General features: G+C 47.5%; 1 protein-coding gene across 5 annotated transcripts; it reads right to left on the reverse strand.

The window, feature by feature from the left end:
• Nucleotides 1-1,154: 1,154 nt before the first annotated feature.
• Nucleotides 1,155-30,485, reverse strand: TMEM72 (transmembrane protein 72). Of its 5 annotated transcripts, XM_072739402.1 has the most exons (8): nt 30,104-30,477; nt 14,630-14,707; nt 11,998-12,064; nt 10,572-11,336; nt 9,702-10,016; nt 8,108-8,179; nt 6,412-6,551; nt 1,155-4,998 (listed from the first exon to the last, which is right to left on the reverse strand). In XM_072739402.1, exon 8 carries the CDS (start codon nt 4,991-4,993, stop codon nt 4,520-4,522), a length of 474 nt encoding a protein of 157 aa, XP_072595503.1. In that variant the 5' UTR covers nt 4,994-4,998; nt 6,412-6,551; nt 8,108-8,179; nt 9,702-10,016; nt 10,572-11,336; nt 11,998-12,064; nt 14,630-14,707; nt 30,104-30,477; the 3' UTR covers nt 1,155-4,519. The 5 variants fall into 5 exon arrangements, with proteins under 5 accessions (XP_072595503.1, XP_072595502.1, XP_072595501.1 ...); XM_072739401.1 differs by lacking the exon at nt 9,702-10,016 and having other exon boundaries at nt 30,104-30,455; XM_072739400.1 differs by lacking the exons at nt 9,702-10,016; nt 10,572-11,336 and having other exon boundaries at nt 30,104-30,247.
• Nucleotides 30,486-71,025: the final 40,540 nt, after the last annotated feature.

Consider the following 71,025-nt stretch of genomic DNA (forward strand, 5'->3'; position numbering starts at 1 on the left):
AGGCAAAACAATTTAATTCAATAAATGGTGCTGGGCCAACTGGATATCCACAAGTAAAATAATTAATTTAGACTCCACATTCCACCATGCACAAAAATTACCCCCAACTGTTATTTCTAAATTTAAGAACCCAAACTATAAAACTCTTAGAAGGAGATCCCTGGGTGGCGCAGTGGTTTAGTGCCCGCCTTTGGCCCAGGGCATGATCCTGGAGACCCAGGATTGAATCCCACATTGGGATCCCGGTGCGTGGAGCCTGCTTCTCCCTCTGGCTCTCTCTCTCTCTCTCTCTCTCTATCATAAATAAATTTAAAAAATTTTTTTAAAAATTAAAAAAAAACTCTTAGAAGAAAATATAGGAATAAACCTTCATGACCTTTGGTTAGGCAATGGCCTCTTAGATTTGGCCACAAAACAATAAGCAACAGAAGAAAAGAAATAGATAAGTTGGACTTCACCAAAATGTAATCTTTTGTATTTCGAAGGACACTACCAAGAAAGTGAAAAGGCAACCCATGGGATGGAAGAAAATATTTGTAAATCAAGTATCCTATAAGGGCCTAGTATATGAATATATAAGAAACTTTAACAACTCAAAAGACAACCCAATTTCAAAAAGGCAAAGAATTTGAATAGACATTTCTCAAAGAAGATACACAAATGGTCAACAGTGACATGAAAAGATGCTCTACCCTGTGAGTCATTAGAGAAATGAATGTAGAAACCACAATGAATGGATGACAATAATCAAAAAGACATTAACAAATGTTGATGAGGATGTGGAGAAATCATTGTTAGTGGCAATGTAAAATGATGTAGCACCTTTGGAAAACATTTGGCAGTTTTATAAGAAGTTAGACCTTGAGTTACTATTTGATCCAGTGATTCCACCCCTATGCAGATGTCAAAGAGAAATGAAAATATATATCCACCTCAAAATATGAATTTTCATAGCAACATTGTTCATGATAGGCACAAAGTCTAAACAACCCAAATGTCCATCAGCAAATGAAGAGATAAACCCAATGTGGCATATGCCTATAATGGAATATTGTTCAGCCACAAAAAGGAGTAGCATAAGGATACATGTTACAACATGGATGAACCTTGAAAATATTATGCTAAGTGAACAAAGCAAATAACAAAAGGCCACATATTGTATGATTCCATTTATATGAAATGCAAGAATAGGAGTAGCTATAAAGAGAGAAAGTAGATAAATGGTTCTTTTGGATGGCGTTGGGGTTGTGATTGTTAATGGGTACCAGGTTTTTTTTTTAGGAGTGATGAAAATATTGTGAACTTAGATTGTGATGAACTTGATTATGAGTATACTAAAAATAATTTTTTAAATTTATTTATGATAGTCACACAGAGAGAGAGAGAGGCAGAGAGAGAAGCAGGCTCCATGCACCGGGAGCCGGACTTGGGATTCGATCCCGGGTCTCCAGGATCGCGCCCTGGGCCAAAGGCAGGCGCCAAACCGCTGCGCCACCCAGGGATCCCTACTAAAAATAATTTAATTGTGCACTTTAAATTGGTGAATTTTATGTTTGTGAAACATATCTCAGTAAGTATGTTTTAAAAACAAAAAAGAGAAGAAAGAAAGAAAGAAAGAAAGAAAGAAAGAAAGAAAGAAAGAAAGAAAGAAAGAAAGATGGGAGACAGAATGGATTGCACCCCCCCCCCCCCAGTATATCCTCATGATTGATGATCTGCTGTGTCTCTCTGTCTAAGCTGGACAGTGGTGGCTACACTTTTCCAAGGCTCAAGCCCTGGAATCTGGAGTGGAGAAAGGAATTTTTGGACCTGCACTGGCCTTGCCACTGAGACATATCTTGCTTCCTCAGTGCTTCCTTACATTGTGTCTTCCTTGCAGGGCACTCACACATGGCATGAGGCCCTTGCAGTGATTGGGACATGCACTCACACTGGCCTGGATGATTTTGTAACCTGAACAGCACTTTCCCCATCCTTTTGGTTGAATCACTGCACCAATCCTGAGAGAAGTGCTGTTATTCCCACATAATAGGGGAACCTGAAACCAGAGAAGTTGAAGGTTGGCCAAGGTCTATCAGCAGGTTGGAAGCAGAGCCAATGATCCCAGCCCAATGTTCTTTCTACTTCCAATTGCTCTGTTCCATGTCTACAAAATGTCTGCTCCACTTTCTGCTGGGAAAGGGAAAAGAACAGGATAGGATCAGCCATTCTGGTCTTCGTTTCTCATCAGGGAAAAGGGTTATTACAACATCTTTATGGGCTAGCTGTGGGTAGGGATGCGCTGGTAGAATGTCTTGGGCTGAGAATCAAATGATGACATGTGGTGTTCATCTGCTCATCAGGAGGTGCCACTTTCTTGTCTGGTCTACTGACAGAGGTGAGGGGCTCCAGGCTGTTTAATGATCTCATCCCAGCTGTGCTGTTGTTGTTTTTGTTGGCAGCAACAGCATGTTTGATAGAATTATTTTGCTAAGTTAGGGAAGATCATAATTGTTTGAGCCCCTAAAGCATAGCCAGCAAACTCTCGCTTTACTGATGATGGACACTGGGAAGTCCAGATGTCTCAGGAGGGCAGGAGCATCATATACCTTGGAACTCTTGACATGTGCCTCCCCTCTAAGACCCATTCCAAACAATGCTCTGCTTCTTGGGTTTACAGAAGTGTTTATTAAACAGCTCTGATACTGCACTTCAGGGTTTGCTTCTTGTGAACTGGTCATCCGTCCCCACCCTGCTGGCTGGGGTTCTGAGAACCGAGAACAGAGCAGAAGCAAGGGGTTCTCCAGCAGCCTCCCATGCCTGTTCTGTGAGGGTGCCTGTGTCTATCAAATTCCCCTAACGCATGTGACAGGTGCAGAACCCCTGGCTCCTCCCCACATAGGTTTCTTCTGTGCCAAGGGGCCTGCCTGGGATATCTGGCCCATTAGGAACTGGGCGCCATTCCTGTATACCAATACCCACATTCTGTTATTACTCTGTGGATTCTCAGATTCTGAAGCTCTTCTTTGGTGGCAGATAAGCAGTTTCACCACTTCCATTATCAAGGGCTCATCGGAACATATTTATTTGTTTGTTCTCTCTTGGTTTTACAGGAAGAACTATGTTATTACGGGAAGAGGGCTGCTCATTTGGGACACCTGTTGAATTTAGGCACCAGACTGATCATCTGGCCGTTATTCCCACATATTTGCAAAGTAACTCCTAGGGGATGTCTAAAAATGTCAGGAATGAACACATATTTATTACCTAGTCCTTAAATTATGTGCTCTAAGGGTTGCTCTGTGGAACCGGGGTGCTTGCTCTCTCACACACACACTGGGAAACACTATCACTGTTTCTACAGATCACCCATTCACTGAGATTGCCTATGAAGAATAATGTGTCTGCTCTTCTATGCAATAATCCCACGGGCCAAATGACACTTTTTTGAAACAAATACCACTTTGAAAACCCTTGAAGGAATTTCTGATTCAAATTTCTTTGTTTGTTCTAGGTTAATGGTCACTTCTGTAGTCCAGTGGCAGAGAGTTAGCCTGCCTGCCCACTTCCCTCCTATCCCCCCTCTTCCCCTCCCCTTCTCTCCCTTACATTTTAAACAAATGTATACTTATCACCTATTCTGCCACCAGGCCAGTAGGCATGGCACAGCCACTTCTCTGGGCTGTGTGTCTCCGGAGCACCGTTTCCCTGCCCACCCCCCACACCATAGGCTCTGTGTGCTGTGCTGTGCTGTGCTGTGCTGTGCTGGGGCTCTCATTGCTGAATCGTTGTTGCCTTCCAAGATCTTTTAGTTTACATCATCTGCATGGAATCTCGGGAAAGTTCATATGGTGGGGATGTGGGGAGTCCTCAGTGATGCTTCTGGAATGAGCTTGCTTTTCCCTGCAGTGAGAACAGAGTGGCATTGTTCCCTGAAGGGCTCTGTAACTCCCGCTGCCCAGCGCCAGCCCCAGGAATGCAGAGAATGCGGCCCACTGCTCCTGCTGCTCCCATCCTGCAGGGCTTGCAGCCTTGCTTCCCTCAGGAGCAATCTCACCAGGGGGTTGGGATCTAGGGCCACCTTCCACACCTGCCTTTGAGATGCTTAAGGAGTCAACACGTCCCTGGGCCTTCTTAGCTGGATTGTTGCCTCAGAGATGGGATGGATGATGAGTCCTTGCTGAGTGCTGGGCCCCGTGTCAGGAGCAAGAGAAGTCCATTGGCTTCTGGGGCTGAAGCGGCCTTATGCAAAGCACAAGGATCTCCCCCACTCCATGTCTCATGGGAAGGAGGAACCTCTGTTGGCTTGAGGCAACATTAGCTTCATTTGTGCCTTCCTTGAGGCCTCTGTAGGACCTGCCATGCCACTCGATGGTCCCAGAAGCCTAGCTATCATGGGGATATCTGGTCACCCCTTGAAGCACTAACTTGTGAGAACCCCAATCTCCCTGGAGGGCCCCCAGACACCAGGAAACTCCAGGCAGGGCCATCAATCAATGCAGACTCCTTGCTGAGTTTCCCTGAGGCTGGAGCAAGTCACTCAGAATAGGCTGGTGTCTGTGAGAGAAGATAGGAAGATAGGTGCTTGTGGGGGAGGGATAATAGGGGTGGTGTCAGAGGTGGTCTCCTCAGGCTCACTGTCCCCATCATCCGGGTTTTCGGTGAGAGATGGGATGATTCTGATCATACTGTCTTCAAAGTGTACCTGCTTCTTCTTGACCAATGAGTCAGCTGGCTCCAGCGTCAGCTCGGTCAGAGTGTCTGGGTGCTGGAGGGCATTGGGCTTCTTGGTCCCCTTCAGAATGCTCTTCATGTGGATGAGGAGGGAGCCGGTCCCCTCTTTAAGGGCTCCGTGGAAGGTGTAGGTTTGCTCAGTGTCCCCCGAGCCTGTGGTGCTCACAGCACTGCTGGAGGGGTCCGTGTACTGCTCTGGGGGAGCCAGCACCTCTGGGTCGGCTTTTCTTTTCTTCTGTTTGCTCAGCAGGAAGTAGGCCAGGCCAGTGATGATGAGCATGGAACCTGGAAGGGATGTGGGAGGTCAGGATGCTAGACGTGTGTCAGAGAAGAGCCAGAGGCTGTCCAAGCCCACCATTCCAAAGGGCCACCGTGGCACACTCAGGCCCTCTGGGCTCCAGCCTGTGCATCTAATCTGTTCTCACATACCCACTTCAGATTCAGGGGGCTGGCCTGATGTTTGGCTAAGGGATGTCAATAGGGCCAGAGTTGTGCTGGGGCCCTCAGCCTGAGAGTTAGCTGGGGACCCTGTGCCTGAGGCCCCCTGCCAGTTGACAGCCAACCCTGGTGCTGCCTGCTTGGCCTCTCATCACCATGCTTGGCCACCCTGTTAGGATAATATGTTGGGTTGGGGCTGCAGTGGCTGCAGTGGGCCTGCACTCTATTTTGGATACTGGACATCCACTGCTGAACTGGGCTTCCTTCCATTCCCAGAAGTGGGGAGATGTTCTTTCCTCAGCTTCCCTAATAAACATGGAGGAAAGTATAAATCCTATTGGGTGGGGCTGGCCTAGCCTGGGTGCCCCTTTTATGTGTACTCCCTACAACCTCACCCCCTCGACCCTTGGTCTCCAAGTCAGAGGTCCCTCTGTCTCAGGCTGACATTGTTCTGCTCTGGGTCTCCTGCCAGGAGACCTGTCCTATCCAGAGGGAAGCCTCTGGGCATCTCTCCTTCTCTAAGGAGTGGGAGGTTGTGGCTTGCTTTGACCTCAGCAATGCTGAATCCTCTGGAGTCCACTGAGGGCTGGGCAGAGTGGCCTTGATGCTGTGACAGGTACATTAAAAGAAACCGCAGGAAAGAAGAGGAGGCTCTGCCTTTCAACTTTGCCTCTCTGCCCACTGGGCTTCCTGGCATTTTAGGCAGGTCATGGGGAGGGACATGGTTTTCACAGCTAGGGAGTCTGGGAATAGAAGGGTACTAGCTGGAGGGGTTGTGGACAAAACCCAGGGCTGGGAGCACTGAGTCCTGGCTTCTAGCTGACTAGCACGACCTCTGAGGTAGAGCGGGAGATGAGGAGGCTCTGAGGGGATGCCCGGGGTCCCATCATGGCATGCCTTCCAAACCAGGCTGAGGAGTTTTAGACCTGAATGGGTAGGCACTGGGGAGCCATGGAAGGGTTTGGACAGAGAGGTGACTAGCTCACACTCTCTGAAGGCTCAGATCACACAGGCATTGGGTGAAAAGTCTCTGTTTGTGGGTGCAGCCTCGGGACCTACATGAAGGGACATTCCTGCCTCTTGGTCAGCAGGATATCTGATACTTCCTCATCCCCATGACCTAGGCCAGAGAAGTCAGTGGAGCCAGTGGGGCCCTGGAGCCAGTGTCACTGAGGCCTAGAGAGGAGGGATTCAACCTCTCCTGCTCAGAGCCCCCTGTGGTGGGGGATCCCTGCCTTTACTAATTTCTGGAGCTCCTACCTGGGATGGTCACGTGCCAGACCAGGACAGGGTGGAGAAAGCAGGCCACGGACAGCAGCACGTATGCCAGGAACTTCTGGAAGCAGCCTAACCAGCGGGCTTTCTCCCTTGCTCTGTAGGCCAGGGACTCTGGCCGACACCTGGTGGGAGGGAGTCCAGGATTAGCAGGAAACAGGAAACAACCCAGAAAAGCCCCAGCGACATGTGCAGCGATTAGAGGCTGGGATTGGGATCTGCCATGCCCACGTTATCTTTGGTGGCCTCTGGCTGAACACTCCCCAGGGGCTAGGGTCCTCACCATGGGTTCCACAGTTAGGGGCCTTGCCTGAGTCCTTCCAGAGGGCCCACAGTTTTTCTGAAAGCCTGCCTAATCCTGTCTTTCTATCAAGGGTGAAGGGATCTAAATGATACCATGATTCAACAAAGTCAGTGAGAAGAATAGAAGACTCAGGAGCCCATTTGGAGGTCCCCAGTGGAGTGGAGAAGGCACACAGTATGGGAAACAGCTGGCTGGGGACAGTTGTGTGGACGGTGCACCACACAAGCTGCCTGGCCACCTGAGTGAACTGGCTGGAATCCAGGTCCACCTTGCTCACAGAGCCTCACCTAGGCATAAGATGGCATCAGCCCAGAGGGGCTTCTTTGTGAACTGGCCTGGAGGGATCACACTTGGGCCTGGCAGAGGACTGATGTTGAGGAGGTTTCCTCAGGAGTTTTGCCTCCAGGTTTCAGAGGAGGAAAGGACCTGCCTTTAGCTTTGTCTCCTTCATCCTCTGAATTGGTCTGGAGCAGGGGTCTGTCCAGGCTGGTTTGGGGGCAGTGGTGGGGGTTGGAGGATGATGGGCTGGTCCAGAGCACAGTCCTCCTTCCAGGCACCATAGCTATGGCTCATTGGTGCCCTCTGGTGGACACTTTTGTGACCAGCCCCTGGCTGAGAGAGGAGGGAGTCCAGAGCTGGATGAAATGCTCCTTCCTCTGTGCTGGAGAAGTTGCTAAGATTCCTTGGCAGTGACATTCATCAGAAAGGAGGAAGCCTGTTGCCTCAGGGCTGGGAAACTTGGGAGGCAGCTGATCGTCTTGCAAGGTACTAGGACAGCTGGATTTGAGGCCTGGCTCTTTCTCTGACTACTGAGAGACACAACTGTTTGGGGTCTGAGAGTTGTGGTCCAGGGACAGCCCTTGGCCACCCTGCTGACAGTTTTTATGAACTGAGCACTGCTGGACAGCAAGTATGGGCCTCCATGGCCATGTGGCTTCCCAAGATCCTTGTAGCCCTTGACTTGTGCCTGGGTCCTAGCAGGAAAAAGAGCCAGTTCTCAAATCTAACTCTGCTTACTCCAAGACCACCTGGCCTTCTGCAGGGCCATCACTTCTCCATGGGTGCCTTGGGTGGCACATGCAGCTGTGGGCTGTTCCTGGAGGTGGGGATGGCCTCTGCAGGGGATGCTAGGTGGGGATAGGCCCTGTGTGAATGCTTCACTCCACTCCCCTGATTGGGAGCAGAGCAAGGGGACTGCTGAGCCCTGCAGAGCTGAGCCCATGTCCAGGCAGGGGCTAGCTGTGCTGCAGGGAGGGAACCCATCCGTAGCTTCTTTGGGAGCGGGACATCACAGGGGGATGTGGCCTCATGAAAGGAGGGGTCTGGTGGTGTCTGGGGCTAGGAGGTGATGGAAGGGCTGCTCTTGAGGCTACTTACTGGAAGCAGATGGCCAGCAGCTGAGCCACAAAGTAGGCCCCTTCACACACGGAGATGACAGCTCCTATAAACCTGTGGTGGAGACAGATAAGGGAAGTCTGCTGTCATCTGATCTGCCCTTCACTCTCCCATGGCCTGTTTCCTCATAGCATTTGGGGCTCCTGGCCATCTATGGCCAACAAACTGACCAGGAATTTCCTGACCTAATGCTGCTGCCCAGCCAGCATCTTCCGGGAGTTGCCTTGATGCCAGGACCTGTGCTGGGTTGGGCCTCAGTGGAGGGGTGGGAGCCAGGGCCCAGAGATGGGTGAGGGAGTACAGGCCAGCAGGGGAGGCTGCCTTGATCCCAGCCCCTGTGTGGCTAGAGGCAGGCACGTCTTTCTCCCTTCTGTCATGAGGATAACATTCACTACTTGGTTGTGCCAACCTTAAGTTTGGATCTGTTCCAGACTCCTTCCTTCTCCCCCTATTCCCACTATCCAAACAGTTTCTGACTTCACCTATATGACCTGAATTTGGGTACTGCCCCCTTGAGCCCTGCACTCATCTCTCCTTTTCTGCCTCCCTAATGCCCTGCCATCTGCTCTCCTCTCCCGCGCCTCTATCTGTCCCTACTGGCTGCCCTGAGGGCTCCTTCTGACACCTGAATGTGATGATATTCTCCCCAGTCCAGAAAGCCTCAAACTCCTCATGTTCCAAGTGTGGTACAGGGAACTTCCAATCAGAATCTTCTGGAAAATATGTAAAATCATATATTTCTGTGCTAGCCTCAGACATGATACATCAGAATCTTCAGGAATGGAACTTACATGCTTTATTGGAGGATCCCACTGGCCTATAAAATTGAAATTTCTTAGCATGCCTTTAAAGCCTTACATGAACTTCTATAGTTCTCTGAATACCCAGGAAGCTACCAGGTGCCACAGGGCCTTTGCACAAGCTAGTTCCTCTAGGAAGGACTCCTCTTTCCTCCTTTTGTCTGTCTGGTGCCCTCTTGCTTGGTGTGACCTGAGCTACCAGTCTGTGAACTCATTTTGGCAGTTCCCTCTCTAATTCTTCTCTACAGCCCAGGCCCACTCTGGGAATGGCTTATTGTTAAGTGCTCCATGGACATCACTAGAGTGAATGAATGAGTGAATGAATGAATAGATGTTTGTAAAGCCTTTCAAATGTGGCACATAGTGCTCATTAGATAAATGTTAGTTATTATCATTTTTTTCTCTTTCTCCATGAGCATTTAGTACTTAATCCCTATTCTCTCCTACTCTCTCTCTCAATATCTCCTTAACCCTTATCCCTCAACTTTTAGATTGAATAACTGACATTACATAATGAGCACTCTGTGCCAAGCATGTTCTAAGGACTTTAGAAGTATCAATTCATTTAGTCCTTCTAACAATTTTATTGTTAAAGCACGGTAATAACCCTCAGCCTACAGCTATGGGCACCGAGGCACAGAAAGGTCAGGCTCCTTGCTGTGGTCACACAGCAGATCACAAGCAGGGGCAATATTTGAACCCAGCACCTAGACTCCTGAGCCTGTATTCCTCACAAGCACACCAGGGCACGTACTTTGTAAAACAAGTGTCATCACCTTTTTGTACATCCTGGGATGGGGGACAAGGAGGAAACTGAGGCTTGGGCAGTAGAGTGACTTGGCAGGTGTCCTGTCTGGTGCTATAGAGGCTGTGCCTTTTGAGGCCCGGAAAGTCTGGTCGCTCAGGCGGGGCAGTGAATCCAAGCCGAGAGCCCTGCTGTGGTTGCAAGATCCTACGAACCACGGTCTCTGCCCTGGGGCACCACATTAGCCACTCAGACTCTTCAGCCAATGGTGTGTCTTGCTGTTTGGGGTGAGTGTGAGGAAGGCGGGTGAGGGGCCCCGCAGGAAGGAGAATGACAGGAGAGGAAGCTGGTGTGTAGAGAAGTAGAGAAGAACAAAGACAAAACCAGTGATAGCTCAGTTCCTACTGGAGCCTGCTCTTGGCCTCGACCCTGCTGGGTCCCCGGGATACAGTGCAGGGAGTGACAGCGCTACAGGGGTGTGCTACAACTGAGAGGTGTGCTGCACTCTGAGTGTGAGGGAACACAGAGGCGGGAGTCTGAGATCTGCAGAGGAGACTGCATGTGTGTAAGGAAGGGCAGGAGATGGTGAGGGAAGAGGGAAGCAGGATGTTGAGATGGCCCTTGAGGAGTGAGTGTGGGTGCAGGAGGGATGGGCAGGCGGGCAGTGGCTGCCCATCCCGTGGGGGGCTGAAGCAGTACATAAACTACTGCACAGTGAGGGTTGGGGGGACCTGAGGCCAGAAATAATGTCTTCCAGGCCTGGGCCACAAGGTGATCAGATGGGCCCTCGGGACAGGGACAGAACAATGAGGAAGGGGCAGGCTTCTGGGCAGGATGCAGTTTGCATTAACTGGCTATGGAGCTGACCTGTTACAGCAAGACAATCACACTTACCCCTTACCTGAAGTGACATTTGTGGGGAAGCTAGGTAGAAAGAGAGGATGAGAGAAAAGAGGAAGACCAGGCTTGCTTCTGGATTCCAGGGAGACAGTGCACGGCAGCTGTGGACAGGCTCAGTAAGACACGGAAGGAGTTCAGAGCGAAGAGAAGCCACTTTCAGGCAGCAGGGGCTCCAGGCTTGGGGCAGGCTTCCCAGGGCAGAATACCAGGAAGGAGTATCAGGCTTTGGCAATGTCGAGGTGGGTGGTAAGTCACCCCAGGGGCTCGATGGGATGAGCAACGGCTTGGAGGTGAGGTGATGTAGGTGAGTTTGAAAAAGAGTCAGAAGCTCCTGAGGTGTGTGTAAGTTCAGTGACCAGAAATAAAGTGGAGGCTAGAAAATGGCAGCAAAATATGGCCTGGAGGCCGTGGCAGGGGCTGTCCGGAATAGCCCTGCATTTCTAGGTGGCTAACTTTGTGGTAGTGTGGAAATGGGCGAGGAGGGTGGAAGACTGCTGGGGGATAGTGGGTGTGATCCACTGAGCGAATCAAAGAGCTGCCCTGAGCAATGAGGCAGGGACGGAGGTGGATGTTGTTGGGAAGGAGGCATCTTGGGGACCCTATACGCAAACCATGGCCCAGAAGCACAGGAACTCTGTGTCTCTCAGAATGGGGCTGCTGGAGAAGCTGGTTGGTCAGAGCTGGCAGGGACCCCAAGCTTTCCTCCCTCTTCAGGCCACCACAGCCCAGTGATCTCCTTCCCACTGGCAGGCACTTGTGGACGCGGCTGGCAGGGAAGAAAGGATAGAGGCTAGGGAACTCAGGGGCCCCAGGCCTGAGTCTGGGCCCTGTTGCTCATAAGTTTGCTGACATGGGCTGAGCTGCTTATTCCCTCTGAAGTTCCTAATCTGAAAAACTAGGTCAGTATGCACTTCTACAGTGCTGTCAGTTAAAGGACACAATGTAAATAAAACATTTTTCTGTGCTTGACATGCAGAAGGGCTCAAATACATAGTCTTGAGCTGATTCCTCTCTCTTTAAAATAAGAACTCAGTTAATATTTGCTGACAAAGAAATGATGGAAAAGATGGATGGGTGGACAGATGGCTGGCTGGATAGATAGTAGTCTATGGCTGGCTGGCTGGGCTGGGTGGATGGATAGGCAGGTAGATGGATGGATAGGCGGGTAGATGGATGGATGGGAGGATGGGTGAGTAGGTGGATGGATGGGAGGATAATTATTTTATTTAGGTAGTGATCTGACCAAAGCCCTGCCCAAACTAAGACAATATCCTAGAAGCCCCCTCTGCTTCTTCCACCTGTGGGACATGATAGAGTTAGTGTGGGAAAGGGGTAGGGGGCTGCTCTGTGTTAGTCTGACAAGACAGACTCAGGGGGAGCCAGAGCACAACACTCAGGCAAGGAGGGGCCCATGCAAACATACTCACAGCAAATAAAAAGCCAGGCTTTTGAACTGCCCCTGGAGGAAGGTCTCAGTGCCCACGCCGATCAACACTAAGAGGGGAAGAGAAGAGAGAGTGGGCTCAGGTGCTCTAGCCACACTGTGGCCCTGCGGAAGGTTCCCCGGCTGTGGAGTGAGCCTTCTGCCTCAGGCCTGAGAATCAGGGTAGGCTCTTCTGTACACGACACTGGGATTAGTGGCTGGGAAAATGTAAGAGAGCAGGAGCCTTCTGGACTGGTCTCTTGAAACCAGAGGGGTTTCAGGAAGAATCCAGAGGTCTTTTAATCCAGCCCCCAGAGCACAGATGCCTTTGCTTCTCTGCCCACATTGGGTGTGCCACCACCCCTGGTGTCCCCAGAGACAACTTGTGCTAACAGGCCACCAGCCCCTCTGTTCCACAGCTGTCCTCCTCATGCCACGGCTTCAAGGGCCCTCACTGTCCTGCAGTCCATACCCATATGTGCTGTGTGTCTGGGGTCAGTGGTTGGCCATGGGTGGGACCTTCCCAACCCCCATTCCCTTGCTCAGATCACTGTTCTAGCTGTTTCTGTGGCCATCTTTCCACTTGCTGGTTGGGTGGCTGTGTAACTTGCTCCTGGCTCCTGGCTCTGGACCCAGTGCTGGTTAAGAACCTGAGGGTTTGCTCTGATCAACTTCATCCCTCCTCTTGCCCTTTCTTGGCAGTTGGTATTTGTGCTCAAGCACCTGACCTTCCATTTGTCTGGGGTGAATTTTGTCCTGGATCTACCTTTCCAGACTTTGCTGGATCTGGGCTGTCCTCTCACAGGGACCCCCTTGCTCTCTTTGTGTCACTCAATGAGCTATGACTCAGACTCCATCCACTCACCAATGGAAACATTCCGTAGACAGCATGGAGGTGTCCTGAAACCCTCCTGCAAGGCTGCGTGGCCCACTAACCAGAGTTCTTTCCGTTCCTACCTGATTACACTGCATGCATCCTACATTTCTCTCTGGGCTCAGATGACACGCCCTGGTATTGGCTGAATTGTGGCTCCACCATGTGTCCTTCCCAGAAAATCAAGACGGTGGGGCTAGGCTGTGGTATCTGGTGGCCTGTGGGTGGCCCCTTCATCTCTGCTGTCTGGGAGACTGCTTCCTTTGGTCTGATGACTCCTCTCCTCCCTGGCAGAGACACAATGTAAACTTCTGGCCGGGGTGTCCTGAGCCCTTTATCCCCTGTGGAAATTCTCCCCCCTTCCTTAGCAGCAGTGCTGAGCTCCTCACTTAAGCCACCAGCACCCCCCCCTACTTTTGAGGGGACTGGGTTGTGGAAGGACTTTAGGAAGAAGGGGACAGAATGCTTCAATCTAGGAAGAGAGGGAGGTGCCTAAGTATGCTTCGTGTCAGAGGGCTCCAGAGGGCTCCAGTGCCCCCCTGGGCTTGGTCTGGAGGAGGTTTGGGTGGAGGACACTGTGCCTCTGCCCTCTCCAGGGGCTAGAGCTTCACTGCCTTGTACCAGGCAAGCGCCGGGAGTGCTGGTCAGCCACACACACTTCCAGAGGGTCAGCATGACCTGTAGAGCACTTCATGCTTCATACACGAGGGTCATGCTCGTCCTGGCTCCCTGTAGCATCCCTGAGACATGGGGAGATCTATGCTTCCTATTTTATGAGGAGGAAAACGAGTCACCTTGTGTAGTTCTTCCAAGGACACATCAGACAGTAAAGGACCTGCAGACCAAATTCGAGACTCTGGATACAGAGTCTTGAGTTTCCTGATTTCCACTACTAGTGTTTGTGTGTGTGTGTGGTGTGTATGTGTGGCATTGTAGTGTGTGATGTGTGTGTGCATGTGTGTGTGTGATGGGTATATGATAAGTGCATGTGTGGTGTGTGATGTGTACATGCATGGTATGTGATGTGTGTATATGTGTGTATATGTGTGTGATGTGTGTGATGGGCATGTGATGTGTGCATGTGTATGTGACATATGCATATCTGTGTGGTGTGTGTGATGTGTGCGGGTGTGTGTATGTACTGCAGGCAGATGCCCATCTATTTAGTTTTCACTAGATATCCTGTCCTGTTCTCAGCACTTCACATTTATTAGCTCTTTAAACCATCACAACAATCTTACATGAAACTACGATGTGATCCTCATTTTACAGAAAAGAAAGAGGCGCAGAGAGTGTAGGCAAAACAAACCTAAGTCATTCCAGCATTGTAGTCTTACATCTGCCGGATAGTAGCTGAGTCACCAGGTCTCTCTGAGCCTCAGAATCCTCCTTATCCTTTCTTGCACGTAATGGTTATAAGGATTCAATAAGCTGACTGATGCCAAGTACATAGCAGGTGCTCAGTCCCTTGCTTGCTTGTGGCAGGGGCTTCATTCCCGGGCCTTCTTTGGAGATTTGCAAGGCCTTGTGGTGAGTGGCCAGCAGGTGGCAGGAGAGGGTCTTGGGAACTCAGCCCCTTTCCCGAATTTGTTTGGCATGTGGAGACTTATTTTGATGACTTCTGGTGGAAACAAAAGGCCTATAGTCAAAGGGGCATTCTAGGAATGCTGTAGCGGCAGCACTGGTTTGCAGTTAAAAAAGAGTCAGTGAAACAGCAGAGAAGAGAGAGCTGAGTTGGAATCTCTATTTTGTGTGTTCTTACCTTGGTACTGAGCACAGAAAAGGGCAATAGGCAGTCCCTGTGGGGTAGTCAGGAGAGTGAGTCTTTAAATAGCAGCCTCTGCAGGATGGGCAGGGAGGAAAAAAAAATTAAAGAAAAAAAAAAAAAAAAAAGGATGGGTAGGGAGGGCCTTGAGTGGAGAGGCTGAGCGACCTGACCCCAGGCTACAGGTTAAGAGGCTTTGGCGATATTTGGCTGAGATTAAGCAGCAGACACAAGGTGTGCTCCGGGGTGTTCCTGGCCTCTCCCTGGCCTCCCCATCTCCAGCACATGGGTTTGAAGCAAAGTTCTGGTTCTGGCTCCTGATGCTGTGCCCTGGTGACCTTGTCCATGTGTTTCATGCTAGGCTGCCAGTAGGCACAGGGACTCAGGAGGAGAGGGTTGGTTCTGTCTGGGGGCTCCGACAAGGAGGCTTCCCAGGCATAGAGAAGGGCATGCCTCACCATTGCATCCTGGGTTTTTTTTTGGGGGGGGGGGTAGTGGAAGGCAGAAGTGTGGGACTAGAAGGCGTTTGGATTTGGAAGACCCCTCGGCATGCCAGCCCAGCTGCCTTTCAAGGAAGTCCCAGCATGTGCCGTATTCTGCACTAGTCCCCCATGCATTTTGTCTAGTCTGTGCTGCATCCCTCAAGGGGGGAGTCATCAACCCCATATTATTTATAGAAGAATCTCAACAAGCTTCCTGGAAGTGCAGCACCCAGCCCAAAGCATGCTGGCGGTCAAGGGCAGAGGGAAGCCCGGACCAGGACTGATGTCCAGAGGCTCCAAGGCACGGGGGGGAGGGGGAGTGTCACATGGATGAGACCCTTGTTGCCATGGGCAGTGGACCACTGTGTCCCCCAAGCCCAGCTATGAATGGGTTTCTGTAATGTCTGCCATAGAATGAGCCAGGAAACTCCCACTTCACTGCCTTGCTGACCCGTCCAGAGGCTAAGCTGCAGGTGAGTGTGGTGACTGCCCACCTGTCCCTCTCCCAGGACTTCCCACCCAGCCTGAACAGAATTCTGTTTTGAATGTCAGAAGTAGCCACAGGCGAATCTCCTTGCCCAGGGCAGTTCCACCCGGCAACCCAAGACTTGTTCTGGCAAGCCAGGGTCCGAAGTCCCCAGCAGTCAGCCTGCACCCTTATTTATGGCACATCCCATGTGCCAGGCCTGGGTAAAGCACAGGTGGGAGGTTAAAGGAGCTACGTGCTGAAGCTTGGGCAGACTGTTGTGGACGCAGGAAATGAAGAGCTGTGGAGGGAGGGAAGAGGCCACACACCCTGTGAGCAGGCTGAGTGCAGGCTCCATTCTGTCTGTAAACTGAAGACAGCCCGCCCCCCCCCTCCCCTAGAAGGAGGGCAAGGTGCTGCCAGGAGCACGGAGTGGCAGGAATAAGAGTCTGCAACCGCTGCTGCAGCCATGCTCTGTGCTTCTCTGTGCACTTCCTGAAACCGGGTAAGGTCACTGGTCCTACCCTGGGGCAGTGACAGTGTGGCTTCCAGGGCCCACACCCTCAAGTCTCCTTGCACCTTGCAACTTCCTGCTGTGCCTTCAGGGAGCCAAGTCCATGGAGAAAGCTCTGCCCAGTGGTGCCAGAGAAACCCCTAATGCCACAGTCCGGGTACAGACAATCAGCCTGGGGATTGGACCTGCTTCCATGAGAACTCACTCTCCTTCCCAGCACTTTTCAACCTCAAAGGTCTCCTGGGCTTCGGAATGTCACACCAGTTGCCATGACTAAAGTAAGTGAGCCAGGAATGGTCTTGTGAAGATATTCCTGCTGCTCCCTGGGGGTGCCGACACTTCCAGAGACCAGACCTGGTAAGCTAATTGGTGGGCTCTGTGGCAGAAAATAAGAATCGACCCCCAGGTACTTTCCACTGTTAGGTAATAGAGATACCCCTAATTATAGCAATACAGTAGGATGGTAGCTACCCATAAATTCTTTGCAACTCCCCTCATCAAGAGGTAGAGTCTAACTCCCCTCCCCTTGAATGTTGGCTGGCCTTAGTGACTGGCTTGTCCAGTAGAATAATGTAGAAGGTCAAGAGTTTACACTGCTAATTCACAAAGTTTCTGCCCAGCCCTCTTAACTTGTCCTGGGGGCAGCCACTCTCCCTTTCACCTAAGAAGTCTGATGCTCCTGAGACCACCATGTGTGAGGAAGCCCAAGTGAACCATGCAGAGAGAATGCTAGAGAAAGAGATGGGGGTGGGGTGGGGTGGGGTGGGCAGAGATGCACAGCCAGCTCCAGCTGGCTCAGATGTTTGGCCCGAGAGGACCCATTGCAGCCACTCCGCCTGAGATCCCAGCCCTCATCTAGCTGAGATGAGCCATCTCCACTGTTCCCTGACTGAATTCCCGAGCCACAACATTTCAAGCATCATAAAATTGATGTAGCCGAAGTCATTCAGGTTCAGAGTGGTTTTATAACACAGCCACAGGTAACTGGAAAAGCAGTTTATCCTATCCTCTTAACTACCTGAGATTTTTGGACTAGAAGCCCCTGTGTCTGGTCTATATTCTGACTCTCAGCAGTGAGCATGCCCTCAAGACCCCTTGGGCTTTTGGCTCTTCTCACTGGTCCCCAGCTTGGTTGTCAGAAAGCCAGCCTGTGGGCTCCTAGGTCCTGCAGCACCTCTCCTCCTGCTCAGATTCAGGCACAGCCTGAGAGATGCAGTCTCCCAGGAGCAGGGTGGCTCCTGGCGACTACTTTTGGGCTGTAGAATCCGACTGGTGGTATAATACGTTAGGATTTCATGCAGGATCTATGAGGCTTTGCCTAATATAGAGCAGCTCCTTTCTACAGATTCATTTTATGAAGATTCCCAGTGGAAAAAGTGAGGAAAGCAAAAATTGAGACCCCCTACTCTAGGAGAATTTTGTGAATTGTATCCACTACTCAGCCAGGACAACCACAGCGGCCATTGCCATGGAAGCTCTTAGCCTGCTGTTCTCACTGAACTGTGCTGGGAATGAACTATCTTTGGAAGGCACTAGAGTTCCACATGACATAGATATAGGACCCCAAGACTGTTTGACTGGGGGTCTGCAGTTTCCTAAATGTTTTTCCGGGGGACTAGTTTCCAGAACTGGGGTATTTCAGAAGCCACGAAATGAGCATGATGTGTGGCCTTAAATTGGAAGGAGGAGCGTTAGGTGAAAAATGGGACTGGGTTGGGAGAAGACATTTGGTTATCCTGTCTCCTGCGTGTCTGTCTCCCCAGGACTGCACAGGTAGACCACTTGCTCTCTCAGAGGCCTCCTGTCAATCCCATGGATGAGAATGGGTACAGTCTCTGCTTTGTGGAATTGGACCTGGAAATCCTGCCAGGTTTCCAGATTGAGGCAGGGCTGTCTGTAAGACACAGAGAAGTTTTTGCGTCCGGCAGAGCCAGGACTAGGGTGAAGTGAGCAGGGCACCTGGGCAGAAAGTTTAAAGAGGTGCTCACTCTAAATTAGAAGGGGCACACCATAAATTTAAAGAGGCGCTCAATCTACATGGAAGGAGGTGTTCACTCCTAGGGCATGCAGTGGCAGCATTGGCCCTTTGGTGACCACCAGAATGGTTGCTTCCAGCCGAGGCCTCTGGAGATGTTCATGGCCCAGAGATCAGGAGCCTCTGGCTGCTCGTGGAATTTGGCTTGTACTTCTGGTCCTCCTTCCTCCTTACAAGACAATCTGGCTGGTATCTCTGAAACTCTGCCTCCTTAGGACTCTAGTTCAGTGTGAGCAATCTGTACCAACAATTCACTTCAACAAATGACTCCAAGGCCTTTTCCCAGAGCTGGGCATGGAGACAGAGGAGTTGAGAGTTTGACAGTGGAAACAAATATTATACATGGCCCCAGAATCAGGGCTTCATTATAATAAATTCTTGGTAAGAAAAACTTGCCCCCAAGGACAGTCATGATTCCTAGATGTGCGTTTTTTTTTTTTAAGATTTTATTTATTTATTCATGAGAGACACAGAGAGAGCAGCAGAGCAGCAGAGACACAGGCAGAGGGAGAAGCAGGCTCCATGCAGGGAGCACGATGTGGGACTTGATCTCGGGTCTTCAGGATCATGCCCTGGGCCGAAGGCGGCACTAAACCTTTAGCTGAGCCACCCGGGCTGCCCTGTTTTTTTTTGTTTGTTTGTTTGTTTGTTTGTTTTGTTTTTAATTTTTTGTTTTTTGTTTTTGTTTGTTTGTTTGCACTGCAGGTGGGAGGGGTACTGGGTAGAGTTGCAAGGTAGCTGCTTTTATACCACCATTAAGTGGCCCATTGACTCCTTCCATCTGTCCTTATTATCTGTCTCTTGGGGTCCTGTTATTCCTCATCCCAGAACCACGTTATGAGCCCACTCTGGTGCCATCTGCCCTGCTCTTCTGTCTCACTCCTCCTGCACAGCCCCCTGGTAGGCTTCTTACTTGGTGCCAGTCAAAGCCAGCTCTTCCTCCACAAACATTTGTGCATAAGCCTGGCCTCCTCCTCTTGTCCCCTTCCCTCTACTCTCTATCCCTCTTGTCTGGGTTGAGGCACAACATTTTCTTCTCCTAGGGGCCAGGGCTTTCTTCTGAATAACCTTCCTGAGTGGCTTGTTCTAGTTCAGGTTGGCAGGGAGCAGAGATTCTGGACCAAGACCCCATGGTGCACCACCTTCCGCGCATCCTCCTGGGCGTCCTGAAGCTCTGGTCTCAGAATGTGGGTAGAAGCTTCAAGGGTGCTGTGCTGTAGCAGAGAGAGATCACAGCTTGATCAGGAAAGCCGAGTCCTGGTTCCTCAAGCAAATCATAACTGTCTCATCTGCTTCCTCTTCCAGAAAATGGGGATAATAAAAGCATGCATAAATGGCTGTGAACATTCAGTCTTAGTAAATGATAGAGTATTGTGCAAATGTAGATGATGAGAATTATCTATTCTATTATCTAAATTCTATTATTTCCTGATAATAGAATTATCAGGAAAGGAAGGTTGTTCCTGCTTAAGAGAGGCAAGCATTCTCAAGGGGGAGGAGAGGGTTTATTCTCATCCTTTCCTCCATTAATGCACATTTTTATTATGGCTAAAGGGTTCTTCTTTATACACTGATGTTGTTCATTGATTTCCTGTCTTAGGTCCCTTCTGCAGGCCTGATTGGGATGTCAAGAGTCCAAAGCCCCATCCACTTCAACATCTCTTGTGTCATGTCCTCTGTGTAAGCTGCTAGGGATGCCAAGGGCTTAGGCTGGTGTGCTCATGAGGATGTGGCCTGTCATGGTGCTGACTGCCAAGAGGCTATCCTGGTGGCCTCCGGTCCTTTGCTGCTTTCGTCCCATGACTGGCCTCATGGTTGGTTCTTACTTCATCACTAGGTTGAGTTTTAATGTCCGTCTTACATTTAGTGCACTGCTCTGTGGGCAACAGAGGTCACTAGAGGTCACAGTTCCCGCTTTTCATACCAGGCATGATGTTGGCTCTGGATGCCTGGGGGAAGGATGAGAATGTCATATTCACTGCTGTTGAGGGCAGCCTCATAACTCATCCTGTTATTATAATCATTGCTCCTCTTCATCCTCAAGTATAGTGAGTCTCCTATAGGTCTTGGGGTCTTTAAGGACATTTCAGGTAAGGGTATACCAGCTGATGACAATGGCTGGGGATGGTTTAGGTTCTGAAAGAGTCAAGGCTGCTTATAGAGGTAAAAGCTAGGTTTGTGCCATTTCTAAGAACATGAAGATGTTGGAACCAGTTGCTAAGAACCCACTGAGATAATAAAGTAGTAGTTGTAGGCTTCTTAACTCGGGAGAAGCTGTGACAGAGTCTAAGCATGGCAGAAAGGTTTACCCATGGGTCAAGAGATAATTCAGCTGATGCATATGAGCCAGGGTTCAGAGGCACTGTGAGAAAATGCCATGATTTTATAGTAGAAAATACTAGGTATTCAAGTAGAAGATATTTTAGAGTATAGTGTGGCACTCAGTACCCCAGCACCTCTCACAAGCTTGTGTAGGGAGAATTTCCTGGAGGCAAGAGAGTGCACCAGTTTGGATTCTCTAAACTTGATTCTCCAAACATGAGCTATAGACCAAAGTTGACCAGCCAGGAGATTTATTTTGTTTGGACTTGAAGGAGGCCTTGTGGTAGATTGCAATAATGCCTCTCTCTATGTCCACACTCTGTTATGTTTGCAGTCCCCCTCACTAAAGTGAAGTCTGTTTCCCCATCCCTTGAATCTGAGCTTAGCAATGTGACTTGCTTTGGGAAGAGGATATTATCAGGCATCGTGCAAGCAAAAATGTAAAATGGGTTCATGAACTGGGCGTGCTCTCTCCTGCACCTACCATTATCATGCACCTCTACCTGAGCCAAACATGAGGGACATCAGAAAGCAGAATGGCCCTTGTATCCTTATAATAATACCTTCCCATGCTTCCATCCACTCCCAGACAACCACCCATCTGCTTTTGGTCACTAGAGATTAGTTTGCATTTTCTAGAAGTTTACAAAAATGGAGTCATAGAGTATGTACTCTTTTTTTTTTTTCCTATCTACTTTCAATTGGTATGATTATTTGGAGGTTTATCCATGTGGTAGCATTTATCAGTAGCGATGCCTTTCTATTGTAAGTAGTATGGAATGCCTTGGTTATTTTATAACTCCTCTGTTGGTGGGCATTTGAATTTTCTCTAGCTTCTGGCTATTACAAATAAAGATGCTATGAACATTCATGTACAACTTTTGTTGGACTTTGCTTTCTTTTCTCTTGGGTATAAATAGCTAGGAGCAGAATGATTGGATCATATAAATAGCTGGAGGGGAATGATTGGATTATATGGTAGATATATGTCTAATTTGTTTTTTAGGTTTTATTTATTCATGAGAGACACATGGAGAGAGGCAGAGACATAGGGAGAGAAGCAGACTCTCTGTGGGGAGCCTGATGTGGGACTCAATCCCAGGACCCCGGGATCACGACTTGAGCCAAAGACAGATGCTCAACCACTGAGCCACCCAGGTACCCCAGTATATGTCTAATTTTTTAAGAAACTGCCAAAATCATTCCCAAAGTGAGTGCACCATTTTACATTACCATCAGTAGTATATGAGAGTTCCACATCCTTGCCAACATTCAGCACTTGGTATGGTAAGTTTCTTTATTTTAAGCCATTCTAATACTATGTAGTCGTAGCTCATTTTACTTTTGATTTGCATTTCCTTGATGACTAATGAGGTGGAACATCTTTTCATGGGCTTATTTGCCATCATATCTCTTTGTTAACTTGTTTTTTCATTCTCTTTAACATTGTATTTCAAAACAGGAAGTTTTAAATTTTGATGGCATGCAATTTATCAATTTGTTGTTTTGTGGATTGAATTTTTGATATTGTAAATAGGAAATAGCTGCCTAACTCATTACTTAGAGTTTATTATCTAAAATTTTGTAGTTTTAGGGGCTCCTGAGTGGCTCAGTTGGGTAAATGTGCAACTCTTGACTTAGGCTCAAGTCATGCTCTCGGGGCCATGGGATTGAGCCCCAAGTTCGGCTCCAGGCTTATCACAGAGTCTGTTTGTCGCCCTCCCTCTGCTCCTCCCTCTGCCCTCTGCCTCTCTGTCTCTCTCAAATAAATAGATAGATAGATGATAGATAGATAGATAGATAGATAGATAGATAAACTAAAAGCTTTAGAAAAATAAACATTTTCTAGTTTTAGGTTTCACATTTAGGTCTAGAATCCATCTTAGTCTTTTTTTGTGTATGGTATAAGGTATAAATAGACTTTTTTTTTGGTAAATGGATATTGTTCAGTACCATTTGTTGAAAAAGTTATTCCTTCTACACTAAATTGTCTCCATATTTTTGTCAAAAGTCTGTTGTTTATATATGTATAGGTTTATTTTTGTACTCTATTCTGTTCCATTAATTTATTCGTCTTTCTTTGTTACAATACTGTATTGCCTTGATTTTGTAGACTTCTAGTAAGTGATATCAGGTAGTGTTAATGTCTTAACCTTGCTCTTTGATTACAAAATTGTTTTGGTTGTATTAGGAACTTTGCATTTCTATGTGAATTTTAGAAACACCTTCAAGTTTTAGAAAAGACTCTATTGGGATTTTGATTGGGTTTGCATTTAAACCAGAAAGCAGTTTTGGGAGGAATTGACCTCTTAACAATGTTGAGTCTTCTGACCCATGAGCAAGGTATATTTCTCCATTTATTTAGGCCATTTATTTTAGTAAAAACTACCTCTCAGCAATTTTTTTTTTAGTTTCCAGTGTACAGGAAACTTTATTTATACATTTGGGGTCATATTTATCCTTAAGTACTTTATATTTTTGATTCTATTGTAAATTGTATTTAAAAGTTTTCATTTTCTAATTTTTTGTTGCTAGTATATAGAAATATGATTGGCTGTTGTGTATTGATTTTGTCTTCTGCAACCTTACTAAACCCTTTATTGGATCTAGTAGCTTTTCTGGTAGATTCCATCAGATTTTCCATAGATGATCATGTTTTCTGTGAATAACAAGTTTTGCTTCTTCCTTGCTGATCTGTATGCATTTTATTTCTTTTTCTTGCCTTATTTTGCTGGCTAGAATCTTTAATACAGAGTTTGCTAGAAGTGGCAAGAGTGAACATCCTTGTCTTATTACTAATTCAGGGGAAGAACATTTGATCTTTTACTTGTAAGTACTTGTAGGTTTTTTTTTTTTTTTTTTTAAATGCCGTTTCTAAGTTGAGAAAGTTTTCTTCTATTCCCAGTTTGATGATGATTTTTGTCAGGAAACAATGATGAATTTTGTAAAATACCTTCTCTGTGTCTATTCTGATAATAATATAAATAAATATATAAAGTATAAAAAGCTTTTCTTTTTTAGTTTGTTAACACGGTGAGTTATATTGATTTTCAAATATTAAAGCAACTTTAATGGGACGACCAGGTGGCTCAATGGGTGAGCGTCTGCCTTTGGCTCAGGGCATTATCCCGGGGTCTGGGGATCGAGTCCCACATTGGGCTCCCTGCATGGAGCCTACTTCTCCCTCTGCCTATGTCTCTGCCTTTCTCTCTGTGTCTCTCATGAATAAACAAATAAATCATATTTTTAAAAAATAAAGCAACTTTAATATTTCTGGATAAATGTCACTTGTTTATGATATACTATCCACTTAACATATATATTTTTTTGATTTGCTAAAACATTGTTTGGATTTTTACCACTGTGTTTTGGGGGATATATGTCTGTAGTTTCTTTATGATGCTTTTGTCTGGTTTTGGTATTAGAGTAATGTTAGTCCTATAGAATGAGTTGAAAAGTATTCTTTCCTTTTCAGACTTCAGGAAAGTTTGTGTAGAATAAATAGTATGCTGATATGCTACTTTTTGATGATGATATCTTTACAGCCCTGCAGGGTTCACTGATACTATTAAGGATATTGCCTGTAACACAGAATAGCATCTTTCTTGCAAGGACCTACGGGGAAAATTTCTTCTAGGTCTTAATTTCAGGTCAGAGTATTAGCCCAAGGTATTTGCTTCTTATTCTTTCTCATTCAAAAATAATGCATCTGATCACTCTTCCACATGACAGATTTCCCGGTGCCAGAAACAATGACTATGCCTCCAGTTACTCTCCTTCTATGCCACATGAGCCATGTGTCTTCATCAGATCTTCACCTGGTATCTGCAATCTAGGAAGGTTCAGGTGGAGCCCACAGAAGGCTCTCTCACTTCAGCATCTGCCACTTATATCTAAGGACATTCCTTTTGGATAATAGCCCTCTTAGGTTGTTTAGAACTATGGACAATTTTAAGAGAATTGTCTGGCCATAAAAAAATGAAGCTACCATCTTCCTTCGGATTTGGTTACTGTGTGTAGTATAGAAGTAATCAATTTCCTGAGGGCTGATAATGACCCAACCTTGAAATGTGAAGAAAAATGTTACTCAGTAAAAGACTTCACATTCTAACTTCTTCCTCACTTTGCAGCTTCAAGGGTCATAGCCTGCTTTGTTCCTTTCCTCTGGTCTTTCTTCTGGAAGAGCTCATCACTCATGCTACATAGTCCCTGTGTTCTACATATTTCCTCTAAAAATTAACCAGCACTGACTGAGAATCTATGTGCCAGGCAGTTTGCTGCTTTAGTCATTGTTTCGTTGAATTCTCACAACCCCAGAAGGTAGATACACTCATTATCCCCATTTCATAGGTGAAAAAAACTGATGTTTAAACTGGTTAGCTCACATGCCTAAGGTCACACATCTCACAATTAGTAGGACACAAATTCACTCCTCCAAACTCTGAACTGCAGTGCTTTGTGCTGGGATGTATTTTTGGAGCTTGTCTTCTTGGTCATATCATGTGCTTCTCAAGGGTAGGGGTCACACTATCCTAATCTATGTGTCTACATTACACAAAATGGGAACTCAATAAATGTTTGTTGAATAAATGAGTCCTAAATGTAGTTTCCTTGTTCTAAATCTAAGAAAGACATAGGCACAAGGAAGTAAAGAAAAAAATGTTTGAACAAAACCAGTGGTAAGACAGTGGAGAGGTAGAGATATTTCATTTACTCATTGAGACAATCAGACTGGAAAAGAAAAACAGTCAACATCCATTTGGAGGATCTGAAAACAATGTGGTCTTGGTTGGGTAATAAATCCACTGATGGACACGTTGAAGTACATGAAGTTTCCTTAGATGGCAGGAGATCATCACGGGGATACATTTAAGAAGGATGGAAGTTAGCATAGAAGGCCGAAAGTGGTTGCCTCAAAAGCATTAGGGTTTTTTTTGTTTAAGGCTTTGATAGGGCTAAGGTCAAACTATGCATTTGCTGTACTCTTTAAAAAATAATGAGAACATCTGGTTTTAAATGTTTCTTTTGTCTTAGGCTATATTAATAAGGCAAATCTCCATTTCAAACTGAGTGTTGGCAAGGAGTGGGGCTGTTGGGAATGTGGTTCTGTCCTTTATGTAGAGAAGAAGTTAATGGGTCAAAAACCTGGAACAAAGCAAAACCCCTAAGTGATTCCAGGTTGCTCTAAAATAGTTGATTTGTGAGAAAGAGCATGTTAGCCTGGCAAATGGGGCTCGTTCAAAATGACTTTGTCTCCAACAGCCCATTTCCCTGTTGGCTGTGTAGTGCCCTTCTCTAGGAGCAATATGCTGACAGTCCCCGGATGTGCCCCTGCATCACTGCCCTGTGAGTGGGCAGACTGGACCTCTAACACCAGATCTGCTGTCTACTGGCTGTTCAAGCTACTTGAACATTCTGATCTTTAGTTTTCTCACTTGTAAAATAGTACCAAGATCAGCATTTGGCCCTCATAGACACTGGTAGGGTTTTAGCCAGATCATTACTTTATCTTACTGTTGTTCTCAGTTATGCATCTCTGGACCCACAAATAGAAGATCCTGATGTGATAGTTCCCTCTGGAAATGTGAACAGATTTGTCTGTCCTCTGATGAGGTCCAGGAGAGGATTTGGCTGGATGGTTATGGTAGTGCCAGTCAAAGTATGCACAGCAATCATTCAGAGAGAGAAAATGAGCATCTGGATCAAATATCAGTGTCTTTAGATTTAGGAAGTATTTGATCATGCTTACTATCCTTCAGTGTAACTGTGCCCAACCTCACCATGACCCTACCTGCTTGAGCCTGTGTTTGGTATGGTCTCAGACAAGCCTCCTTGGTACCCTTTGTGTGTTTTGTATCTTGTATCTTGGGGTTGCCAAGACATAGAAAGACATATCCTTTAGCCTGATTCAGGTGGAGGACACATTGATTAAGAGTAAGATCTCAGGAATAGATCCTTATCAGTTAGTCTTGCCTCTTTGTTCCTGGTTGTTGTGAGACCCCGAACAAGATGTTTCACCTTACCAAGCCTCAGTTTCCCCTCACATACAGTGGGGGTGACAATGAGCATGATGATGCTTCAAAGGGTAGTTATGAGGGTAAAAGGAAATACTACATTTGAAACATGTAGTCAGAGCTTGACTCACAGTGAATACTCAAATAATAGTCATTATCAGTTATTATCCCGGAGTAGAGTTGGAAGAGTGAAGAAATCCCTCAAGTGCTGACAGTAAGAACCTCAGTCTTGAGTACCCTGGCTCTGAGAAAGTTGCAAGAGTCTCAACAAAGGGCTGACACAGTGGGCTCTTTCCATTCTCTTCCCCACAGACTTGGGGCTGGGGCTGAGGAGTGGCGAGGAACTTCGTGGAGATTGTCCCTCAGGGATTAAGAGGATTGTGGAAGTTCAAAGGGAAGCCAATTCTGCTTTCTAAGAACAGGGATGGGGACTAGTCCTGTGGGACAGAGAAAGGGTGCCCCATACCTCTGTGCTCCCATCTCAGTTAAAACCCACTTCCCAGGTTCCCTTCTCTGATGGTTGATTTGTAGTGAAAATACATCACAGGGCTGAGCATCCTTTGAGGCCCGAGTCCCTAACTCAGGATGTCATGGCCTTGCCTTTATGTGGACACAGTGAGAACCTGCTTTGAAGGTTGGACAAGTGGGAGTCTGGCACAGGGAGGTGTGGAGCACTCATAATCTGTTTGCAGTTCCCCAGTTGTGTTTGTCTCTTTGGGTGATTCCTGGAGCCACATCTCAGCTGGAGAGACACTAGTGGTCACACATGTGTCCATTAACACACACACACACACACACACACACACACACACACACAGTCTTCCATACCAGAGAGGTAATACAAATGAGTGAAGCTAGCCAAGTGTAAGACAAATATTGGGGGAGAAGCTCTGTCATGACCTGGAAATCTTATAACTGGCTCAAAGTCATAAAGAAAGTCTAATGGGAGACAATTTTCTAATTTTAGAAACACTTTCAGTGCTTCAGTGGGTGCTATCTGCTTGTGGCCTGTCTTCCTCTGTTTAGCAGTGGCAATGCTCTGTCGGTGCCCACTGTTGGTATGGGGCTGGGCATGGGGCTGGGGCAGCAATGGCCCATGGGACAACTGGACATCCTGATGAAGCTTCATCCAGAGTGGCCGGGAGGAGAAGAGATGAAGTCATCCAGCCAGGCCATCACCACTGGGCCTTGCCATTCTGGTGGAGTCTTCTAGGGTCTGGTACCCTTGGGATCTGTAACAGTCCTAGATTCCATCTACAGAGGGGAAAGGGATCCAGAGAAGAGGCTGCTGGATTGGCAGCTGCTTGGTCCCTGCAGGTGACACTCTGGGTAACCTTGGGCCACATACTTTTCCTAGCTTCTGGAGAATCTAATACTTCTTCTCATAGAAGGACCAGGGGCTACCTTAGGTCTCCTGGGGTTTCTGCAAAATGACAGCGTCTGTCTCAAGTCTTACTTCCTTTCTAGTAGCAATGCCACTATAAATGAGGCCCAGATTTTCAACAGAGATTTCAACAACAAGAGGCTTAAGGGAATAAGGAATTTGCAAATCTTACCCACTGGAAACAGTCCAGGAATTTAGTGATGCTGGAAGAAACTTGAGATTTGCCCATGAGTATCAAAGCCCCTCTCTCTAGCTTCCTACTTGCTCCCAGCACTCTAGAAAGCTCAAACAAGATTATTGGAAAGCCTGGCCATTAAAAGGCAACTGATGCCCTATTTTTAGCCTGGATCCTATATCAAAACCAAGCAGAAGGCCCATCTTCAGCATTAACGGCAGCCCTCTGCACAGAGATAAGAGTTGTGGTTAAGAGGAATTGTGTGTGTGTGTGTGTGTGTGTGTGTGTCTGAAGATAAATCAAACTTTTAAACTGTCTTTTGCTAGGCTATTAGAAAAACACATGTATCTTACAAACAGCTTTCTGACAGGAGGCAGGCCTCAGCTCTGAGCAGAATGGAGCAAGGGAAATTATTACCAAGATATCTGATAGCTGAAAAGGGTGCATTTTACCTCTCTGGAAGCCAAGGCCTATAGGAGAGCTGGGTGTGCTCAGATCAACAGGGGTACAATAGGATTTGAACCCCAGACACAGAAACCCTATTTAGGTTTACCTTCTTATCCTCAGATGAGAAGTTGTGGGTCTTGGCAGGCATTCCCTTACATATAGGTGATAAGGTGGTTCTGGCAGAGGCTGGAATGGGATCCCCCACCAGCCCATTTACTCAGAGCCCTCAGTAGAGCAATTCCAGACCCTTCCTGGTGTCCACTGGGTGGGGTTTCCTACTCTGGGAATCAGGGCGTTCTTTGGCCAGAGTCCTGGCCTTTTAAAAATTGAGGCACCTGGGCTCCAGATCAGCTGTCCCTCTGATCTGCAGTGTGACCTTGGACAAGGTTATTGACTGTATTTGGGCCCAAGTGTTCCATCTTGTAACAGGAGGGGTGGCATTAGATCTTCTCCAACAGCTAAGTTTTTGTGCTGAGGACCTAGACACTAGAAGAGCCCACTGGCCAGCCTCCCCACCAAGCTCTGAACCAGGTCACACAGGCTTCTCCTAATTCCATTGAGCTCTGCTCAGTTTGTGCATCCTTGATCCTCCAAAACACTTGGTCAGCAGGTCCAGATCAGAGAGTGGCATCACAGAGGGTCTGGGTGGCTCAGCTGTCCCAAAGTCACACATCAGCAAATGACAGGGTGGGGGCAGGAACCAGCCTGATTGGAGTCTGAGCTGGGGGACATTTCCCATTTGCCAAGACTGATACTAGATTTTGTCCAATGGTGAGGATGGACTTGGTGAGCAATGTGTGTCTCTTCCATGTTCCCAAGGGACATGGGGCCCAGAGCTAAGAGCTCAGAATGCTGTCTTCTCACTTCCTGCATGCAGACCCTGACCATGTGGGGTCCTGGGAGGCTAAAGGTAAGGGTCTGGGCTGGGGAAGTAAGCAGGCATAACTCAGGATTGTGGTTGCTCTGGTTCATCTCTGGGAGTTGAGCAGCCTCAGGCTGGATGAGGGAGAGAAGCCCAGCAGAGGGAACCGTTTCTACTCCAAACCCAGTGTGTTCTTGCAGTCAGGCCACAGAGAGGGGGTCTGGGTTTCTACAGGACTTTCTGTTAATGAGGTGGACGTGGGCCAGGGAAGCTCAGGATCTCCATGGCCAGTGCTAGAGCTTGGCCTGTCCTAAGTACTGAGAATTCTCTTTCCATAAAATGGAGCTGTGGTCTGAGTAAAACATGATGATCTCTGTTGACCATCTTCAAAACTATACAGTGAGGTGACTGATTCTCACATTTGTCTTGGCCTTTTATACCTCCACCTTCAGCTCCTATATCCACCTCATAAGAGCCCTCAAGGAGGTAGTGCAGATCTTCTCAACTCATTTTCCAGATTAGGACACTGAGGCTCCCAAGGTCACATGGGTGCTGGCTTGCCAAGTGGAGAGTGCTTCCATCACCCAGGCTCACCCCACTGCACCTGCTGCTGCCCTGCAGAGTAGTGTTTCTGGAGGCACTGGGAACAAAAGTGAGGGCACATGTGGCCAGAGGTGTCCATCTGTCCCAGCCGGCTGGCTCCCACCCCTCAAGCAGCCTGGGTGACAGTGCCCAGGCATAGGGGATGGCAGCTGGGAGGCGGGTCTTACCTGCAGCAGTGGTGATGCCCAGGAGCCGGCAGGTGTATTCCAGACCAGTCCAGAACATCTGCAGCTTCATGGTGCCAGGGTTGAGGGCAGGGTCCCAGTGGGGCAGGCAGTGGAGGCTTCAGCCTGAGATACTCCTGGATGCCCGTGTGCAGAGGGAGGCTGTGGCTGTCGGCTCTGGGCCCCCGTGCCCTGGGGCCCTGCCTTCCAAACCAGTCCTGGCCACCGCAGCCTGGCTGAGGTGTGAATAGGGCTCACCTTCCCGGCTTTGCTGCCTGTGCCCTTGCCAGACACTTGGCTTAATCATTACCTTGGAAGAATGCCCCTGCTGCTCTGTGCAGCTCCAGCCTGGCTTGGAGCTGCTGCAGCTCCAGCACGGCCAGCCGCTTGAGATCAGGCCAATTAGGGCTGGGCTGGAGGAAGCCTGGAGCTGGCAATTAACCATTTCTGGGTGGGAGGAGAGTCGAGGAGCCATATCTGGCCCTTTCTTACAGGTCAGCTTTGAGAAAGTCACACCTGGGCTTCAGGCCCACAGGGTCTAGGACGGTTGGCGTTTAGAGGTGACAGGTCTGTGGTGGTCTGTGTGTGGGAGAAAAAGATGTGTCTTTAAATTACTAGCAGAAACAGCTTTTGAAATAAGTTCTAAGCTTCTATTCTTCTGCATATAGGAGGATTAGAAAGCTCTGCAGTCTTGGATTTGGACTCGACCAGACATACCTAGTGAAATAAGTCAGTCAGAGAAAGATGAGTACTATGTGATCTTGCTCATATGTGGAATTTAAGAAACAAAACCAATGAGCAAAAGAAAAAAAAAAAAAAGAGAGACACAAGCCAAAAAACAGACTCTTAACAATAGAGAACCTAGCTCAGGCCGACGCCACACACGGACCCTCCTTTCTCCCTGACATGCATCCCTGATGTGTAACGTGGGAAATCACTATGATTCTTTGTGAGGGTTCTTTCTATGTCAATAATTAACTGTGTGACCTTGGGGAAAGCCAAAGATATTTGTGATCCTTAGTAATTTTGCAGAAAATAAATGAGAGGATTTGGCTGGATTGGTGGATCTCAAAGTATATTCTGAGAGCTGCTCCAAGAAGCCCAGCCTTGTAAAGCTGACAATTGTGGGATTTTACTAATTCTCAATATACTCATTGATGCAAGGAATTGAAGGATATCAAGTTTTAGGGTTCCTCTCAGGCATTTTTCTGAAATCGTTTATCCTATGCTCAAATGGGATAGACAGCAAAACAACCACATTAGGTAAAAAACAAAACAAAACAAAACAAAACAAAACAAAAAAACAACCAAAAAAAAAAAAAACCAAAACCAAATTCTAATAATAACAATAATGAAAAACTCAGGCATAATCCGTTTTACTTATTGCTTTGTGAGGATCATACGCCCTCATATAATGAATAGATATTTTTCTTTATTAAAATTATTCTAGGTTTCCAGAGACAGAAACAAACAACAAAACTAAAAAGAATGGAATAATATATTTGCAAATGACATGTCTGATAAAGTGTTAGTAACTAAAATATATAAAGAACTGATACAACTCAACACCCCCAAAACAATCCAATTAAAAATGGGTAGAAGACATGAACAGACATATCTCCAAAGAAGACATCCAGATGGCGAACAGATACATGAAAAGATGCTCAGTATCACTCATCATCAGAGAAATGCAAGTCAAAACCACAAGGAGATATCACCTTAAACCTGTCAGAATGGTTAAAATAAAAAACACAAGAAACAATAGGTGTTGGTGAGGATGTGGTGAGGGATGCACTGTTGGTGGGAATGCAAACTGGTGCAGTACTCTGGAAAATAATATGGAGGCTTTTCGAAACAAAGTAAAAATAGAACTACCTTGTCATCCAGAAAGCACACTACTGGGTATTTAGCCTCCAAATACAAAAACATTAATTCAAAGGGCTACAGCACCCCTATGTTTATAGCAGCATTATTTACAATACGGAAGCAGCCCAAGTGTCCATTGACTGATGAATGGATAAAGAAGATGTGGTAAGTATATACAATGGATTATTACTCAGCCATGAAAAGAGTGAAGTCTTGCCATTTGCAGCAATGTGGATAGAACTAGAGTATTATGCTAAGTGAAATAAGTCAGTCAAAGAAAGAGGAGTACCATGTGGTCTTGCTCATATGTGGAATTTAAGAAACAAAACCAATGAGCAAAAGAAAAAAAAAAAAGAGAGACACAAGCCAAAAAACAGACTCTTAACAATAGAGAACAAACTGATGGTTACCAGAGGGAGGTGGATGGAGGGATAGGGGAAATGGAAGATGGGAATTAAATACTTATGATGAAAAAAAAAAGTTATCCCACTGTGATTAATTTGATCAAGATTTATTAATATTCCATAAAAACTATCATTTTTTTCATCTCCCCCCTTGAATGAGTTTAAGAATCTCTTTATTCATGTGATCAAGTTAAAAAATGTGTGTTTTGACCTGTTTATTTCTTGGGTCAGCTGACTGTGTTTAACAGCAGACTGTGTTTATCAACCCCAAATTTCCCAGTTTTTTACAGGTCTTGGCACCTGTGCATCTATGCATCGTTTCTCCCGCGTGCTGGTACCTGGGTCTCTGTGGCAGACACTGAACCAGACAGATGTTGTTCCTGGAGGCCAGGGTCAGTAGCCCTGTGGCTCCATGCCCTGTGGGATCCCGTTCTCTTTGAACTCTTTGGGAAGCTCTGGTCAGCCCCCACAGCACCACAGCATGCCTTGCTTCCTCCTTGATCACAGCAGCAAGTTTTCTTGAGTATCTGACATCTCCTTGCTCAAAAGATGTAGAGTCCTTCCAGGCCTTGTTTTACAAGGTCTGTTTAGTTCAGTCCTGATTATAGCCTCCCCTGCTTCATGCCTTTGTTTTAGGAATGAGCATTGGTCTCAGTTCTGGTCAAACAGCCTGGAAGGAGCATGTGCTGATACACTTTTGGGGAAGTGTCCCTCACTTTTAACAAGGGGCCTGAGGACGGGGTGGGCTCCCTCTCTTTGGGTGCACCTGTATCAGGACGGGCAGCTCTCTCGAGATGAGAGGGTCAAGGCTAGGGGCACAATCAGCATCTGGAGTCTGGCCACTGATATGGCAGCAACACTGGGCACCCGTTGTCCTTAGTGAGTTGCTAAACTTACCTGTTCCTTGTTGTTAAGCCAGTTGACCTAGGTTTGGGTTATAGCTCAAAGCATTTTGCCTAACATGGTGGGTCATGCCTGAACTGAGTTCTTGCCAAGACTTTTCTGCAGGTAGCTCTTTCTTGCATACCAGACTTAGGTTGGAAAGACTTAGAACCAAAGAGCTCCACCCCTGAGGGTACTTCTGCTTCTCAAGGGCTGCCCACTAAGATGGACGGAAGCAGAGTATTGGACTAATGGTGAGAGCAGGGTACAGCTTGTTGCAGAAGCACAGTGTAGAGGAACCCCAGTGTGTGTCATCTTGAAGAAACTGTTAAGAGGACTCTGGCAGAGCTTCTTGCCCCTTTTACTACCATCAAGCCATTTGTGGAGCTTCATGCAGAAAGGAGAAATCTGGCTGGCAGACAAGATCCTCAGACATCTCAGAATTCAGAGAAAAGAGTTCCAGGAACCAAGGGCCAGAGGCCCTGAAATAGAAGCTGACTGTGAAGGTGGTGAAGTTCCCAGACATCAAAGTCTGACTTTGTAGTCACCAATGGGCCCAGAGGAAAAAGAAAGGGGCATCTTCCTGAGAAACTGGGGGACTGCCTGGGGAACTCGGCTTCTAGGAGGCTTGAGAAAGAATGGAGGGAAGGATCCAGATGGCAGATGGCCGTGAGGGACCTGCATAGAGTGTAGGAAGTACTCCAAAGAGCAAGAAGGGAGCCTCAGATTACAGTAGTACATGAAACAGAGTGCTAGAGACCCTGCTGCTCTATTCAACAGTGTGATGTGGGTATCACACAGTCTTCAGCTCACAGGGAGGCAGAGCTGCCCAGGCTCCACCAGGTGCTGATCTGTACAGGGCAGGGTGAAACACCTGCTTTGGATGGGTGGGAGCACTACTGAGCCCAATGGGTCTTCCCTGCTACAGCTCAGGGAAGGGCTTTGTGACTGTTATTTTAGCACCCTGGTTCTGGCAGAGAGGATGGTTCAGTGGTCTTTAGGCCAGGTTACCTGGGGGTGAACTTGCCTCTAACGGTCAGTGTGAACTAGGACAGGTCATACTTCTTGGGGATTGGTTTTTCTGTGCTTCTAATGAAGCAGTTGAACCCTTCAGATCTTTCCAAGTCACTAAGGCTGTGGTCTTTATAACTCTGAACTCTATTTCAATTAAGCTGTCTTGAAAGAGTAGAATGACAGGTGAGGGATTGCCGTACCTGATGGGGGCCTGACACGGGGACCACCTGCTCTGCTGAGCAAGCCTCACTGGATGTGGTCAGACGGCCCTGCTAGTGCAGCTGGCTCTCCTGGGATCATCTGTCGAGACACAGATTTACAGTGTGGGGCCATAGGAGATTGTAAACATCTCACGGGCTTTGCCCTCTTGATGACCACAGATTTTGGGAAATTGGTCTCTGACATCAGTCCTCCCAGGGGACACAGTGAGACTAAATACCTATCCAGGTTTGTAGCATTTAGAAGGTTAAATCCCCAATGCTCCCAGGAGTGAACTCCAACATGTGGAGGAAATAATATTTTAGTCAAAGGCGCCGAGTTGCTGCAGACAAGATCCCCCTCTGTTGTTGCCGTGAGGAAGGGGTTTCCTCATCAATCAGAGCCCCAGGGGGGGCTCAGGAGAAAGAACACAGGCTCCTTCGTGAGGGTCCTGGCTGTGCTCTCCCAGAAAACCACACCCGCTGTGAAATGTAAGGGCAGGGGTGAAATTAGGAGGGGAAGCTACAATTTTTCCTTCCATGTCAGCGCTTTTCATGATAGTGTCTCTGAACATTTTGACTTTTTGGTTGAAATTAATTGGCAAAAGAGTCTACGGCTCTGTCAGGGAAAATGAAAATCCTGTTGGTGAATTTTGTTTAGAAGTCAAACAAGGTCATTTTAATTATCCCTAAGTGCTAAAATCATATTTTACTCTTTTGATTCCTTTCATTCATCCACCATCACCCAATTGCTAATTCACATACCAAAAGCATTTTTTTTCTGATATAACTAAACAAACAAGCACCCAGGTTTAGTTTTGAAAACACAGGGGCTTCCAGGTGAATGTTGCTTTTTTAAGAATGGTAAGCATTTGGCTCCTCCCCACTAAGATAGAGCGAGAGAATTTAAAAGCTGTTTACTCCAAGAGAAGAGCAGACAGGGGACATTCAAGTGAAGGGGGATGGAAGAGTGGCACCTGCTTTTGCAGAACATAATGAGGTTTGAACTACTTGCCCACAGTAGGTATTTCCTGAAAGGCTCAGTACCCAGGAACAGCAAGGAGCAAGGAACTGGGGTCAGGCTTGGGGCTAAAAATGAGGGAATAGTTAAAAGTCTGGAAACTGAAGCAGTTGGACTCTCAGGTCCTTTCCCTACCCCACTTCCATCCTCTTTTCTACCCTGCTTGTCTCCAGCTTCTCCCTTCAATGGAGATCACAGGTTTATTGTCCAGATGAACTGAATGGTGATGTGTCAGGCTCTGGGAGGCTAGGTGAAGCAGGGGACAGAGGACAGGCATTAACATCAGACTTGTGCTGAATGTGGGTTCCTTAGCTCTTTCCCTGATTTGACTCTAGAACAGCAGCAGACTGACCTGTGTCCCCAAAGAGGCAGCTGGAGGACTTTTCCTGGAGAGTGTGAGTAGCCCAGAGAAGACGTAAATATTAACTTGTCAGGGACCAGAAAGTCTCACAATGTTGTTTGAGGTATTTTATTTAGCCTTGCAGAGAGTCCTGTGAAAGGAAAAGTGGTAAAGGTGGAAACCAGCAAGGCTTTGGATCAGCTGTTTGCAGAGGATGCTCTCTGGGCCAGCAGAATTAGTATCACCAGAGAATTTATTAGAGATGCACATTTAGGGGTCCCACCTAGACCTACTGAATCAGAAACTCTTGGGGTGGGGCCCAGCAATCTGGGGTTTGGAACCCTGTTCCAGAATAATTATCTTTCCCTGCCTCATTGTGGTTTCTGAGCTGGCCCATCGCATGGCCTTATGCTGAATCTCCCTCTCTGCACTGTGCTTGGCTACTAAGGGCTTCTTCTTAGGCTTCCAGTGCTCCCCAGCCACTCTGGGGCCTCCTTGGAGAAATGGGAACTCAATTTCCTCAGAAGTCAGGCTGCTAATTCCCTGCAAAGGTAACATGACCCAGAAAATTGACCAGGAAGAACTGAAAGCCTCTGCAGGGTCTTCTGGGAAAGCAGCCGGGCTCACAGCTCAGACGGGGGTGCAGGAAGTCAGGACTGCAGGGGAAGAGCCTCCGAGATAGCTCTCGTGCATGACACAGGACAGCCTGAGCTCTGGAGTGCTGCTGGAGGGGCTGTGTGCGGGATGTTTGAGGAGTGAGTGAAACCAGAGATTATGACGCCAGAGAATGGTGTGGGTGAGTCCCTGTGTGGTGAAACACCCAGGTGATGGGGTCTTTTGACCTTTCTGAGAAATCCAGGCTCACTCTTTCCCTAAGTTCAGTTCCTAAGACAGTGGATCTTAACTTGACAGTTCATACGAATCACCTGGGGAGGCTCAAAAGGTCCTGATGCCCAGGTCACAACTCCAACTAATTTAATCAGAATGTCTGTGGGTGGGACCCAGGCTCCATTCCTTTTTTAAAGCCCCCTAACCATAACATGCAGGCAATGTTGAGAACACATCTAACACAGTGGCTCTTAATCCTGACCACACATTAAAATCAACTGGGAAACAAATGAATGAAAAGCAGGACACTCCGTGCCCTAGACCAGTCTCTGGAGAGGCCAGCTGGAGCACTGTTTGTGTTAGAATTCCCCAGGGGGTTCCAGTAGGGTTCAGCCAGAATGAAAGCCCAGGTCTAATCAGAGCAGTCCTATCTCTTGGTGGTGTGTGTGCCTCTCACCAACCACCCATTTGTTGGGTGGAGTCCTCACCATTTACTTTCAAGATCTGCAGCACCTGGCCCAGCTTTGGCACATGGCAGCACTCAGCCAAGGTCTGTTTGTCCTTTATTAGATTGGCTCTTCCTCATGTCTAGCAAGGAAATCTGTATTAGAAGAAAGGGGTGGACCCCACACAAGACCTGAGAGGTGTCCCAAGGTGACCCATATAATCTGAGATTGGTTTTAGTCAAAACTCTTTTTTTTTTAAGGTGAAGATCTAGTACTTATATTTTGATGGATTGCGAAAATTATTTCTCATTTTCTCTTCTCTGCTTTTCTGTTCTGGCAATTCTATATAACATACAGAGAAACCTGACAACAGAACAGAAAAACTGGCTACTCCTCAGGGATTGCCGATAAGACAACACAGAAGCCACACATACTTTCCAAGTCTCTGTCTGGGGAAGGAGGTGAGGTGGCAGGGACTAGACACCCAGTTCCCAGTGCTCCTTTCTTCCTGGCGGGTTGCTGGGAGTCTCCCAGAGAATTCCTCTCTGGAGCGGTTCATTCTATAGCTTTCCCAGTCAGTGGACTCTTTTCCCACAGCTACAGGCACTGAGGTTATCATGTAGTATGCTTGATAAGCAAGGCTGGCAGGCAGTTCAGGGTTTAGCTACTTACTAGCTGTGTGACCCTAGGCAAGTTACTTAGTCTCTCTGGGCCTTTGTCACTTGCAGCTGTTTTTGGTAAGATGTCGGTCCATAACACTCAAGATTTGTCACATTTCTCCAAAGTAGATAACCTGTACCAGCTTCTAATGACTAAGCCAGTAGATGATGCATTCTGTCCAGTTGGAGGACCATTGTCTCCATAGAATTGAGTAAGGGGGTGGAAGATTTAAATAGTCCAAACACTCAGAAGAAGCCCTTTGGTGTTCATTCCACACTAATCCCCACTGAAATTCTCTTTGTTCCAACTCTCAAGTTTCTCAAAGGCAAGTGGTTCTGAATCATCTGTACCAAGTCATGGGGCTGGTGGCAGAGTATAAGAATGGCCACAGTCCTGGACTCCTTCCTTATATCCAGGCTCTTTGCAATGTGCCTTTGCAGTAGCTTCTCTTCTTCCCAGATCTGGGCTGCCCTGTGTCTTGCTATGGCCAACGGAACATGGTGGAAATGAAGGTGGGCCAGCTCTGGACCTCGGGGTCTCACATACTGCCATGTTCTCTCTTTCTCTGAATTCATCCAGGGCTAGAGCACCCATCTGCTGTTGAAACATGCCCTGGCCAGTCTGCTGGAGGACAGGAGCTAAGATGAGTTATTCTAGTTGAGGCCATCTCAGACTAGCCAGCCCCCAGCTGCCCCAACAACAGAAGAGAAAATCATGTCTTTGAGCCCAGCTCAAGCTGCAACCCACAGAGTTATAAGATAGTAAGTGGTTGTGTTTTAAGTCACTTAGTTGTGGGGTGTTAGTCACAGCTGGCGGAGTGGCCTTCCCCACTCTGAGACTGCAGAGTGAGATAGAACTGCTGCTACTTTCTGAAAAGAATCCGACTCATGCCCAGAGTCAAGAGTTATTTGCCTCCCTACACTCTCTCTGTGGGTTCTCAGCCTAGGACAGCATGGCAGATACTGCTCTTAATAGAGCTCAGGGGACATGCCAGGCCTGAGGGCTGGTTGGGAGTGACAGGCTTGGGGGCCTGCTTACCTCGCATCAACACTGGCCATGATGATCTCATCTGTATGATGAGGTGACAGGGTCTGAAGGTCACAAACATTCTTCCAACTCCGACACCCTCAGAGTATAAAACGAGGTGAAAACTTGTTAAGGAGGGGGGGATGATCTCTAGCCAAGAACACAGACATCTTCTTTCCTCCAATCTCTGCTTGACCCTTGCTGAAGACCCTAAAAGTGCTCCAGTTCAAGACTTGACTATTTGGAATTCTGAGGAAAGCACCTTCCTGCCCGTTGTTCTTTTTCAGACTATGGAGAGTCAGCATATGAACAAAGCAAGATTTATATTCATAGAATTGACCGCAGTTTGGCACTTATTTGGGTTTGGAGATATAAATTACTCCCATGTCTTCCATTCCAGGACACGAGTTATTTACTGTTAGAGGTTAAGAAACGTGGAGGATCAGATATGGGCAACCAGGTCAGTCTGTCTAGGGACACTTTACAGACCTTGTATTATTATTTCCTTGTATTTATCCACTCATTGGTTCTGGTCATTTTGAAACTGAGCATAAACTGGCCCATAAATCTGAGTGTGAAAGCTGTTCATGTTGCCCTTGGTCCTGCCATCCTCCCAGACACTGGTTTGTGACATGTACACGGCTGGCGCGGTGGGGAGGAAAGGAGGAAAAAGGGCTGGAACTGACTCCTAGACTCCCTAGATCTGACTGGGACCCATCCCAAGCTTTCTAGACAGGCTGCCAGTCCCCGTCACCATTCTTGCTATGGGAAGAAACATAGACACGGTTATAAATTTGTTATGATTACCTTTGATGATGCCTTAAATTGGCCATAGGGCACAAAGTACATAGATTGGGATAAACAACCCTATACAAAAATGTGTCCTATAAATAAATAATGTAGAGAGCCATGGAGATGTGTAATGGGCATACATGCAGGATGCAATCAGATGATATCTCATTGTGGTTATGTAAAAGAGAGCAAGAGAGCACATCCGTTAGGATGACTATTACTAGAAAAATGGAAAATATCTGGTGTTGACGGAGGTGTGGAGAAATGAGAACCCTCATGCATTGCTGGCAGGGATGGAGAATAGTGCACTTTGGAAAACAGTCCGGCAGGCCCTCAAAAAGCTAAACATAGATTATCACATGATCCAGTAATTCCACTTCTAGGTGAAGCTAATTGAAATAAGTCCAACATGAAAGGACACATACTGTGTGTTTCCATTTATGTGAGGTACCTAGAAAAGGCACATTCATAGAGAAGGAAAGTAAATCAAGGGTTATCAGGGGCTGGAGGCAGGAGGAATGGGGAGTTGAGGTTTCATGGTTGCAGAGGCTCTGTTCAGGATGAAAAAGTCCCGGGAGGGCAGATGGTAGTGATAGTTTCATCACATTGTGAAGGTACTTAATGCCTCTTAAAAATGGTTAAACCAGTAAATTCATGTGTATTTTCTCACAATTAACACACACAAAAAAAGAAAAAGAAAAAAGAAGAAGAAGAAGCAGAAGCAGAAGCAGAAGAAGAAGAAGAAGAAGAAGAAGAAGAAGAAAAAAGGAGGACAAAAGCACCTGTGGTTGAATTCGGCTTGTTCACCCTGCCCTGCTGTGGACACCAGCAGGTCCCATCTGCGCTTCACCAGATGGGGACGTCAGCGGCTGCCTCAGTCTCATTTTAGAAGTGAGTAGATAGGGCCCAGGGCCCAGGGAATTTGCTCAGGGTCTATTATTCTCTGTAGTTTCTTCATAGCTCACACACATGAATTCTCATTTGTGTGTCTGCTTCCTGTTCGTTCCCCCTCCACTGGGATGTGCATCCCCCGGACAGGGACTATGTGGGACTGCTCACCCAGTACTGAACAGTACTTGGTACACAAAAGGCCTTGATGCTGAATGTGAAGCTGGCAGGGAGCAGACACAGAAGATGCGCCTAGTTCTCTGGCTCTGGCTCCCTGTGTTTTCTGTCATCTCAGGCTGCCTGGATGGGCGAGTGGGGACCCCATAATCGTGACGGCCTCTCCTACTCCAAGGTGGCATAAGTGGCCTGCACAGAGCTGCATTCTGAGCACAAACACTCTCTTGATGGCTGCGGGGCTTCCCCCTGAGGTCGCCCCATTTTCTCGGCTGGAATTCCTCCCGGTCTGCTGCCCTAGCCCACCCTCTCCGCTCCAGCATGCTCGCAGCAGGGTCAGCTTTCACCTCCTCAGCTTTCAGTGTGCCCTCAGCTCCTCGCAGCAGCCTTCTCCCCATTCGTTCACTCTAGTGCTTTCTTCCTGCCCAGAGCAACCTGGGGCCACGGTTGCTACTTGGTTCTCACCCCGTCTCCAGCACAGTGAGCCGTCCTGTCAAGGTTGACTGTAAATCAGGTTTCCCCCCACTGAATGGCAGGTAGAGTCCCTAATAGACCCCAGTCCCTCCTCTGGGTTTGGGGCATGTCAGGGCTGCAGGGGCTATCTGGGAATGACAGGTTTGGGGCCTGCTTACCTTCCTCAAACCCCTGGCCATGATGATCTCATATGTATGATGAGGTGACAGGGTCTGAGGGTCACAAACATCCTTCCAGCTCTGACACCCTCAGATTGTAAAATGAAGTGAAAACTTGCTGAGCAAGGGAGGCAGCACTAATCTCTAGCCAAGGACGCAGACGTCTTTCCTCCAATCTCTGCCTAGCCAACACCCTCAGGTCAGGGTCATAGGGCAGCACCTATTGTTTCCGCTTCAAAACAGCTCAAAGGGACTCATCGTTTCTCAGTCCTGATCCTTGGTTGAAGCCTCCTTCTGAGACTTCTAAGTTGGCCAATGACATCAGTATCTATGGATAACTCAGGCTTAGACCCCTAGAGTTGGGGTGCCTGGGTGGCTTAGTCGATTAGGCATCAGACTCTTGGTTTTGGCTCAGGTCATGATTACAGAGGCTCATGAGATGGAGGTCCATGTCAGGCTCCACCCTGGGTGTGAAGTCAGTTTAGGATTCTCTCTCTCTCTCCCTTTTGAGAGAGAGGTAGGAGATCCTACCTCCCCTCTCTAATTAAAACAAACAAACAAACAAGCCAAATCCAATATGAACCCTGACTTATCTGACTCCAAAGCCAGGGCCTTTGGACTATACACACACCTTCCCTTGAGTGAGGGGTTTTGAGGGGTATGAGATCATCTGTTCAATAGTAATTTAAAACACAAACAAAGGGATCCCTGGGTGGCGCGGTGGTTTAGCGCCTGCCTTTGGCCCAGGGTGCGATTCTGGAGACCCAGGATCGAATCCCACGTCGGGCTTCTGGTGCATGGAGCCTGCTTCTCCCTCTGCCTATGTCTCTGCCTCTCTCTCTCTCTCTGTGTGACTATCATGAAAAAATAAAAAGTAAAAAAAAAAATAAAACACAAACAAAAAGCCAAAAATCCAGTGCCAACTTTTGCTCCCAGCTCCCCTTCAGTCCTTCCCAGTGCAGTGTAAGCCTTGTGGTTCCCAGTTTGCTTCTTAACATCCCTGCAGCTGTGCCAGCCCTGGGGGCCCGCCTGTTGACCCTCTGGTGTTGGCCATCAGCTGCTAGTGTCTCTGGTCCCTCTGGCACCTCCTCTGGCCATACCAGATGCAACACCACAGCCAGAGGGGGTCATTCAGAGACACAGAATGAATCACATCATTCCCCAGAGTAAAATCTCAACAATTGCTGCATGACACATACACAGGTCTCACCAGGATTAGGGACTATAACGAGCTGGCTGGTTAATGTTCAACAACAGTTATTGGTGGTGGGATGGAGGTGGGGTGGCGTGCAGAGAAGGCTCTCTTGTTTGTAGCATTTGCCAATTTCTGTGGTGTAAATACTCCCACCATGGCTGGTTTCAAGCTACTAATGTGATGCCATTGAATGCAGAGCTGGGAAGAGATACCTGGTAGGACACCATTATGCAGTGTCTCCTAGGTGCAGCTCCAGTGGCTGCTAATGACTTCAAGAACAGAGATGAGAGTAAAATGTAATAAATTAATTAGAATGTGATGGGTTTTGAATATTTTTACATAACACTATATATTTACTTGAACAAAGTTTAATTTTAAATGGTGGCTTTAACAGTGAGCTCTTTAAATACCTGGAAATTTAACCATTAGCTCCCACAAGACTACACAAGTCAACTCGAGCACATAACTGCCTGTGAGTCAGCTGGTTTCTGCCTTGACTGGGGCTGTAATGAAGAACTATTGGCTTGGGAGTTGAACCTTATCAGCTTGTACATGGATTCTTCCCTGGTTTCTGATGACCCAGTTCTACCTGGTTGGTCTTATCCTCCTCTGGGCTTGTCCACACTTGGTAAGCTATACTCTGATTTGGATTCAGACAGAAGTAAGTGCTAGAGGCATATTCCAGAGTCTGAGAGCCTGAAGGGACAGATCATCCCAGAATGTCCGGATCGAGAAAGCTCTCTGTGGAATTGAAATATAAGGCATCACATACTCAATATTCAAACTTTAATCCATGCATCCTTTTCACTTATGGAAAACAAAGTGCAGATGGCATCGGAAAGCCCCCGATAGAAAGTCTGATAGAATGCCATTTGAAATCAATCTGTGGCTTTTCATTATGTGGAGTCCAAGGGGTTGGTGAGATTTATAGTTGGCATCGCACAGATCACTGTAGAAGAATTTTTCCTTGTTGTCAGTCATCCTTCATTTCTGATCGTCATTTCAAAGATCTGGAGCTGAAATGGGAAGGATTCCCTTTCAAGGAGGGAAAAAAATAACCACATAGTGTTCCCTAAAGGCTGCTCACAGCAGTGGTGCAGCCGCAAGCTCGTTTGTGAACTGGCTTAATCCTTGGGTCAGGATTCTGGGTTCTTGGACGATCCCTTCAGTTCTCCATAAGAGACTCTGAGCTCCTAGAAGTCTTCACAGGGGCTTTGCAGTTGGCTGGGACATTTTTCTGCTCCCCTGTATCTTGTCCTCAGCTCACCACCTTGAACACCCCTTCCCTGACCATCCTGACAGACTTTGGTCATTCATTTTCTATGCTGCCAGAGAACCTCATCCATACCTCTATGGGTGCCCTTACCACACTGTAATGTCATCATTGTCATCATCATCATGGCTACTAGTATTTGTGAGTCCTTGCAAGGTGAAAAGCATGGAGCTGGGCAATTTGAGTTGCTTTTATGTCTATGTCCCTCTACCCTTTGTACTCGGAGCTCCTGCGAGGCAGAGATCATATTTAATATACTCTAGTCCCCTTGGTCCAGTGGCTGATATAACGTTGGATTTGTAGTAAATACCCTATAATGATCATTCAGTGCAGTTCTTTTTGTAGACATGGGTTTTTATTTCTTGTGGTAAATACCTATGAGTGGTATTGCTGATTCATAGTGTAGATGTGTGTAACTTTATAGAAACTAAAGAACATGTCTCCTTAGTGGGTGTGCCAACCTATACTTTTATGTGAAGGCCAGCTCTGGCTGATTCTGATTCTAGCAACACTAGTGCTTGTGAAATAGTATCTCATTGTGGAGAGTTTTAACTTGTTTGCTGCACTGGTTTGGCTCCTTTTACACAGTCCTAGATGCACACAGCCTACTTGTTAGGTAGGTTTGAGGATTTCATGGGATATTTACAGCTCAGGAAGCTGATGGTTGGCCAGTAATCTAGGTGATACAAGGCAGAGTTAGCATTCCTCTCCAGCTATGGCTGTGTGGTTTACAATAAAAACTAGATATTTGATCTTTGTCCCTGGTTTCTGGCACAGAACTCCTAGAATACTTAGAATTTCCTGAGTGGTAGGAGTGTCTTTTATTGTTCATAAGGAGTCCCTACTTTTGGACTTTCCTGAGTTTAGCTAAAGGAGATGAATCTTGGCAGTTCTCTAGAAAGCCTCAGGATGGGGGCTGGTTGCCAGAGCAACCAACAGGGTGGGGAGGGATTAGAGGATTAGAATTTTCAGCCCCACCCCCTGACCTCCAGAGAAGAGGGGCTGGAGATTGACTTTAATCACCAATGGCCATAATGTAATCCATCATAAATTTAAAAATAAAGAAATAATTGATTAAAAAAATACTCGGATTAAAAACTCTGGAACAATGAGGCTAACAGAGCTTCTGCAGGGGAAGTAGCACATCCAAAGAAGGGGTGGAGGTTCTGCACACCCCATCTACATTCCTTACCCTACCTATGCACCTCTTTCATTTGGCTGTTCCTTTGTATCCTTTATAATAAAACTGTAACTGTAATTAGAGTTGCTTTCCTGAGTTATGTGCATCATTCTAGCAAATTATCAAGCCTGAGGGGCATTGTGGGAACCCTGTATTTATAGTTGGCTGGGCAGAAGTGCAGGTTGCCTGGGGACTCCATTTGTAGCTAGGATCTCTGTGGTGGGACTGATCTCTTAACTTGTGGGGTCTACACTAGCTCTGGGTAGTGTCAGAATTGAATTGAAATGTTGGATCTCCAGCTGATGTTGGTGAATCTGAGAATCAGTTTTGAAATGTTGTATGCTACGTGAGTAAAAACCCCACAGGTTGGCCCTTAGTTACTCCTCTGACCGTTCCTCTGTTTTCTGTGGGCACATAATACTAAGATGTCCTTTAAAAGGTGGGACCTGCCAGTGTCAGGACTGAAGAGTGGTGAGAGAGCCCTTGTGGAGCTGTGTGAAAAGCACCGATGCTTGTGTTAAAAACATTCTCATGATAAAAGCGGACATCTCCATGAATTAGCCAGATGCTATTTATCAGGTTTCTCAGGACTGGCTTTTAGGAGGGCTGAATTCCAGAATCTGTCACAGAGCCAAGGAAGAGAAATAGACAATATAAGCTGCCAACCGTGAATTGAAGAAGATGATATGGAGAAGCCTTGTACGAATATTCTCATAGGAATGGAAATGTCATCAACAAGCAAGATTAGATGGCAATGGGGTGACACTTCGTGATTTTTAAAAATATGTTGTGCATTTTAAAGTACTAATAACAGGAACGGAGGGACACTCTTGATTTCTTTCATCAAAAATATCCATTAATGTTATTTAGACTATTTTCTAGCTTTAGTTTTTCCAGAAGTGATGTTTTCCCAGAAGGCCTAGGACTTCGTCTCTCAAACTGAGTTGTTGAGCCCAGAGTCTGTTGCAGCTTAGGCTCTGAAGCTGACTTTATCACCAGGATATCTAGGTAATCAGGCCAAGCTGCTAAGACAGCACTTTCAGTTATGTGCCCAGGAAAGTACCAGGGGAACTCCTGGCACATTGAGACTCCACAGGTACATACATAAGCATGTATTGCAGAGAACCACACAGTGTTGGACTCCTAGTTCTGTAAATTTTTGCAGAGAGGGGCCCTATACATCATCGGTTTTCACCACTCATTGGTAGACAAGAAGCTAAACCTGAAGAGGTAAAGTACTAGTTAAGTCTAGCTTGTCACCAGCAAAGAAGGGGAGGAGAACCCCATCTCCTTGGGCTTTTGCTGCTAGAGAGAAGGACAAAGATAGAATAGTAATGTCAGGAAATGAAAGCTACCATCTACTGAGCACTTACCACATGTCAGCACTCTGCCAATGCTTTCTGAATACCCAGCCAGAAGGAGAGAAGTAAACTGAGCCCCAGAAAAGTGAGGTGAGTTCTCTAAGGTCAAAGGTCAAGTGCGTGGATCTCTGGCATGTGAACAGGCTCTGTAAATGCTGCCTTCCCTCCACTTTGGACAGTCTCACTTATCGTTGACCAAGCAATGATATGATTTGGGGTCTTTCCAGCCTCAGTATTCTAGAGCGTGTTGGCTGCTCTAAGACTGGTCCCTGATCAACCAAGGTCCTTTCCCTCTTGTCCTTGCGGGGGATGCTCAGGCTGGTCCTGAATTATGTGCCTCCATTTCCTCTAGGCTTTACTATAGCTCTGAAAAGTGGATGCCACACAAGGAACACCGCTGTTTCAGGGTGACAGCAGTCCATCATGCCTTCCTTTCACCTACAGCATCTGCAGCTTCACCTTGGTCTATTCAAGGGCTCCATTTTCCAGTGACTGGAGAACAGGTGCCTTCTGTTTCATCACATGTTGCAGTGTCTTCCACAGAGTCTCCTGTGCCACATGTGGGCTGGGGAACTGCGTGGTCCTCCAGACACAAAGAAGTCTTTCAGCCTCAGGCAGCCAGTCTCAGAAGGGAACATCCCTGGCTGTCAATGAGACTTTGCTACTGTCCGGGGCCCTTCCAGTTCCCAATCCCAGAGATCAGAGCAAACCTGTCTTTAACCAGACTTTCTTTGGCTTACATTTAAATCTGAAAACTAGAGAGAAAAACAGAGGCTCCATAAGAACTTGGAGGCTAGAGCAAATATCTGATGAGCTTTTGCATTTAGTTGAGAAGAGAAGAAGTAGTCTGTGCTATGTTACTCAAGGCAGGCCATGCTCAATGAAATGATATGATAGCACTGTGTGTGTCAAGGGCCCTCAGCTTCCTCCTCTTCCTCCCTGCAGCCTGAGCCTTGATCTAAAGTTGCTGGTCCTCGCCCATGACCTGACTTAACCTGCAGGACCATCTCTATTCCCATAGAGCCCTCCCACTTTTCTCATTCCCCCTGAGAGAGGATGGGAGGGCTATTTTCTCCCCATTCTACAGATGGGCAGACTGATGTTCAGAGGCAGTAATTAGTTTGCCTTTGAGACCACAGGGTGGTGGAGATCCTGACTCAAAGCCAGGCCTTCAGGCTTTTCCTCCGGGATTTCTGCCATCTCACTCTGGCTCCTTGTCCAGCCTCAGCACCAAAGTTCCCCACCAACTAACTACCTGCTCTGCACTGGAAGCCCAGGCATCTGGGCTCAACATCTGCTCAACATCCTTGGCAAATAATCTGTTATTGGGGTGGTTTTCAGAACCATACAAGCCCCTGCTCCTGGGATTTCTTGCCTCGGTGTTCTACAGGTAGATCAGTCCTTCTGTGCCTGAAACAGATCATATTACCTCCCATCCCTTACCTGCTAGCTTTGCAAGTGCTTCACCTTCCACCTAACTCCCTGAGCTAGAGCTCGGTGGTGGGCTCCTCCTCTACATCTAATTCCAGTACCCTTGCCTTCTTAATAGCTCTGTGATCCATCTCCTTCTCTGAGCACACACTGCTCTTGCCTCTGGTTGGGCAGTAAACATTCTCACTGCTGCAAATGGAATAGGCTCAGATAAGGTTCCCCTGCAGCTGATGTCCTGAGTGCCTTTTCCTCTGTTGGCTCATGCAGTAAGAGCTCTCTGATTGGAAGCAACAGGGATCTGTCCTAAACAGAAGGGAATGCATTTGCCCACAGGATTGAAGGGACGGCTGTCAAGATGTGAGGGTCTCACTGGAGAGAATATACCTGCATCCCCCCACTTTACTTTTGAAATCGAATGTCCACTACAGTTGCCAACTGTGTGACAGTGTCTAGGAGGTAATGGAGCAGAACTTGCTGAAGGCATGACTTCCCAGGGCCCTCAGTGAAGAGTTTGGGAGTAAGGGGATGAGACAATGGGCAGTGTCTTTGTGGGGCAAATGAAATGAAAGCTTGGAAGGCCATGCAAACAGTCCTCAATGGAGAAGCAAGGCAAGGGGCAATGGGGAGGGAGGAAGGAAGAGGGACAGGGAGACAGGGAGTGGAGAAGTGACAAAGGAGGAAGAAAAGAAGATACATACAGAAGGAGGAAAGAGGGGAAGGTGGGCAGGAGGCCACATGAGATTTCACACGTGGTTAGAACTCAGAATGATGTCAGAGATTTGAAGCAGAGGGTGAGAGGTGGTTCCTGGGGAACAATCTTGAGTTGCGTGGGCTCTGGAGTTTTGTGTGGAGGATTTGAAGCCTCATTGTAGGCAGGAAGAAATTCTCCAAGAACACTTAACCTCAGCCACACTGGGGACTAGAGGAGTCAGAGGAATGAGCCCCAGACCTGTCCTCAGTGTTCTCAGGCTGGCAGGGGCCCTGAGATAGGCTGGGAGATTTAAGGGCAACCCACAGGAGAAGATGCAAGTAGCTGAGCCTATTGAGTGCTAGGTTGTTCTGCGTCCTCTGTGAGGTAGATGTCACTGTCCCCCTCACCGATGAGGACATCAGACTTGGAAAGATTGAGACCTTGGTCAATGTCATAGCTAGAAAATGGGACCCTGGGATCTGAGCACAGAGTTCTGTGCTTCAAGGTCATGTGTGCTGTTCTCCATGCAGCCTCTCTGCATATGGATTCAGGACCTGAGGCTCAGAGAGCCTGGGGGAGGTCAAGGACTTGACTTTCTTGGCCAAGGGGTCATTTGCCCTGGACAGAGGTGTTGCTGCATCAAGGCGACTTTCCCATCCAGCCCAGGTGTGCCCAGGCTCCACCTTGGACATCCCATATCTGCAGCTGGGTGGGCAGCATGGGCAGGGTTGGGGGGGCCTTCCCCACCTCCTCTGCACTAGCCTTTCAGTGGCACCAGACTGCTCCCTCCCAGGTTTCTAGCACATTCCCAGCTGCTGATTGCTCTAGGGCCTACAGGAATGGGTCCTGTGACCTGGCTGTTTTCTCAACCCAGCACAGTCACAAGGGGTTGTTTTGTTTCCGGCACAGCTATTAAGTCAAACCTTGCTGTGTGGCATCTAAATTTGGCCTTCAAGCACCCTTGTTTTATCTCATTTCCAGGCCTGCCTCCATTTGTCGTGCCTTCCAGTATGCTATCTGGAAATTCTATAATCACTCTGAAAGACAAGAGACCTTGTTACATGGAATTCTCTGCTTGTCTCCTAAAGAGGAATCAATCAGTGGATTAAATGCAGACCAGCCATTCAGTCAGTGGAAAATGTCAAGTTCAGATGGATTTGTTTTCATTGAGATAGTTTCTAGATCTTGGTCCAGCCCCACACATACACACTTGAAAATTATCCAGTTGCTTGATGTGCTGTGGTCAGATGGAATACTGGTCTCTCCCCAATGATAATTCAGGCTTCAGTATGGCTTTTGTGAATTCTCTGATTTGCCTAGTACTATGGTTAATAAGATAATTGCTAGTTTTTCCTTCCTCTTGGAAGGATCCTGGGAGATGCCAACTTTCTATATGTCTTTCAATGTAAAAGTGAAACAACCTGTGACCCAGATCATTGTCACTCCCACTGCTGGGATGGGACACTCCTCCGGCAGTCCCCCTTGGCCACACGGGAGTGCTAGAGATCCTCCAGAGTGAGGAGCAGTGACCCCTCACAGTCACAAGCTTACTGGTGGTGGCAATGCAGAACAGAAGCCTTTCCACTCTGTACATGACTGTGAGCTGCAGTGCACGGAGCTGGACATAAGCCCTTGAACCCTGTGCCACCCTGGTGTCGTGGAGCACATGGTGGGGAGCAGAGGAAATAGTACCCTGCTGGCGTGGGGAGGTGGAAGTTGCCTGACCCAGTAGCATCGTCTCATACTGGGCAGCATCTCCACAGACACAGTGGTGGTTGTTTATATTTTATACTCACAGTTTGTACATGGTTTGGCCCAGTGTGTGCAGGAAGATCCGCCCAGTTGATTCTCTTGCTTTTGCTTCACAATCCTTGTACTTTCAGGGAGCGACAAGGACTGGTCACAAATAATGGGTGTTTTTCAGGCATCGTCCTGGTGGGGAGGATAAGTCACCTTTCCCAGAGGGGCAATCTGAGGTTTCGTTTCCAGGTCAGGGCCTTGGCCAGTCACCCACTGAGTCCATCCTCCCCTTCCTGGCCCATTCTTGGGACCACGATGTTCCTCTACATTCTAGAGGCTTGCACCCTGCAGTGGTGCTGCTGGTTTCCATCCTCCCACCCTGTAAGTCTTTCCCTCTCTCTCCTTACTGTAACCAACCACCAGCTGCTGCTGTTGTGTTTTCTCAAGTCATATGAAGAGACCAGAGGGCAGTTTCTAGACACATTGGGCTGATGTGGGGCTGGAATGGGGGTGAACCATAAGTATGTACGTATTGGAAGAGAAAACAGTGCCTTCAGGTAATGACAGGAACATCATTCCTTGGAGAGACGGGAGGGAGATTTAGCCAGAGCCCAGTTATGAAGGCCCAGACATGGCTGAGGACCAGGCTGGGGCCAGGCCTTATCTTAAAGCTGGATAAAAGCTCTCGTTTTCTGCAATGAGACAATGCTGGTCGCCTTCCCTCCCTCAAGCCATTCATGTCATTGTGAAGACACAGCTCATCTGACAATGGCTTTTGGTGTCATCTAACAGTCTAGGAACACAGGAGAAGCCCACCATTCTTCTCAGCACCATTATCCTCATTAATTCACCTTTGCTGATCCTCACTGCATGCTGGAAGAGCAGAACTCATGAGAGACAAAACCACTCTCTCTAGCAAGATGAGGCTGTGTTTACTCAAGCGAGCAGTATGTGTATGTATGTATCTATGTATGAAGATGAAACACATTGATGTCTATGTGGGAGCAGGTCACCATACAAACATGACCACAGTGCAAGCTCTGATATCAGAGTTTATTCTTTTCTCACATAGGCAGGAGGATTTAGCATTTTCCCGTCACCTGACAACTCAGTATCCCTTATCAGCTCTCATCAGACATGAGGTTCTTAGACTCACTCTGCTTAGGAAAAGTGACCTGTGTGTTCAACATTCAGCTCTTACATGGGAATAAAGTCTCTACTTTGCCTAATACATGGAATGAAAATGTATAGAATATGTGAAAACATTTTGGACATGATAGAATATATAGGAATGTCAGCATCGTTATGATCGTTGTACTTACATGTGTGTATCTAGGAACCATGTCCTTCACCCAAAATGACTCTGGCACTGACTCTTCATTTAAGTCCACACAACCCAAAACTATCTGAGTCTGCCTGCCTGGCCTTAGGGTGCAGTTTCAGTACTGTGATGAATCAAAAGAAATGCAGTTTTAATTCCAAAACTCTGCAGAGTAGCATAAGACTTGAATTTAGTCTTTTGGAAACTTGTGGGGAACATGCCACTCAGCAGAAGATCTCACAGCTGTCTTTAGGAATAATGCTTCATTACAGTCCTTGTCACCAGCGCTTGCTCTCTCATCCCTGTCATGGGCCACTGTCCCTCTTCTGGTCTCCAAGCTCTGGCCAGCTCCCGTTTCACTACCACTTCCCACCTTTTTACAGTTATCTTCTTGGTTCCCTGGCGGAAGGTCACAAAAGATTCAGGATGCCACCTTTACTCATGCTTCCACTGAAGGTGACAGAGAGGAAAAGTTACGAATAATTTATGCTATATTCCCATCTTTGTGACGTATGCTATAAAACCCATTCAAGCTGGACCTGAAGCTTTCTTTGGACTGCATGACCTGTAGGTAGGTATTGAACAATGTGAGAAGTTGCATCTTGATAACCCCTGGTTAACTGATGAGGAAATGAAGGCTCAGGAGGGTGATTGGACTTGCCTAAATCACAGGTGTTTGAAGGGTGGAGCCTGGTCTTCTTTTTTTTTTTTAATTTTTATTTTATTTATGATAGTCACAGAGAGAGAGAGAGAGAGAGAGAGAGAGAGAGAGAGAGAGAGAGGCAGAGACACAGGCAGAGGGAGAAGCAGGCTCCATGCACTGGGAGCCCGACGTGGGATTCGATCTCGGGTCTCCAGGATCGTGCCCTGGGCCAAAGGCAGGCGCTAAACTGCTGCGCCACCCAGGGATCCCTGGAGCCTGGTCTTCATCCCAGGTCCTCTGGCTCCGAGTTTGAGGCTATGTCCACTATTTCTTAGAACACAGGCACTGAGCCTTAGCCCTGTGTATGGCACAGTGGGAATCACAGCTTCTGGTTGGAATAAATGTAGTTTTGTTTTGCTGCACAAGCTGGTAACATTTCTGAGGGAAACGTTTATGTTTATGGATACCCATTATCCAGAGGGATGAGCAGGGCCAGGCTGAGGCCAGGGGTAGGGAACCTCCTTTGGGATTCTGACTGGCTGACCCTCATCTCACTTGTGTTACATGAGCCCACTTCGAGAAACACCAAACACCGTGGTCTGGCCACCCTGGTGGGGCCCCACTGAGACTATTGGTTCTTCAGCACCCAAGCTGCTTTTCTAGATGGAATGCAAAGCATTCCTTGCCTGGGGCCCTGCCAAGCCTTGGCAGGATTAAACGTTACATTCAGTTCCAGATTAATCCAAGTTGAAACAGTTTTCCTGCAGGTGTAGAGATATTACTTTACTTACTTACTTTATTTACTTACTTTACTTATTTACTTACTTTATTTATTTACTTTATTCATTTTCTGAAACCCCTTTAACATCATGGTTTTGGGTTTCTGCACATAAGGTGCATGAGTATGATTAATATTTTATAATGGGTATCCATAATAATTCTAGTAACAATGGCACCTTCTTGTATTTCTTTAAGGTGGGTTTCTCTTAAACTCCATCCCAGGAATTTGGCCTGGAATTCAGGGATTCATAGAACTTTACAGTGTGAGAGGGGAGGATGTGTCCAGTCTTCTCTGTGAATTCTCTCCATGAAGTTCCCACCAAGCATCCTCCTGTTTGTATTCCCCATTCATGGGGAACCTCCTATCTTGCAGAGCAGCCCATTTCCCCTCTGACAGCAGTAACTGTCTGAGTGTCTGTACTGAACTGAATGAAGATGTGTAAGACCCGAGTGGAAGGATAATTAGGTCTGGAGAGACCTGCAAGGACCAACAGCTCTGGCATGGATCAGTTTTATAAACTGATCCATGACCTTAACCAACCCAATGTTCTGAGTCTTGGTGTCCTTCCACTGCACTTCAGCCATGACCAGGCTGACCAGCACAGATGTGTCTCCACTGCTTTGGAATAAATTAAATAAATTTAAGTTAATTAAATTGTTGATTAACTGATTAGAGGTATGTGAGTAGTCATGTAATTTTTAAAAATATAATTGTATGGGGGGCTCAGGGCTGGGTGGACATTTTTCTGGAGGTTAAGACAGTCCTTCTTGCTGAAAACCTAAATGTTAGGAAAACTTCAAATAATTGGAAAACTTCAAATAATTGTTACTTATACAGAGAATACAGATCAGAAATATACATTTCTGTGATGATGGTTCATGATACTTCAATGTCATCACTTCAAACAAAGTAGCAACATTATGCAATGGGGATTCTCAGCATGGTCCCTGGGCCAGCATCAGCGGCATCAAGGCAACTTGCTATAAAGACAGCCCCACTCTATTGAATCAGAAGCTCAGAGGATGGGACTCCAAGACCTGGGTTTTCACAAGCCCTCCAAGGGATTCCCATACATGCTAAAGCTTGAGATCCACTGTTGTGCAGAAGATTGTCTTCCTGGTCTATGACTGTGATGGTTAATTTTATCAGAAGCTCAGAGGATGGGACTCCAAGACCTGGGTTTTCACAAGCCCTCCAAGGGATTCCCATACATGCTAAAGCTTGAGATCCACTGTTGTGCAGAAGATTGTCTTCCTGGTCTATGACTGTGATGGTTAATTTTATGTGTCAACTTGGCTAGGCCATGGCATTGAGTTGGTTGGTTAAACACCTGTTTAGATGTTGTTGTGAAGGTATTTTTTAGATTTAAATCTGTAGACCTTGGGTAAAGAGATTAGCTTTCATAATATGGGTGGGCCTCTTTCAATCAGTTGAAGAGCATAAGAGAAAAGACTGAGTTCCACTGGGGAGGAAGAAATTCTGCCTCTAAATCGCCCTGGAACTCAAGACCCCAGCATCACCTCCTGCTGGAATTTCCAGTCTTCCAGGCAGCCCTTTCTCTCCCTCTCCTTTCTCTCTCTCTTAATCTATCCATCCCATTGGCTCTGTTTCTCCGGAGAATTTTGACTAATACAAACAGCATTAGAATCCACTCTCTGCAATCTTTCTCTCTTAGCCCAAAATCAGCTGCACAGTTTTCCTCAGTACAAGACTTTGGATAGCTACTTCTGTTAGGCAAAAGTTACAATAAGCATGAAACTTAATAGCTATCCTGGAATTAAATTATTAACTAGGGGCTCAGAATTTTATAGGTTTACCTGATTTGGCAGAAACCATTTGATTTGGGTCATTCCTTGGAAGCTTCTTTATTGAAAAAAATTCCTGTTCTCAGTGAGCAGTTTAGAAGCAAATGGATCTGAATTTGAGTCCCTACTGTTACTTACTTACTAGATGGCCTCAGGCAAGTCACACGTGAGCCACATTTTCTTTCTAACATTTAGTTTCTTAGTAAGATTTTTTTCCTTCTATGGCTTTAATAAAGCTTCTAGCATATCCAGACCACCAATTTATGTCAAGCAGATAGTAGGCATCTGGTGACTGATAGCTATTATTATTTAGCTGGTTACTTCTAAAAGTGAGGGTATCCTGGAGAGATACTACTGTCACTGGGAGTTCTAGGCAACTGCTCTCTGGTTAATCCTGTAATGTAGCAGAGATAACACTTCCAACTGTTAAATCTTAAGAACATGGAAGACATAGTAACAGTCTTTGGTGGCATGAAATGCCAAGGCAAGGAAGAAGGGTGTGAAGGGTCCATCCATATTTTATTGTAGAAAGAACCCAGGTAAGCCATACGTTCTTGAAATTGCTATTAAAATAATATAGACTTTCAAAGGAGGACATAGGCTATACAATCTGTTGGAGATATTATAAGTTGTACATAATTCTAGAAATATGTATGAACATTATCAAAGAAAATGATGTTTACACCTGGGAAGAAAACTGGCCTCTGCAAGGGTTGGCAAGTGAACTTAGCATAGCCTGAAAAGGCTAAACCTTTTTGTTCCTTGAAACATGCACTATATATCTAATTTTGTTAATAACTTTTTATTCTATTTTTAAAAAGATTTTATTTATTTACTCATGAGAGACACACAGAGAGAGGCAGAGACATAGGCAGATCATGACCTGATCTGAAGGCAGACACTCAACCACTGAGCCCCCAGGTGCTCCTTGTGCTAATAACTTTATAAAACCAAATGCAATGAATGAAGTTTTAGAGAAATAAGGTCCAAAATTAGTTCATAAAGAAATGAGAAAAGTTATGGAAAACAATAATTATTAAGGAAATTGAAGTGGTATTTAAAGACTTTCGGGATCCCTGGATGGCTCAGCGGTTTAGTGCCTGCCTTCGGCCTAGGCTGTGATCCTGGAGTCCTGGGATCGAGTCCCACATCGGGCTCCCTGCACGGAGCCTGCTTCTCCCTCTGCCTGTGTCTCTGCCTCTCTCTCTCTCTCTCTCTCTCTCTCTCTCAATCTGTCTCTCATGAATAAATAAATAAAATCTTAAAAACAAAACAAACAAAAAAAGACTTCCTATCTTTAAAACCTCAAGTCCAGGTGGGTTTTTGGTGAGTTTTACAAAACTCAAGGAATAGCTAATTCCTAATTTTTATAAGTGATTCTATCAATAGCAAAAGAGAAAGTTTTCTGGTCTGTTTCATAAGTCTAATGTAATTTTTAATTCAAAATTCATATAAAAACAATAAATGTAAAGAAAACAGTATTCCAATTTTATCTATTACTGTAGAAGCAAAACCTCAAATCTTAGCTAACTGAATGAAATAATACTTTAAAAAATATATCATGATCAAGTAGAGTGTCACCTACAAGAGTGGTTCATCATCCAGAAAGTTATCATAAAACCTCTTGGTAAAACAATGTCCACGACATTAAAAGACTTCTTTTTATTATTATTTATTTATTTGAGAGAGAGAGCATAAGTAGGAAGGGCAGGGATAGGGAGAGACGATCCCAAGCACACTCCTGCTACAGTATACTCCTACTTACGGTAGATTTTTTATAGAGGTCCTTTATCAGATTGAGGAAGTTCCTTCTATACCTAGTTTCCTGACAGTTTTGTGCAGTGCTGTTCATGGGGCTCCATCTCTTGACCCTGAGATAACAACCTGAGTTGAAACCAAGAGCTGGTCGCTTAACCAAGTGCACCACCCAGGCACCCCCACATTAAAATACTTCTACAGAAAATCATATGACAATTTAAATTAATATAGAAAAGTATCTAACAAAGTTTAACTTTTATGATTAAAAAACAGAAAACTAGGAATGGAAGAAAATTTTCTCAACTTGGCAAAAGTCATATACTCAAAATCCTATAAAAATCTAATATTTAATGGAGAAACATTAGATTCATATTCTTCAAAATCAGGAATAAGCTCAGGATGCCCATTGCACTGTTTGATGTGGCGTTTGGAGTTCCGGTCAGTGCTGTGAGCAAAGAAAGAGATGTCAGAGTTGACATGACAGAGATATTCTGGTTTCCAAACAGTTCTGCGAAGGCGAGGATGGGAGCTAGGAAATCAGAAAAGGGAATTATCCAAATGAGAGGTAATGGTGGCTGGGATGTAGTTAAGCTACCTAGAAACAGTGTGACCCGCTCAGGTCATGGCTTCAAATTTCCTAGGGGTGGTTGAAGCTGTGTTAATCTAGGGGTAAGCCTCCCTCCTCCGAGGCAGGACTCCACCTGATACCTCACGGTTCGCTCCGCCTTCGGCCCAGCCCGGCCTGCGGACGCTGGGCACCGCTGCGCCCCTCCCCACCCTGAGGCCAGGCTTCGGTCCGCACACGCGCGCCGGCCAGGGCCTGCCGCTCACTCAGGGGACCCCTCCTCCGGAGCTCTCTGCAGTTTCTCGAATTTGCGTGCCAAATATTGACGCGGGGGCCACGCTGATTTTCTCTGTATCGTCCGCATTTTAGTTCATGCGCTGGCGAAGTGAGCGCTGGGCTTTGCGGGGTTGTCTCTTCGCAGCTGTCTTGCTCCAGATCTTCGGCATTTGCCTCGGTCTCTTCGTCTCCGCTCATGCAAGCTAAGCCCGGGTCCCCTCCCTGTCGGGTCGCTGTCAGGGGCTATCCTGGGGATCCCTGGACTCCCGGACGCGCCCCGCGTTGACAGCTGTTGTCTCAGATCTCGGCCAGCCGCCGCCCCCGCGCGCACCTGCGCACCCCATGCACCCCGCCCACACCCCCGCGCACCCCGCGCACCTCGCGCACCCCGCCCACCCCGCGCCCACCCCGCGCACCCCGCGCCCACCCCGCGCACCCCGCGCCCACCCCCCGCGCACCCCGCGCACCGCGCCCACCCCGCGCCCACCGCCAGCGCTTCCTCCAGGGGCGGGTGGAGGAGCAATCTAGCCCCGGTTACTCTATCCTGGCCGTTTAAGCCTCCTGAACATCTTATAGGAGGTAAGGACTAGTGTCACCTCCACTGGACAAACGAGAAAGCTTCCGCAGGACCCTTGTCCCGAACTTCCCGGCGCGGACGGGTGGTGCGGCGAGGTCCGCTAGGGGGCGGCAGAGGTCCAGCGGTGTTCGCACCAGCCGGGTGGCTTTTCTCCCCCTGTGGCTTCTTACACTTGATCCTTGTTCTTGGCTCCTATCCTGTCGCCGCATTCGTGTCCACTCCTGTGATTTCTCAGCTTTCAGCTTCGTGGCCCCCAGCTGTGCTGCCTGCATGGTGGGCCGGGAAGCAGCCCTAGAGACACCGCCGGGGGTGGCAGGTAAAGAGCCCTGGACAAAGGGGCCAACCAGCCGCGGATGATGCCTGCCTTGTGTGGAAAAGCTTGTTTTCCCGCCGCCCTGCACTGTCATTTACACAAAATCGTGTAGGTTTTTTTTTTTTTTTAAATTTATGATAGTCACACACACACAGAGAGGCAGAGACATAGGCAGAGGGAGAAGCAGGCTCCATGCACCGGGAGCCCGACGTGGGATTCGATCCCGGGTCTCCAGGATCGCGCCCTGGGCCAAAGGCAGGCGCCAAACCGCTGCGCCACCCAGGGATCCCACGTGTAGGGTTTTAAAGCATGTTTGCAGATCTTCGCAGGCTAAAACCTGGTCATGGCTTCAATAGGGCTTGGCGGTCCAGTGGAACTCTAGCTACCCAACTCCGCACACACAGCCAGACCAAGTGGGACTGTTACTCCACGTATTAAGAAAGAAAAAGAAAAAGAAAGAAAGAAAGAAGAAAGAAAGAAAGAAAGAAAGAAAGAAAGAAAGAAAGAAAGAAAGAAAAAAAAAAAGGTTGCTTTCCAAGACCTTGATGGAATACATAAAAATATTAATGCTGTCAACTCAGTCTTTAAGTACACTGTTAAGGAACTGATATCAATTGGTTGCTCTTGCTGAAAGTTTTGGAACTAAAATAAGCCATCCGCTGAGCCCTGACATCTGGGAGTGGTCTCCTTCCTGGCACTGCTCTTTCTCCAAGCACGAATGAATACGGATCCTGGAGGAACAAAGGAGGCAGAGTCACCAGAAACTTTAACAAATGCAGCTGCAGAGACCACCAGACTCCTCTACATGTTCATACCTCCTGGATGTGGGCTCCTGGTGGGCTCACCTTTGTACCCATGGAGCCCACCCAGCTCAAAGTCCATGCCAATATGCATTCGTTAGCAGACTTCAGGGGCTTTGAGCTGCATATATTCTTTTTCCCTATATGGGGCATCACGATCTCAAAGTCTTTTCAACATTTTTCATTTATTGATTCATTAATGCAAGATACATCTAGGCCCTGTGCTGGTACAATGGTGTGCAAAACAGACATAATTGCTTATTCATGGAGCTTGACATCAAGCAGGATGTTCAATGCTCAGGATGCAGCGACCCTGAAGCGAGGAGACCTAACTGGACCCTAGGGTCAAGAAAAACTTCCTGGAGAAATGAGCTCTCAGCCTGCAGGTGGAAAGGGCTGGGCATCAGGGGGTAACTGGTATGAGCAAGATATCTCCTGCAGAGGGTGTGTGGGGAGGAGTATGGATGGTCTCTCCAGCTGGTACTGCCTCGGACTCTGTGAGCTATAACTGAGGGGCTTTGCTCGGGGTTTTGTAGGGAAGCAGAACTGTGCTAGGTCATCTGAGTATAGAGAGATTTAACATGGGCAACTGGGGGCTTTTTCCCTCATGAGAGAGACTGGGGAGTGGTGGTCAGGAAGACTTCCTCAGGACTTCCAGAACAGAAAGCAAAGGGAAGTCATTACCAGTGACAACAGGGCCTGTAGTACCAAAGCACATGTTGCCAGGAGGACTCCTGGATACTTGAGAGCTGCCTATCCACAGATGCCATCCCCTGCAGCACCCAGAGGCCAGTGACTGCACCCCGCAGGACAAAGAAACATACTATTTCTCCACTTCTGAAGTCCAGATCCCTGCGTCTATGCTTACAGACTGACCTAGCCTGGACCCTGGGGATGGGGAGCAGTGATTCTGGGACTCCAGAAGCAGAGGACAATGCAGTAGGGACAAGGAGATGCTGATGACAACAGGCAATCCAGAAAAATCAGTTATGGAGAAGGAATTGGGTTTGTATCTTGCCTCCACCACTTATTGGCCGTGTGCCTATGTCCCCAGGTCTCAGTTCCCTCCTCTGTAAAGTGGAGTGAAAATACCACCTTGCTTAATGTATATCATATAACATTAGCCAAGGCCGCATAAATAAAGTTCTTAGCACAGGACTGGGCATGCAGGTTTCAATAATTTCAAGCCATTGAAATTATTACATTTTGTTGCTAGTGAGGTTTTTGTTATTGTGTGTTGAAAAGAAAGTCGAAAGCCATTAAAAGATTTAAAAAGCAGAACAAGAATATGCTCATCTTTAAGAAAAGTTGCAGTAGCTTTGTGGTGTCAGTGGGAATGACAGGCACGTGTGCCAGGACCACCAGGACGCATCCTGCTGGGCCATTCAACTCTCAGGTCTCTGTCAAGTTACTGTGAATCTCAACACATTCAAATGTGCCACGTGCATGATATGATGCATGTAGGGTGGGCAGGATCATTTCTCCGCTTTTGGCCCAATGAGAATTTGACATTCTCCAGGGGCCACTGTATTTAAAACTCGGTCCAGGGGAGTTAAATGGCATAGTTTTCTTAGTCTTTGAACTGTCTCAAGAGGTTGCTCTGGCTTACTTCTTTCTCCAGGTGGGGATGGCTAGGGGCCACAGGAGCCTCTGAACAGGGGTTATGCTCTTAGTCTGAGGGATGGTAGCAATGCAAATCTGGAAGGATCTGTATTAGAGATACAGCTCCTGCACAAAGATGGGAATGAGACAGACCCCTGAGCTGGGCAAATATGGAGTCAATGCTGAACCAGATGAGCTGGGGTGCAAGGGCACGGTTCACAGGCCTAACAGGGAACTTTCACTTGGAAAACTGATAAAGGAACCAGTACCCGGAGCCCCAACTACACAGAAACTAAAGGCTCAGGAAACCAAAGGCTCCAGACTCAATCTGGTGTGTGGCTGCTGGGGAGCACAAAGATCCAAACCTCCTCACAGGTCGCTCTTAGATCCTGGGGGTCTGAGCTTGCAGAAGGAGGGTCTGGATTTCCTGCCTTACATATCAGAGATGCTGTTCCAAACACTGCTCTGTTCTAACTATATAATCCCCACACCTACTCTAGGAAGCACATGCTATCCTATCGCCAGCTACAAATGAAGAAACTGAGGTTCAGAGAGGCTAAGGCACCTGCCTCAGGTCACACAGCTAGTGAGTCAGATGACTAGGACCCCAGTAGCCTGACTCTGGACAATGTGTTGGGACCCCTATCCCTCCACTTTCATCTGTGCACTTTCTCCTTGCAGACTTTAAAGCCCATTCTGAGGGCAACTGAGAGATTGTTTAGTGCTCTTCATAGCCATAGTCTGCAGTATTTGTGAGTATTTAAACCATTCATCCATTAATCACAAAAGACAATCAGCCCAGAAAGGGATGGGGGCATTGCTCTGTAAGAAAGAATGTGACTAAGACAGGGCCAGAAGTAGCTCAGCTCACTACCCGGAATATTGTGTGTGTGTGTGTGTGTGTGTGTGTGTGTATGCTTGTCCGTGTGTACACACGTATATGTGCACATGTGCGTATGTGCACATGGATGTGTAAGCTCAGAAGAAGGCAAGCTCCAAGTATGTCAAACCTAGAAGCTAGAAATGCAAACATTCTGAATCCCTTCTACAAAACTAGTTCATTCTGTTTATTCATTTGCTCTTTCTCATTTTCATAGAGACAATGTTGCCTCTGAGGGAATACGTGTAGACATTAAGCCTCTGTGTTCTGTGATTTCACTAGGATTAAGTAACCAGGAAACTACTGTTCACATCTGTGTCCTCAGACACACACACTCTCTTGTACTCATGACAACAGACAAATAGAATCATGGAATTGCAAGCCTGCAAAGGACCTGAACGACCTTGCCTCTCAGGGAGCTCAGTTGTGCCTTCCTGAATTGTCTGCATATCAGGCTTGGCTCCTGGCTCCAAGCCTTTCTCTCCTTATCTGGAAACCTACTTCTTCTCAGGGCATCTGAGGATTGAGCGAGGGGGCATGTGTGGAGAACATCAGTGAGGCGTGGCAGGTCCCTGGCAGGCCACAAACGTCAGCTCACTTTACCATCATCCTCAGTTCTGTATCCCAGTGCTTGATGGTATGCGGGTTACCCCTCCTACGACAGTTGGCACCACAATTTGGTTATTGAAATCAAAAGTTTTGGCTTTTCTCATTATTGTCTAATATGTGAGTTTTAAGGCCTGGTTTAGAGGTTCAAAAAATGGAATATTGAATATCTTATTCCCTTGTGTTCCTGCTACATTGCTCCTAATTCTCCTTCCACCAAGACAGGCTGGAGGCATGGTGGTATACAAGCATTGGTGGGAAATAAATATACACAAATAACACTTCTATCTGTCACCTTGCTCCTCCTTTTAGTCCAAAGATGCCCATCCTTGTTAGCTGGGCTGGTTAGCGTCTTGAGGGAGGTGGGTTTGCAGCTGTTCCCCAGTAGCCCACAGAGGCCCTGATGTCAGGTACAGAGGTCTGGGGCTCCTGTCTTATGTCTCTTAATCTCTCTGGCTATCTTTGGCTTTTGGTATGAGCTCCATGCAATTACCACTAGCCTATGGCTTATCTAGCTCTCCTTATTGTTTCCAGGGATGTTTATCAAACCAACTTAGACCAATGATAGCTTTTTAAAAACCTCGTGAAGAATTCCCACAATCTACCCATAACCTCTGCTGGGGAGTTTATAAGTCCCAGAGGGCAGTGTCTTGTAGTGGGATAGCACCCACTAGGGATGCTGCCAACCTGACTCAGCTTCCCCCACCCCCCTGCCCCCTGACTCTGCAACCATGAACATTGTAGGCTAGGTCTGAGCTTCATTGTCTTTATATGCAAAGCAATGATTGTACGATCTTGTTTAGCTGGATTTGCAGGATTGTTTTTTTTTTTTTCTTTAAAGATTTTTTTTTTTTAATTTATTCGTGAGAGACACACAGAGAAGCAGAGACACAGGCAGAGGGAGAAGCAGGCTCCTTGCAGGGAGCCCGATGTGGGGCTCCATCCTGGGACTCTAGGATCATGTCCTAGGCTGAAGGGAGGCGCTCAACTGCTGAGCCACTCAGGCATGCAGCAGAATTGTTTTAAGGATTCAACTATTGTAGATGGTAACATCTTTGTGAACTGACCAATGCTGACCACTTGTCCTTTTATTCATTATCTCCTGGGCCCCACCGAATGACTGGGAGCTCCTCTTTCCTCATGTTGGCATCTGCCCCCTTGCAGCTCGCTCTCCTGACCACAGAGGGCAGGAGTCCTTGTAAATCTGTCCTCTGTGTCAGAGGCCTGCTCTGGACTGAGGCTGAGTTCAGAATGTAGCCCAATTAGTTGAACAATTTGTAGTCCTTTGCTCAGCAAAGAAACCCTTGGGGGAGAGTGCAGAGTGTGACTCACTTTCCAACTTCCTGCTAAAGGAGAATGTTTTGAGAGTCATTGTAGCGTTGTAGCCCGGGGTCACATAGTCCAGACACTCGGCTTCTCTTCCTTCCCCAGCATTCCTCAAGACCTTTCTTTTTATCCCCCTCCCCATGCAGTGCACCAATGGGCTCAGTCAGAGTGAAGGATTAAGAGTACACCAGAATAAAGGCTCTTCTGTGTCCTTGTGGCCCAGCGTCAGGCTCCCTCTTCACACGTGGTCCTGGCCTGAGACACATGGGTCCTTCTTGCAGACGCATGAAGCAGCAGAATCAAAGGGCCGGTGGAGCATGGAGTTCAAGGACTTTGTTTGTGAGAGGGCGAACTGTGCCCCTCTGTGGAGTTGAAAAGATACCTGGGAGGGATCTAATCCAGCTTCTAGGAACTTTGATCCTCAGACTGAGGGCATGCTTTGGGCAAGGGGAATTTTACCTCTTTACCTTCCAGAGACAACTTCCTTCTTTGATCAGGTGCTCATTCATTCATTCATTTACTTGTTCCCTTCCTACAACTGCTTGAACCCGGGATGAAGTCACCAACTGGAAATAGTCTAAAGAGCAAACCAGACATGGACCCTGACCTCAGGGAGCTTTATTGTCTGTACGGGAGAGCAGAGAAGTGAAGAAGGTACTAGAAGATGGTACTGAAAGCTGTGACGTGGGAAAGAGTTGGGTCTCCAGGTCAAAAGCAATTGGGAAATTTTGAAGGGATTTTAATATGTGAGTGATACAACCAGGTTTGCTTTTTTTTCTCCCCAACCATGTGACTGAACTAGAGAGTCAGGACCTGGGGTCTGGAGAGCACGGCAAGGGTCCAGCCAGAAGCAAGGTGTTGGTGGTGGAGAGGAAAGGAGTGGACAGATTTGAGGGATGTTCAAAGGTTGAAGGAGTTGCGGACACAAACCTGCCTCTGCCAGAGGGCCTGTTCAACTGTTGGTAATCACCTAAAAGAAACAAGAGCAGACCAGGACAGACCCTTGGGCCCGAGTGTGAGGGGACTGGTGTGAGGCACATAGCAGGGTAGGTGCAGAGGCCAATGCCCACTCTCGGGGATCACACTGGGGCCTGGTGACGACACCTGTCCATGGAGCTGGCTCCTGCTCAAGGGCCACAGGATGGGCTCCAGGGACAGGGAGAGAAGAGGAGCCCAGTCTCCAGCCTCCAGGGCACTGATGCCCCTGGGCCCTGAGTATGAGGGCATCTGGGTGTGTGAGGAAGAGTAGAGGTGGGGATGGGGAGGGGGTGAGGTGGGTCTGCATCCAGTCTTTCTTCCACCTTCACTGTGCCCACAACACATGCTTCTGCCGAGGACTTGAGAGGCGGCAGGGTAGGGGATCTGAGAACAAGGGGCATTTGATGATTCTGGAGGCAGGGCAGATAATGAGATGCAGGCATGAGCCCAGGGGGGCTGTTTGGGGTCCGACCTGCCCCCCTCGTGGCACTGAGGGCAGACTTAAAGGTCAGGAGGCCCCTTTCTCCCAGAGTGCAGTTTCTTCTTTGTGGCTCCTTGGACACCGGACCCTCTTGTGGGGGCTCTCCTGGCGGCCCTGTCCCTCTGTGCTCTTCTTCCCTGTCCCTGCCCACTTTTGCTCACACCCGCTTCAATGCCTCCATTGTGGCAGCAGCTGCAGCACTGAGACTCCGACTCGCTCCCTGTCCCCCCTCCTCCCTTTCCATGGGCCTCTGGGGGAAGCTAGGTCCCCGAGAATGGAGAGCTGGGCAGCTTCTTCCTGTGCTCTGGACTCCCAGACCCCAATGGCGTGGTTTCCTGCTCCTCTTATCCATGCTGGGCTGGGGGCTACCTGTAGCCTGTACCCCCTCCTGCCTTTTCTGAGTGGATGCTGGAAGTGAAGCAGGAAAACTCTCCCCACCCGCCAGCAGGTGGACACTCCATGGCTACCAGGATCCACCTTCTTCCCTCCACAGAAGCTTCTTGCCAGTGCAGATCCTTTTCGTAGCATCCACATTGGAAAGAAGATGAGAGATCCTGAAGCTGTGCTTTTGGTTACGGCTTTTGGAATCAAAGACAGAAAGAGAGAGGGGAGAGGGAGAGAGAGACAGAATTTTTTTAAAGATACCACCTTTATCTTTTTATCCTTCAGGTGGGCCACACTAATGCTGATAAAATAGAACTTTGGAGTCATATGGTTTGAGTGGATAAGTCATTCACTCTTGTATAGAACTTAAATTTTCTCTCTTTTCTGGCTTGATTTCCTTCTCTGTCAGCAGGGTCTCATTCCTCTAACACTTCTGTGGATTGTGGGATTCCAGGAGATGCCCGAATGAATGACTGGGGCCCCATAGGAGATATTCAGTTCAGACCTCGCCATCCCACACTCCCTAACCTTTCATTATAATGCCATTAAACTTAAGCTCATTTGATAAAGGATAAAGCAGGATTTAAAAAAATATATGAAGATTCATGAAGAACTGGGCATTTGAGCTGGATGAGGGAGGTTGCCTCAAGTCATGGCAGCCATGTAAGGCCAACCAGCTGGCCACCCAGGGAGGCTAAAGCAAAGCCAAGCTCAACATGCTGGAAAGAGGGTTTGTTCTTCATCTCCTGCTCTAAGCTGCCAGCAAACTTGTGGAGCCAGTGTTCATGTAGAGGAGGACTGGGGGTCTCACTGGGAAGTCTAGAGCCCCAGGCCATAGGGGACACCTGAGGAAGGCTGGGATCCCCCAAGTCTCCTCCTGTTGGTTATGAGGATGAGCCCTTGGAGAGGCCTTGAGCAAGAGCCTGTGTTGGCCAAGCCTAGTTCTTGCAGTGTACCCTTCCATAAGTCCACCCCTCACCATTGGGTTACTGTGCACTTTCTTACAAGGCTATAGCTCCCTGGAAAGGCATAACCTTGACTTAGTTATCACTTGTAGGCATTAGGGAGGCTTGCCCCCTGGAGAACCAGGGGGATCCCCACTCCTTGCAGTTGGGATACTCTCTACCCCCTGTGAAGAAAGCTTAATTCTTGGAGACCACACTGATCCCCAGTGTTTCTGGTTTCAGAATTCCACTGGAGTCATGTGGAGCCAGTGAGCCTGCTCCATCCTATGAATTGGAAGCCAGAGCTGAGGAAAGCACTGGGGAATTTTACACTACCTCATCTCGGTCCATCTTCTGACAGGAGTCCTTTAGGCTTTTGTGCTGCCAAAGGGGAATCTACCAGTAGGGCTTCCTGCCCCTGTGTCCATGCTCTTTCTGAGCTCCAGTGAAAGGTAGGATGACTGAGGCCCATGTACCCGGCATTCATGAGCAGCCATGAAGAGTCATGGTTGGCTAGAGGGTCATGGACCTTCCCAGCCCCTGGTCCTAGGGGTGGTGCTGACATAGCTTGCAGGGTTGGAGCAATGGGGTTGAACACATGCTTAATAACCATGTGTGGACCCGCAGAAGCAGAGGGGGTTCTGTGCTGTAACAGTAGCCATGATGGTGTAGGCAGGAGGCAGGGCCAGGCCCAGAGAAATCTCTCCCAGAACTTCCCTTGCCTTTGCAGTCCCTCCCTGGGCTGCCTGGTGCTCAAGATACCGTCCTGAGAGGCACAGATGGACTTTCCCACCCTTGCTTTGCACGTGGACCAGGAGGGGCCTAGCTGCATTATCTGTGCTCTGGGTGGCTCCTCTTGCAGGCCCCTACGATCTATCTCATCCCACTGCATGAGGCATCCTGACGGCTTGGTCCTCTCTTCCTGCCCACCAAGGAAGCACAGTCTTCTCTGATCTAGTTACAGTCTTTCTCCTCACTGAGCCTTGTTTAAAGCTCTTCTCTTTGCCTAGATTTCTACCCTCTTCTATTTGCTCTCATGTTTCAAGCCTTAGATTCTATGGTTCCTTCAGGGGGTATGTCACATGCTCTTTCCTGCAAGAAGTCTTCCAGGAGCCTCCTAAGAACTGATCTCTTGCTTTGCTGGGCTCAGACGGCATTCTCCCGTGGCATTCGTTTATGGCCTGATTATATTAAGTCCTGCATTTCTGTGGACTGCGGGAGCCACCTCTGGGTCTCGGAGCCTCTCCTTGCCAGACCTCAACAAGCAAAGGGATGGGATGAAGTCCAGCACAGAGTGGAAGAACAGACCCAGAGTTTTATCAATAAGCAAGGGTGATGGAGAGGCAGCTGAGAGCAGGCGGGGTGCTGGGATGGACAGAGAGGGCTTGGGCTGGAGATGTGAGGATATCAGGTCTAGGAGTCTCCTCAGGTGAAGAATGCTGGGGTGTGAGGGCATAGTGGGTCCAGTGTGGGCCATACACTCAGAGCATACCCCATAACTTCTCCCTGGACTCCCTCCTCAGTCTCAGGGCCTCCCTCCTCTCCACCTCTATGAAGCCCAGGTCTCTCTGTGAGCTCTGACTCTGTTTCCCTGCCCTGTGTGGGCAGCATACAGTCCCCACTGCCTGTGCTTTTACGTTTCCTCTGGGGAGTCCTATAAGGGCAGGGCTATAGATCCTTAAAATAGGGCCCTACCCCATCGCTTTGGCCGCTTGAGAGTGTCCAGGGTGTCCTGGGATCACAGTAATCATTTGTCATATATTTGCTGACTGATTGGTTGATTCCAGGATTGCCAGATGCACATTAAAGTACATGCATAAAAAAATGAGAGTGGTCATCTGATCTGGGGCCCTTCTCTGGTTCCTAATAGTCCCACCCCTTTGCTTTGTGATGTTGCCGCCCCATTGACTTCACCCTGTCCCTTGAAGCCAGTGAATTCCATCTGCCTCCATCAAGGGGCACGGTACTGTTTTCTTCTCATGATTAGCTCTCTGTAAGACAGCTTTTCCTTTCTTTGTGGGCAACTGGATGCTACCTCATGCCTGGGCAGAGAGCACAGCCATGAGGCTTGCTGCTGTTTCTTCCCTATTCATTTCTGACTCTAGGCTCCAACTGGGCAAAACTCCTGCCTCTTGGCTCCCTCCACCTTAAAGGAGGCCCTCTGAGCATCCAGACAGCCACTCCAAGGCTGGGAACAACTTTACCTTCCCCATATCTGTGTGGGGTTGCCTCCCAGGGTTCAGAGAGCTGGTAAAGGCACCACCATTGTCTCTCCAGCCACTGCTAAGTGCCCCAGCCTCTTTATACAAACAGGCCTAGGTGACATGTGAGGAGATCCTATTCCTAGGAGCCCAGATGCTCAACCCACTGTCTGATATCAGTATAAGAAGATACAGGTTGTTTAGGTAAGGCCACTTGGTGGGAACAAGATGCTTCCCCTTCGCCATCTCCCACTCCCTGCTGGGAGTACTTGGCAAGTAAACACAGACTGTGTATTCCTCATAGGGGTCAGAGGAACATGGCAGTGACCTGAGAAGTCAAGGGCCAGAGTCTGAGCAGAAGCCCTACCTCAATGGCCAAGCATTGCTTCCCTGGAGCCTCAGTTTCCAAACACTACAAAAATGAGAATTCTGAATGAGAAGCTTTCTGGTCTACATATTTGTTGATGTGTGATGAATTACTTTACCATTTAGTAACTTAAACCCACAACAACATTTAATTTGCTCATGAATCTGTAATTTGGACCTGACTCAGAGAGTTCAGCTCATCTCTTCTTCACTTAGCACCATCTGGGGTGGCTCGACAGCCTGAGGCCACAATTGTCAGAGGATTCACTCTCTAGCACTTGCTTGTGGCTTTGCCATGTGGCTGCCTGGTGGTGGCTGGGTGCCAGATGCCAGCATCCTGATGGAGAGCAAGAGAGGGAGAGAGAGAGAGAGAGAGAGGAAACTACATCAGGACCTTTTACAATCTGGCCTTGCAAGTTACTTTTGGGGAATTCTATTTGTTAGGAACAAGTCACTAAAACTGGCCTGTATTCCCGGGAGGTAGAATAGATTTTACTGTTTTTGTTTGTTTGTTTTGTTTTGTTTTTTTGTTTTGTTTTGTTTTTTAATGGGGGGGGGGCGGGGAGAGAGAGAGAGAGAGAGAGAGAGAGAGAGAGAGAAGGGCAGGGAGGGGCAATGGGAGAGGGAGAGAGAAAATCTCAGGCAGGTTCCACGCTCAACACAGAGCCACACCTGATCCCAACCCTGAGATCATTACGGAGCAGAAATCAAGAGTCGGACACCACCACCCAAGTGCCCTGATTCCACTTTTTGACAGGAAGAGTGTCAAAGAATTTTCCACCTCTACAGAGGCTATGGTATGTGATGGCACCGTGAGGGCTCAGCTTCCCCACACAGTCCTGCGTCCCAAATTTCACTCTCCTTCTCAACTGAATTTGCATGCTGGATGGACAGGATATCCTAACGGTCTAGAGATGACAGCACAGTCTAGTGTCTCTTTTTTGGGGGTAGTTTTTGCAAGAAATATGTTTGGTGCATAAAGATCTGAGCTGGGGAGGATCTGAAAGGCCCATTTCTGGAAATCTCTAGTTGGCTAAGTGCCAACTAGCTCATTTATTACTTTTCTTTGAAGACTTCCCAGAGTGGCTATAGCCCAAATGCAAAGTACCTCCCCCACTTGTACCCCAGCTGGTGTCTCTAGCTCAGCCAGCAGTCATCTTTGGCTGAGCATGCTTGCCTGGCCTGGGCTCTGGGATTGGACATTCCATGTTGTTCATGTGCCTCTCTTCTCCTTTTTATCAGCTTCTCCACTGGGAAAGTTTCATTACTTTCCAATGCCCTGAGCCTCTCAAGGCTCCCCTTTATTAGGAAAAGTTCATTTCTAAAGATGACTTTTAGTCAATCATTACACAGCTGTGATGGGTGCCAGCTGGGGAAGGGTTCCTGTGTTCAGGTCTCCGTGGCTGCCTGCCATGCCTGGACAGGGCCAGTTAAAGGGCCTCCCCCAGCCCCAGGCTGCTTGGGTGACAAGAGCCACATTTTCTGTCCTTGACTCAGATCTTGGGAAGTCTCCTTCATATGCTTCTCCTGCCTCATGGCTTCTAGATGGCAGTAGCCGAGAACTGGAGGGTGGAGCAATGGTGAAGTGGGAATGGGAGGTGGTTGTTAGACAAGAAGAGAAACAGCAGGGTCAGCTCTGATTCCTGTCCCTGCCAAGCTCATTTCTGTTGCTGAGGAAGATACTGTTTTTTTTTCTCCTTCCCCTGGGCACTGTCATTGCCTGAGGTGGGAGAGCTCTAGTGCCCTTTGCAGTCATTTTTTCCTATCATCATAAACTTCCAATATGGCAGGCGTGGCACTGGACAGAAGCCACCAGAAGCCAGGGCCAGTGTCTGAGGGGTGTCTGGGGACCCATACACATAGAACAAGGAGAACAAGTTACATGGAAGAGCTACTAACCAGTGAATACAGGATTAGCCATTGGGGGTCCTAAATGCAGATTTCACTCTGCCCCATCAAAATGCAGGACAGGTGACAGGTCACTTCCTTTCTCTGGCCTTCAATTCTCCCATCTGCACAAGGATAATTTTTGACTAAGCTATCGCTCAGCCACTTTGAGCTTGAATGTCCTATCATTCTAGGTGTGATGAAAGATTAAGAATGCCCAATTAATGACAAAGCAAATGAGACACTCTTTTGGTTGTGGTCCTGAAGTAGTTCCTAAAGAGAAGACAGAGCGCCAGTGTGGGCCCCACAAACACGGGGAAGGTATCAGGGGCTGTTTACAAATAGAAACTAGACAACAGCAGCCTGCAGAACCTCAGAAGACTGTGAGCC

The sequence above is a fragment of the Vulpes vulpes genome, chromosome 15, assembly GCF_048418805.1.
Source record: "Vulpes vulpes isolate BD-2025 chromosome 15, VulVul3, whole genome shotgun sequence".
Classification (NCBI taxonomy): Eukaryota; Metazoa; Chordata; class Mammalia; order Carnivora; family Canidae; genus Vulpes; species Vulpes vulpes.

Excerpts from the sequence above, each read along its gene's own strand:
- TMEM72 (XM_025990121.2), bottom strand. The coding sequence starts at position 30,173 with ATGAAGCTGCAGATGTTCTGGACTGGTCTGGAATACACCTGCCGGCTC. Across the intron at positions 8,180-11,997 it reads AGCCTGGCTTTTTATTTGCT|GTTTATAGGAGCTGTCATCT; the intron begins GTGAGTATGTTT and ends TCTCCACCACAG. Across the intron at positions 6,552-8,107 it reads CTGCTGGCCATCTGCTTCCA|GTGTCGGCCAGAGTCCCTGG; the intron begins GTAAGTAGCCTC and ends CCCTCCCACCAG.